Genomic DNA, 72,089 nt, shown 5'->3' with positions numbered 1-72,089 from the left:
GTGTCACATGTGAATACGGGCGACGTGCAGGAAAAAACAAAGATGCCCCAGACTTGGCGGCAGACGACAGCGTCTTCCACAGCGGATTAGCCAGATTCGACCTTGCGTCACGCGGTGTTGTTGGCGCTGGCGCTTTCGAGGATCAAAACGAAACCGGATCTTTTAAATTCGATTCCTCATCACCCCGGCAGTTTTGGAAGGAGAAAATTTGGCAAATAGTTCGGTGGTAGTGTACCGAACACATTGGTATTGGATTCGTAAGCACGGTTCCGGATGCGACAGTCCCTTTAAGAAGGGACGGTCGCATTCTCCCCATGTTGATTTCGAAACTGTTGTGTCATTTTCTTGTTCGTTGAACACAGATCACGCAATCGAGGATCTCACGCGAAAGAGTAGCGTGGTTTGACTGCTATTCGACGGAATACATGACAAGAGCAGACGCAGGATGTTGAGAGTGTGTCGGAATACCCCCCCCCCCCTCTCCCACGCAAGTTCGCGTACGTGCAAAGCACCCGCTCAGCCGTCTGAAAGTTAGGCTGTTTCTGTGACACCAACGACTAGAAGCAACGAAAAATGCAAATCAATAAACACACTCCACGAATCTAAAGTTCAAAAATAATATTTTGTACAAACTTTTGCTTCACTGTGCGTATGCTTTATCCTACAAATGCTTTATGCGCAGAAGTCGCTTACCACTCGTGGCGCCATCTGGCGTGTCATATGTCTAATGAGCATCGGACCGCCCGTGTATCGCCGGACAAGCATCAATGAACATCGAAATATCGAATGGTCATTGAACGCGATGACCTTCGAAACGCCCGTGTGGCATGGGCATTAAATTGATCGACTCAAGTACCAAAACCTGGCAAGCAAGAAGAAGAGAATGTCAGACTACTCCGGATGGTTCGATGGTTCCGTTGTTTTCAAGGAGATGTTTGTGAAAACCCTTCGAAGGCGGCCCTAGCTGTTTTCAGTAACTTCCCACGCCTTGTGAACTTCATATGCGGTCCATCTTCGGCACGCAAGGCGTAAAAATTCTGCGAGATGTCGCTATGCACTTCGTGTGACTGCTCGGGGAGAGGTTTTTCGCAGTAGCTTCCAGAAGGGGACCTCTTTACTGACCTAACCGGCGGCACAGTCTTACGCCCTCACCGCCTAGTGCGTGCCTGGGGGGGGGGGGGGGGGGCCTTAGACTCTCCCTCCAATCTATGAAACCCAAACTGACCTAACCTCACTAAAGTGAAGTCAGCCCCTTCTGGAAGCTACTGCGAAAAACCAAAACCGACTGCTCGCCGTAGAATCTCAAACGACACTTTTGATCCCAGCAATTTTTCCTCTTTGTGCCACCAGCGGCATGGCCGAGCGGGTTAAGGCGTCCCGCTCGTTGATGGCAGCCAAGGGCGTGCTGAAGACTGGAAGGTGGTAGGTTCGAATCCTACCTCCGGCTGTGCTGTCTGAGGTTTTCCCTGGGCCTTCCGGAGGCTTTCCAGAGGAATGTCGCACAGTTCCTCCTGAAGTCGGCCCAGGATGCATATTAACCCCCTGTCCCCCACTTCTTCCTGCTGTCCTCTCTCCATCTGTCCATATCTGTACGCCGCTCATATAGCCACAGTTGCTTCGCGGCGCTAACAGAGAATAAAAAATAAATCTTTTTTGTGCTGTTGTTCACGAGCACGCCCCTATTCAAGCAGTGGATGCCACCGATAGCCATCAAAGGCAATGCAGGGAACTCAAGTGCCTGTGTCATAGGCGACAACAGACGAAGCCCGCTCTCAGACACCGCGCAAGGAAGGAAGTATGGGTGCTAAAGACAAATTAATGTCATTCGTTAACGAGTGCTAGAAATTAATCAACTCGTTATTGTTCCACATCGGAGTTTTCCGTCTTCTTCTTCTTTTTTTTTTTACTGTGACTTGATATTCGAAATTCGGAGAAAAAACCAGCAGCTGTGAAACGACATGGTCACGAAAAGAATGAAAACGTGCGTTGCAAAACAGCTTACTGTTTTGCGGTAGGACTGTATCGGGACAGCAGCGCACATCATTTGCAGTGCTCTACTCAAGTCCCGAAGACCGGGGATTTCGGTACATGTAAAACAGCCGGGACCCCGGGATTTAGGGATTGGGGATATCCCGGTTTTGAACACTACTGTGTACAGATCCTCACTCGTACAAGGTCACCCCTTAACTACAGGTTACACCTCTCACTGATTGCGAAGCAGTTGGCGAGTGCAGGTTTCTTGAGTTTGGGTTTGAGCTTGAATGTGCAAGGGCAATCGTGCTACCGTGAGCAGCTTTGTGTGCGTTTTAAGATTGGATTGGATTGGATCGAAAGCTAACATAATACGGAAGTTGTGGTTGCAGGATGGTGTTTCGGCTACAGTCCAGAACGCTTAGGGTTGACAGCGCGACGACCACTATAGGAGTTGGTGGGGATAGTGACGTAACGAGAAAGAACATGGGCGAGTGAAAACGAGAAAAGAGGGGGAAATCTCGCGTGCGTGTGGATTTCCGTGCGTGACTGTTAAGTTCTACTTTCCTCGGGATACCGCTATGCGTCTCTATTTTCTAAGCCGCGGAACGCACGATGCACGACTTAGTGACGTCACAGCCCGAGTACTACTGCAGGAATCGAGAGGCCATTTTCAACTAAATTGTGTACTTTCGACTCATTTCTCATGAGGCATTGAATAGCAGAGGGAAACTCCTTTTTGTCTGTACCGCCTATGGAACCCTAATGAGCTTCATGTCATGTCAAGTCAATCTTCCTGACACATGATTCTCTAGCATCCATGTAACGTTGTCTTATATTTAGGGTTCCGGGTTCCCTGAGTGAACTTTTGTTGCATATTCACAAGATGGTTTTTGGAGTTCATTATTTTTCGAGATTTCGGAGTTGTTCGTCGTTTTTTGTTTTTTTTCAATGAATTAGTATTTGAAATTCGGGGAAAAAGCGACTGCTGAAAAACGACATACCAAAAGAATGGAGAGGCGCCTTGCAATACGCTAACTGTTATGCGTAAGCACTTCCAGACAACGACATCTGCATCACGATCATTTGGCGACGTGCACATCTCAAAATCAGGATATTCTTTGACGTAGTTGCAAGCCAGCTTTCTCTTCCGTCCCATCTTACTGTTTACGTTGGAGCAACTACCTGCCCTTTCAGCAACACAATTTGCGCGACATCTGCGCTCCCTTGTTCACTTTGAGGATGAGGGCAAGTATGATTGGCAGGAAAAGAAAAAAAGAAAACCCAAGGCGCTGGACGTTTTACACCGGGTGTTTCTTTTTAATTATTTAGTTTTTTTAATAATACAAAAACTACAACGGCACCATACATGCCATTTTTAAAGTTGAGTCATACGGCCAGGCGGACATCCTCTCGAAGAGTACATAAGTAATTGCAAGACGACTAATTACCTAAAACTCATAAATTAACTCTTTAATTCCTGGATTTCGGGCAAAAGCGAGAGAGCAGACTGCGCGACGATCGTCAATCCTCGTTGCACGCCATTCTGCTTTTGAAAAATCATGAAACGTGCTAAAAAGGAATCCCGAAAAGCACGTGCAAAGTACGTGTTTTGAAATACCCATTGCCGATTTTTGCTACGCAAATAAGGCGAAACCGAGACCTCGCCGATCAGGAGCGTAGGGATGACAGCGCTCATTCCACGTCACAGGGCCACGTGCTTTGGAGCGATGGAGGTGATTGGAGAAGGTGCTATCTGCTGGCCACATGAACCGCTTTGCGGCCCGTATAAGGTCATGGCGACACAGGTTAAGCGCTCCCGAGGGGCGCGCTTTTAGTTTCGGCTCATTTGCATAGCGATATTCGGCGACGGATATTTCATCGCACGCGCTCTTTTCATGGTTTATAAGGGATCGAATGGCTTCCAACGAGAATTCTCTCACATTCCGCTATCGCGCTTTTGCCCGGAATCCTCCGATTAAAAAAGCTTTTCTCGTAGCTTAAAAAAAAATCTAAAGAACAAACAGAAAGGACAGCCACCTGGGAAATGGCTAAAATGACATCAAAATGCCGACCTAGCTCGGCTACTGGAACCCGCAAAAACGGAGTTTTTCGGATAACTCCACTCATTCCGGAGGCCTTAGAGGGGTTATAGCATCAGTCGCAGTGGATGCCGAAACTTCAGTGCCCTTTTACTTCGCGTTCATCACTGATAATTCGGCTGGAGAGCGAACACCAGCGGCGCTGCGATCAGCCGTATCACGTGACACTTTTACGTCACACGTTGAATTAGATTCAGGCGTTGGTAGAATTCTCCGTGGTTTCTGCGCGTTCTTTCGATAGCTAGTTTCGTCTGTGTAGTCTGCTGTAATGGTTTTGTACTGCTCAGTGACCTAGCGCAAAACTTAAGCAACTGAAAAGGGCGACAGCGTCCACTTGTACCTGGTTAACGCGAAGCTGTGGAACAAATGGCTCGTCAGACTCGAAATGGGAAAAAACGAATTGCCGTTAAAGTCGCGTGTGAAGGAAGCACTTTGCAGAAGTTGACTGAGTTGGTGACACCTTGTTCGGTAAGTTTAAATTGCATTTGCAATAGGAGTAGCTTACGAAAGCAGGCAGTACACCTATTCCCGCTAGCGCTTGCTGGCCGTACCTTTAAAGGGTGGAAGAGCAGAAAACTTGCTTCGGAAACGGTATGAAGCAGAAATCTGCCACTCCGACAGCATGAGAACTACGTGGCGGTGACGTCGGATAGTGCGAACAGTCTAGAAAAGCACCCCCCCCCCCCCTGCCCCAGGTGAGTGGTAATCACATTTATCTCGAAGTGTCCGATTTGTGCAACGAGACAGTACAGCAGTGTACGATGCACTGCCGTTGAGTGAGGGACCTTTGTGTGCTTATTTTTTTACCTGCCTGCTAAGTGCGTTTACTTACTGCTTCCAATGACTGCATTCGTTTTAGACATATCACGTCGTTCATCTTTTGAGCTATAGCCGCTGAACTTCAGGAGTTTTCTAGGGAAGTTTGACCGCATCTTCATGGTGTTAATCAGCCAGGGAAGGTGACAACAGCTGATGTCAGTACCCAGAATCCGGACCCCAGAATCCAGATCCCCATCTCCGAAGGAAAAGAAGCTGTTTGCTACACATAACGCATTGAGGAACCCGCCGAAAGGCAGTGCTCGACCCCAGATTGAGTGGGCTATCCAGCGAATCAAGCTTTTTGAGATTTGGTAGCAGGGATTCCGCCGTGACTTCTTGCCGTGTATTAATGAGATTGTCACAATTACTGCTGGGTTGGCAAACATCAGTAAAACCACCTCTTCTGAGAACAACTTTGTATTCACCTGAAAAATGAAACATCAGAGTTTTTGTTTGATAGCTTGCTTGTATATGCTTTACACCATATGCTGGGATGTGTACACATGCAGGCCTTTGGCCTGGGCTAGCATTTATAATTAAAAAAGGGAGGTGTTACAGGTGTGGTATTGCACGGAGTATGAGATGTCTTTATGTGAGTGCGTCTTTACCCAAGTGCAGTTTTGGTTAAGTAACCAAAATTAGTGAAACCTACATGCATGTTTTAATGCACAGTTAGGAGAAACTCTTAAATGCTTCTGCACCCTGTTTCCGTCATATTTTCGGCACTTTACTATGCCTGTTGAACCTACATCCTACATGAGCACATGCTGCAGGATATATGTTTAAAAAAAAGATAAACACATTGCAACTAATTCAACAAAGTGGCCTCCGCCAAAGTTCACACTAAAGCAAAGAAACTTGCCGTCTTTCTCATACACAAAAGTCTGCTGCCTGAACTTTAGTTACTCTTATGTCCGTTTGAATTTTGGGAAAATAGCGGCGCGTACGCCATACGAACATACATGTTTTTTTCCTCCGCCTTGCGGGGCCGCTAACGTCTAGTTTACGAGAGGAAAAAAAAAGAAAAAAACCCCGTAACACTTATCAGTGGGTCAGCGGGGTTCAAGTACACCTGGAGCCCCAGAACAAAGGAAAGGAAATTATCGGCATCCTCAATGTCTTCCTACTAAGCTGCTCTCCTTCTTTGAATCATGCCTGTACCTGTCATTGGTCAAGGAGTAGCGGTGACCCTGCACGCTTAGGTCTTTTTGAGTTGGTTGGCGGGTAACCCTAAGGCAGTCTCTCCGGCGGCTGCGAAATGGGACGCAAGAGGAAAGCTTCTGATGATTACGTGGAAGAAAATCCTCAGTTTGAAGCATTCTCTGTAGCAGGGATTGAAGGTTTTATATACAAGTATGTTTCATTTCATAATTTCATCATTTAGCTGTATTTCAAGCGCTTTTCAGAAAAATAGCTCCACCCTGTGTAACTCTGCCCGGTGGTTATAGCAGCCGAGTTCCCGGCACCTGTTTGGCACAAACGTTGCAAAATGCGGAAAATTTCCAAATTTGGCCAAACATACAAATGCCGAAAAATGCCCGACGAATCATCGCGGGAATAAATGCCGAAAACGCGGAACCCTAGTTTTGAGAGACCTTTTAGTACTTAGCTTTGCTTCGTAATAACATGACGGCGAGACATCGTTGTTCCACGTTGTATGCAATGCACACATAGCGGCCACAATTCAAAGACAGAAAATACGCATTCGTAAAAAGCAAGAGTTTTTCGCGGCCCCCAATGCATCTCACCTCGCTGCACGGCGCTGAAGTGCCCCCGCATAATGGCCATCCGTTGCAGCGATAGTGGCATGTTTATTTATTTATTTATGACGGTGCGTCCAGGTGAGCCCCACGGGGCCTTATATCACCGGTTCTTTTTCATAAGGAAACACACATATTACTTGCAACCTTTGAGCCTCAGCTGATTTCTTCCTGTATGCGCACTTTTGTGCTTTGTAGGTACTGTAGTATCCACAAATATGGCTCACGTGATCGAACGGCGGTGTTTACGTGTGATGTACCATTTGCGTCTTTTTGTAGTGTTTTCGTCGTTTCATTCAGTAACGGGACTACTCACACTTTAATCTTTTTTGTAAGCGGGAATAGCAAGTCGGCTGCTGGAGCCAGGCTAACCTTTCCCCTCTTTCGTGTTTTTTTTTCTTTTTTTTTTGCAATAAACCTATATCCCCCCCTAACGAGAACCAGGCAGGCTTAACGCCTATACCGCGCGGGTATTATTTACCGTTTTTTTTTTTATTTTACAAATCAATCAATCATTATTTACCGTGATTTCAAGGACTGAATACCTAGGAAACTTGTATGCATCATTATAAGTGGGATTTGTTCGTGCATTTATTTTTCTTCAGATCAACATCACAGCTGCCTTGATGTTCGCTCTACACGTCGAGAGCGTGTAGCGCCTCGTTGAGTACTTTCTCGCTATCCCACCCTCGCAGCAAACCGGGAGCGTGAATAGAAATAACGACTTTCTTACTTTCGGCTCTCCGTGCTGGTACGTGTTGTATACACATACATTGCCGACGCATAAAGTGCGGAAGGGCGTACCCTCCTTGAATCTGTAACGACATTTTTTGTTTGCGAGCCGGCTTAAAATGCGTGCTGTCAGCGCCTACACGTACGTGCTTCCTCCGTGAAAACCGAGTTCCAGCGCTTTGTGAACAGGGAAACGAGGAATCGATACTCTGCTTCAAGCTATAGTTGGGATCTCGGGCACTTGCGACTGTGGCACGTTGGCAATTCGAATGTGTCTCTTTATTTTGCTTTGTTAACATACTTTTTTACTCCTATTGGATATGTTCCATATGCCGCAGCCCTACGGGTATGAAATGCAGTGCTTGAAAGGGGTAACGCTTTCTTTTTTTGTTATATTCATACGTTCAAACTCGCTAGGTCGATGGGAAAATGGCTCTCTCACAGATCGCGCGTAAAGTTCACGTACCGGAAACTGACACTAGGTAGTTCCCGATGGTGTTCCGATGAATAGGTAAGACGTGTGCAGCGGTTATTTATAAGACTTATGAGACAGCGCATGTGTAATGGCATTGGGCAGGGTGGTCGGTCAAGGCGATCATCACCTGAGGTTGGGAAGGGCGACTTGCGTGACACGACCAGAAACTGCGACATATGAACGGCCATAGGAAGATTTAATGCCAGTCATTGGGAGATGAGCTTCCATTCAAATACTTTCAACCAGGACGAAGCGGAAGATAAGGCCAATGCGAAGATGAGGTATATTAGCGAAGAGGGTGTTCAGTGGTCCACAGTCCGGATGTCTTGAAAATCACAGGAAATGTTACCGGTGCAGCTCTATGATGTGTCATTCCAACGCCAGAGGCTGCGCTGACGGAGCCTCTACGTTATTAACCTGTCTTCGAGGCGTTCCGCTGTTGGGCTCCGATGTTGAACTGAACATAGAGTTCGTTATCGTTATGTTTAAAGTTGGCGAGCTCCAAACGTCACGCGATGGCAGATCAAAACCTTTTCGATTGGCTTTCGCGCGGGGCGTCGTGACGAATCATTCGGAAGTGATGCATTTATCGCACGTTACGGAATATCGAAAAGTTGAGCATATTGCCCTTGGTCTGCCAAATGATAGTGACCACGGGCTCGAAGATACATTCGTTTACGAGCATGTGGGCGTGTTCCCAAGACCTCGATGCACGCAGCACTGCCGCCCACATATATTGCCATGACTTGGGAGCCAAGGGACAGTTCGTGTGTGCGTGTCTGCAGAAGTGCTGCGCGCAGTGAGGTCAGAAGAACGTGTCCTTCGTTCGTGTTCAACGTGCCCTTCGAAGGGCACTGGTGATCAGAAGGGAGTGCGCATGAAAGTCTTTGAACAGCTGCTGAATCGCTTTCAATGCGAGTGGGACGAATTTTTGAAACCGATCGTCACGTGTGATGAAACCTAGATGCATCATTTCACCCCAGAGAAAAAAATAAACAGCAAGACAGCAGCAAGATGAAGCTGTCTGCTGGAAAGTCCATGGGAAATGTCTTCTGGGACATGCGAGGAGATATCCATGTCGTCTTCTTGGAGCAAGGGGACACGATTAATGCCAGTACTACTCCAGGTTGATAGAGTACCGTGCGAAATGCAATTCGCAATAAAAGGCCCGGGATGTTGTCCGGACGGGTCATTCTGGTTCATGACAACGCCCAACCTCACACGGTGAATTTGACGGTAGCAAGCTAGGCCGAAATGTGCTGGGAGGTTTTGCCCCACACACCTTACAGGCCAGGTCTAGCCCGAAGCGATTACTATTAGTTTTTGGGCCCCTTAAAGAGACTCGGATAGCACTTGAATCACTACCACTTCTTTTAAGCCAAGCGGTTATCCTGCCTATTAAAATGCACCATACGAAGTAGTTCATCCAACAGACACACAAATATGCCAGAATTCGATTTCGAAATCAAATTTTCCATTGTATTGAAATACAAGTCACGGTCAACCTTAAACGACCCTTGTAGATGCCCATCGATGCTTTGCTATGGAGGTCTCAAAAGAGGACTTTACAAAGAAGAAAAAAGAACGCCGCGCATCACGGCTTGCATGCGCGAAATAGATCTAGAGCTGTCGCGTCGGGAATCGTCTTTCTTTTTTACTTTGCAGTAAAACCATGTTCTTTACTTGGGCCGTTCCTATTACCGGAGGAGGAAACCACGACATACAAACAGAATTCAATTATTGACGACAGATATATACCCATGTGGCTGCCCGTGGAAAATGACGAAGTCATCCAGCTCTTACGGACAGGCGCCACCAGAAGAAGCTTCATTTCTATAGGCAACGTCCTGGCGTAAAGCCACGGGTCGAGAAGCTCTGCAGCACATCTGAGGACATCCGACCAGGACTCACGTACAGGAACACCGTTTCCTCTACACGTATATGGCGCACATGAGTTATGAAGGGGGAAAGCTGCGCGGTAACCTACACCGACCGTTCGGCAATAGCTACAGGATCCGCATGTGTCTCGTCGTACCCGCAACTGCTATTGAATGCAGTGCCCATTCGATCAACGTGACATCGTCTACAGCAGTGGAGTTGCATGCAACGGTCGTCGCAGTAAAATATCTACTATCGACGCGTCCGTAATCCAGGTGGACAATATATAGTGAAACCCAAACGACTCTACACTTTCTTACATCCGCTCTAACTTGCAGCTGCATATATCGCCCCTGTTATTAGTAACGTCCTGAAACTACGCGGTAACCTCGTGAGTGATGGAGACGATACAAACTTCCACTGATACGGGGACACTGCAGCACACTTGGGCATAACGCAGCCGATGCTGTGACGCGCAGAGCACATCAGAAACGCTCTAATCACATATATATTACATGAAGTCTGACGCAAGGTGTATGCTGACCCTTCAGTGTCAACAGCCGGCAAAGGAACTACGTGTCCCTGGCGAGGTTCGGTCCTCCCTTCCCCTCCAGGTATGCCGCCTTCGTTTCAGAGGAAGTTTACCACGTTGTTACACAGGCTTCACCTCAATGTGCCCTACAGCGGACGACTTTACGTAGACTTAGGAAGGCAGACTCCCCCTAACTGCCAAATGTGGTTTTTGTAGAGGACACAGAACATATCATACTGTCCTGCTGACAATATCGGCTGCATCGGAAGCATCTCCAGGAAACCTTAGCCTGACAGCACAGCCAACCTTTCAAAGGGACAAGAACCCTTGGTTACTGGCCCCAGACCAAACACTTTCAAGCCCTGCAGGCGTTTCTGCAGTTTTTTATAGGCACTTGTGTGGACGTACTTTGACTTTAATATGGCTTACAGTCTGACATATGTGACGCGCGACCGTATTTGCAATTTGTTCGTTCGGAATCTTTATTATAAATGCCTCATATGGCGTATTGCATTAGCAAAGGTGGATCAAAGTTTTGCCCCAGGAAGAGGCAACGTCGGGTCAGGCGTTGAATGTTCAATTGGCAGAACAGGGGTAAAACGTTTACTCCAAAGAACAATAGGTTTTCACCTCTCGGCTTTCTTTGGCAAAGCCAGCGGAACACGACATAGGAGAAGCGACATGCGCGAGATGAGTGAGGCCAGTGATGTTGGAACTATGTTTTCTTTTTTCTTGTGTGTGGACCAGGTTGTCATGAGTCTCTTGACCACTGGAAACGGCGCACCCCGCTGTGTGTACTTCAAATTATGTGGCGCGATTCCGAAACCGTTTTTTGGACCGCACAGAGCCAAAGCAAACCCGAGAAAGCACACGGGTCACACGCTATGTACAGAGGTCCTTGTACGATTGGGTGCGTCAAGTAGGCGCCCCTCTTTTGGCGCGCTCAAATCGGGGGCATGACACACCCGGAGCGGCCACTAAACAGCGAAAAGCAACTTTGAAGCGCTACACTGCTCACTGGCTGACGCCCCTTCTGGTTGTCAGCTCATTCAGTGTGCAGACGGGGGACGTGTTGGCTTAGTTTGAAGCTATAGTAACGTTGGAAGAGACGACTGCGGCTGTGAAGAAGACTTCTCCTCGTAACAGCGAATCAAATGGAAAAGATGGGAATTTGTAACAGACGTCATAGGGGCTGCATACTGTGAAGGTGTCTGCATTAAAGCACTGCGTTTTCCGCGTATAACGGCCGATATCCACTAACGGAAAACCACGACAGCAGTTATAGAAATATTAGTTTATCGAAAAGGGAGCATCGAATAAAATGGTAAGTCCCAATTATTTTGCTTCCGAGACCACGCTTCAAAGGCCGTCCTGCCGGTGCTCATCAGGAAGTACGTTACGGAAAATCTCAAGCACCTGGTTGCCTGCTTCGATGCACTCAAATGAAACGGGAGTGCGAAATGCGGCTCGCAGTCTCACACTCCCAGGTGCGCGAGCGGCGCTTGTGTCAGTGGTGTCTGAAAGAGTCGCGCTCCGGGGAGTCTACTTAACGCTTCAAGTGCTAGCATTCCATTGGCAAAGCAAACCCGCAGGACCTCGCCGGGAGCATGCACTTAAAGGGACTCTGGCCAGAAGTTCAACAAATCTTTCGTTTGCATCTATTACGAAGGGATAATATGCCTCCAAGCCACACGCGAAATATTTTGGCTGTGCGCGGCGGCAAAGTTTGCCAAATGGGGAGCTGAAAACCGACTTGGCTTTTCCTCCTCAACTCGCGCAATCGACGCCGAAATCTAGCCTCTTTGTAGTGGATATCCGCCAATTTCCGTGTGCGTGACGAAAACATGAGGTCCACGTTTCATTGGGCGTCCGGACCGGAAGTTCTTTTCTAGTGAGTTTGTGAGAGCGGCGACATCCGGAAAGCGATTTTCAATATAGACGTCGAAGGAAGAAATGCGGAGACTTCGCGAGCCCGGAAATTTTTTCTGACCTTTCTGCGATCGTGAAGAAAATTCTGTGTGCTGAGTTGTTCGGTAGCCTCGCTTTCGAAACGTCGCCGATGCCGCGAATGCGAGCCAAAGTAATATCTACGAACACCGTTCACAGATGAAGCAAACAGTATCAGTCGCCTGTCTTCGACAAACAGGTAAGCGATGAGCTTTTTAACGCACACTGTGATCGAACATGTAAACGTTCTCTGAAGTTTCGTGTCCTCATATTTAATGCGCACTTGCTGTTTAAGGTACCGGTGCGGCTGATGTGTCATAATACAGGGTGCAGCACATAAAAAAGACGACACAATACACAACTCTGAACTGGAGAAGAGCAATACAGGCAACTGTGTAATTGTCAGTGTGGTGTGTCTTGAGTCACCTTTTTATGTATTGCCCTGCGCTTAGGTTTTTAGCGTAGGCTTTGAGCGATATTCAGCGTTCTTGCTTTCGATTCAGGGAAAAGTAAAAATATGTTGGTTTATAAAAGAACAAAGCATGTGTAGTAATATACAAGTTGTGTGCATATAAATTGCAGTTGCTCTCAAGTACATGTGGAAATGCCACGACACACACCCTGTACTGTGACCGGTTACCTGTTTGCCTAAACTATATTTTATGTACGTCCTAGAAGTCGGCCCAGGACGCACATTTCCCCAGGGCGTCAGTCGTGACGTTGCCCACATACGTGAGGCCGACAACGGCAAGCCCTTTCGACATCACCACCGCCACCACCTATGTACGTCTTTGTAGACGATACGGATGTACTGCATATCGGCAGTTTGCAAGGTGTTTTTACCACAAGCTTTGGGAAAAACAAGAGCATACTCATCCCAGCCTGTGCAGTGAACAAGATCTGACGAGCCTTCCACACAGAAACTGCCACAGGCTTCAAGTACCCAACATCCTAACTGGAAGTAGCTCTTCGCACAGCTCGTCTATCGCGTTTAAAATGATTCAGCATCTCTATCTAGGACGACTTATAGCTCTCAGGATGATGCATGGTTCATGAGTTCAATATGTCGTGTTGAAACACAACACTAGTCCTCTTTAATGAGTCCTGTGGAACGATAGATGACCACTCCTTCCGTGACATTGTGTACTGTTGCTACACTGAACACTTTCCTGAGCAAGACTGATGAACAAATGAAAAGCAGAGTCTGTCTTTCGAATATGCATGTTCCTTGTAACTTCTGTATTTATAAAGTGACCCATGTTGATGTCCTCCCTCATGTAATGCCCGCAAGGGCCTTTGAGGTATATTCATGAATAAATAAATATCAAAACCAGAAAAAGATGTAACATCTATTGTAATACCTATCCTCTCTTTGTGTGAATGATACATAAACATTCTCAGAAGGTATGTTGTCACACTTTGCCTCATTGTGCCTAAAGCCTAATTCCACCTCTTACACCATCTCCACATCCTGCCTCCAAAGCTGTACAAGGCTAAAGTAATCAGGTACTACATAAAAAAAGCGGGAAGGAGGAAATTAAAAGCTGACTCGTATAAAATTCAAAGAAACCCTGGTGCTTTCTCGGGGCTAGTCATGTCTCAGTCCTGGATCAGATCCCCATTGAAAACAGCTTTTCTGAGCCTAAATGATTGATTCCCTTGACTGTGAGGCAATACTCATCGGCTTGGTGGCAAGTGGGCTTGCGTCTGATAGTGCGGTTTGGAATAAAGGGAGCAAGGAACATCTCTCTACGGTCTCGAGAAGGATATCAAGGATATCATAACCTGTCAAGGCATAGCATTTCATATTGCTTTCAGTAATACAACACTGCCCATAGAAGTTGCGACCATTCATGTCGGGAAAGCATGCTGAAGTTACCTGAGGCAGTGCATCCAGAACTGGGGGTCAGGTTCATAGAGAGCACCTTATGAGAGGAACAGCGACAGTGCCCAGTGAAGACACTCCAGGAATTTTTTCCAGGTTTAGGTGGTCACGCCTTTTAACTGTTTTGATGGAGAGCAGGGTGTGTGTAACACTGACCTCTGGTGTATGCGTTCTTGCTATCTACAATCAGGTAGCCGTGTTCTAATAATCTGGAAAAGCCTTAGCTCTCTTGCAGGAAATTGCTAATGAATCTGAGTGTCTTCTGTGGAAACAGGTTGCTACTGTCTTTCTATCCACCCTTCTTAGTTGTCCTAGCAAAAGCAAATATGTAATGCTGCACACAATATCTAATGCTAGCACACTACTTGCTTTGAGTGTTCTCAGGCTCCTGAAATGGAGCTACCTCGTGCATACGCTGTGCCATGTCGGCAAGAACATAAATCAGATTGCCTTTACTTTCGAAATTGGCCCTTCAGCACTTCATGTGACTGCAAGAATGGTATCCCGTAAACAATAGGCACTAAGAATGATTTCTACAATGTAATGAGCTTTGTAAAACAACAACTTTATTTGAAAATATATTCCAAATGCCGGGTGACGACCTCATAATGTAACATCCTTTACTGCAAACACCGCATAACACAACGATTAAAAACAGAGCGTAAACGTTCTGCCGCCTATCCGGGTGGCATCATCAGTACAACAGAAGCCAAAAGACGAGCACACCAGCCTACTTATCTAAGAGGGCATCATACACACCCGATAGGGGGCCGCAGTTTGTATTACTGGCTGATGCATCATGTCTGATAAACCAGGACTCTAAGAAATTTCTAGGGCCACATCGCTAGTCATGTGCAAAGGTTACCGCACCATCAAAATTAAATACATCTCCCTTAGACCAACAAAGGTAGACTAATTCGGTCCTGGTTTGAGTAACATTAGAAGCCTTGGCAACGTCCCTTGTGTGCTCTTTTAGTCTTGTCCCACAACTTTTGTCTGTCTCGCCAATATAGGTGGCATCACAGTCTATGCACTTAACTTTATATGCACAGTCTTAATGCCTGATGGGCAGAGTGCCCTACAAATGGCGTATAAAACACCTTGGATGGAAGGAATGCACGCCACCGATGTGACTCCTTCAATGTTGTTTTTGACTGTTCTCTGTTGTAGCGATGATGCCACCCGGATAGGCGATGAAACGTTCACTCTCTTTGTTATCAATCGTTGTGTTAAGTCCGTGTTTTCAGTAAAGGATTCTACATGGTGAACTTTGTTTGAATAATGGTTAGTGGCGAGCTTCATACCCTGGGCCACTACTCTAACAATTGCTTGTAGTAATGTGGTGAAATGGGGTAATGGGCCTTGTAAACAATTTACTTGGCAATATATTTAGTTATCTGTCATAGGTTGAACAACCGTGTGGTGCTACATAACGGAGGGGCGTATAATTATACAAGACCGATCACCTAAAGGCCTTGCTTCACACTAGATTAAAATGTGATGCAAATGTAACGTGACAAACGCTGCATGGTGGCGATATGATAGGTTCTCCTCACGAACCATTGGCACGGTTGCGGTTAGTCAAGAAACTGCATATCCAGTTAATGGTAGCAGGATCAAATTTTAATGAGGCTAGTTTGGCCAACACGCGAGCATAAAGCACAGTGTCAAAAGCCCTTACAACAACAACAAAAAAAAAAAAAAACTGCATCTACGTCGACCCAGAAATCAAGACAGTTTAAAATGCTGTGACCGAATTATGTTAGTTTTGCATAAATACCATTTTCTAAAGCCATGCTGAAATTTAAAAAAAGAAATTGATAGACTCAACATGGTTAACAACGTGCTGGTATATGATGTGCTCCATTAGTTTACAGGGAGGTCAGTAGATAGAAGGAGCATAGTTGACACCTCTTCTGCAGACAGAAATTAGCTTGTGACCTATTCCCTTTGAAAGCACCTTTCACACAGATTAACGCATCTTTGTTCCAGCACTTCCATCTTCAAATGTTCGTTGCTGTTGAATGGTCTGTCATTCTTGTGACACAGATCTTAATTGAAATGCTGGTGCATATGGGATGCTCTGAAAGAAAAGTGTTTGGTTTTAGTCCTCTTAATGTTTCCGAAAACAAACTTCACAGTGACGATTCTTCTGAAATGAGCAAATCCAGAACGAAAGCAAAAAATATCTCTGGCCATATCATTGTATCCTACTGAAACAATGCACTCCAATTGAATAATGGCAGTTAAAGATGATGATGATGATGATTCAATTTTAATGGCGCATAAGCAACTCAGGCTATGGTGCGCCAAAACCATGGAAAAATTGTGACTATTAAAAATCAGACCATTATACTAAAAATATATTATAATACAAATGAACAGTCGAAGAAAAGGCAGAAACAATTGTTGGCATTGTGTGGCTGGTGTCGAGTTTTCCACTCTAGGTGTTCAATAATAATGTACGCTAGATATGCTATAGCATCAAAAGTACAGCGATATACACACTCAATATGTGGTGGGGATATGTGTAACCTATATAACACATATTTACATTATCGAACTTCCTTGAAAAGGCAGTCCATGTCTGTCGGATTTGTCAGACTCGATACAAAGCGAGTAAGCAGAGTGTGGAATGACTGATTCATCTTTCGAAAGCAGAGGTGCAGCACCCACGACCTTTCGTCATCTCAATGCTTCAGAGCGGCACAGCCTAGTAAGGAGCCATCAGAAGGGTCACATAAAGTATAACTGAGTTCATGAAGAAGAGGGTTCTGTGGGATACGTAAGAAAGCATACGTGTTACAGTATTTCTTCCCGCGTGCGGTGGGCGGCGCGTGTGCGGAGGGTTGTCCGCGCGCTTACCGGTGGGTTGGAGGGCTGCGCGTGCGCTTATCGAAGCGCATTTTTCAGCCTCTGGCCGATTTCTTTCACCATTTCTTTGCCCGGGCCGACTTCACTCGCAAGTTTTTTCCGCTACATCAACTGTGCGGTGGGCGGTTTACATGCAAGTATAGACATGCAAAGGATAGCCATACACAAAAGTACAAGTGAAAATATATTTACTAATGCCAATACCCGGTTGAAAAAAATCATAGAACTCTCTATGTGTAAAGAAATGAGCAATACGAGAAAAGCAATGAGCAATATTGTTACGAAGACGACGACGGTGTCGGCAGGGACGGGCGCGTGTCACGCACGGCCATTCTCATTCTGCTCATTAAACCATTGCCATCATCACGCTGTGCTGCCCGTATCATTTGGTGGAGGTGCGGGGCATCCTCCTTCGCAAGCGCTCTTGTCGTGGCCATCGACGCCCCAGCCCCGACCTTATGACGAGACGACGACGCCCAGAAGATGCCGAAAGCCCCGAAGATGCCCCCAGCCTCGAAGACGCTCAACGACGCCCGCGACGACAGCGCTCAGTGGAGGATACCCTCGGCCCCGACCCTGTGGAGGCAGCACAGCGTCATTCCACCATCGTCCCGTCGTCGCCCACCCGTCCATCCTTCGAACGTCACCGCATCGAGCCATTCCCATCATCGACCACACCGTCGCCTCGCTCTTCGTCGAGTACATCATCTGTTGTGCCACTGGCAGCATGGCATTCTTCATCTGTCGTGTCCCGGAGGTCACGCCTCGGGGAGGGGGGTAATGTTACGAAGACGACGACGGTGTCGGCAGGGACGGGCGCGTGTCACGCACGGCCATTCTCATTCTGCTCATTAAACCATTGCCATCATCACGCTGTGCTGCCCGTATCAATATGAGAAAAGCAATGAGCAGTATGAGCAACGCCATGGGCAGTATGAGCAACGCTATGGGCAGTATGAGCAACGTTATGGGCTGTATGAGCAATGTTATGAGCCGCACGGCAAGGCCAACGACGCGTTATGTGCGCAGATATAAGCAAATGAGAAAAGCAATGAGCAGTATGAGCAACGTTATGTGCAGTATAAGCCAGAGTTCGAGGTAACTCGTTGCAAGTAACTCGTCACTGTAACTAAGTTCCTTTTTTGGTAACTTGTAACTTAACTCGGTACTTTTACGGCATGGTAACTTTCAGAGGAACTCGTTCCTTTTTCAGGTAACTTTGCGAAATTAAGTTAAGTTCGAAGTTTTCACTCACGTCCACATATTTTCTTGCTTTCTCTCTTGTTCCTTCACGGTATGTTTTGCCAGAAAACGTGATAGTCAATCAATGACAGTATTTTATTGAGGAAGTAAGAACCGCTGCCACTGAAATGAAGCTGAACCATTGTGCGCCCACAGGGAGTAAGATGCAAAGCGTTCGAATAGACCTCTACCAGAGAAACATCGTCATGACATTGGTATACAGCCTGAAACCAAAACAAATCGGAAGGAAAGGGCTGGGTTGCACAAACGGGCACTTGTTCGCTACCTCCCATTGAAAGAAAAGCAGGACCGAGTGTCGCGTCCCTTTAAAGGTCACCTACGCCGATTTCCCGGTGTGTTATAACGGTTGTGATATTCAGAATGAGCACATCCAACTGCCCCCAAAACGCACCTTCGTTTCGCAATTTTGTCTTCCTATTACGAAAATTAATTAATCAAAGAAATCAAAACAAGCCATGGGCGCAGCCATTTTTGTGACGTAGATGGGAAAAACCTGCTCCATCTACGTAGATAGAGAATCGTGCTTCTGATTGGATGAAAGCTGAGGCTTTCTCCGACTTCCCTGGCGTCTTGTCCCGTTTGCGAGGAAATCAAGTTATGGCCGCCGGCTACGATGAGCGTTTCGTCCGAGGTAACCCCGAGAACTATTGAACGATGGAAACAATAACTGCGAACTCACCTCAACAGCATTTCATTTTCGGCGTGAAATTGTGATTATGTGCTCGAGAACTTCGCAGTTCAACCGTTCAGCTGCCATTTACGTCGACGTGTTTTCTGCTTTTACTACAAGTGCAGGGATGGGAGCGATTGAGCAACAACGTGAGCCTTGGTGGTCGTTTGAGCATATACCTGCAGGGGGCTGGTCTTCAGAGAAAGAAGACCGTCGTGCGTTTGAGAAGAGAATCGTGCGATTGCCAGGCTTGTTACACGAGATATATATATTGTGCATCATCATAGCGTGACCGCAACGAACGGCGTAGGAATGTATCGTGACCATTCGAACTGCATTCGTTCAACCATTAGTCGGTTGTATGAAAGTGGTCATTAGAGTTGCCCCGCACAAAAAGTGTTAGATGTAGTTTTGTAGTGTGTTGTTTATCTCGTAGAGCGGATCACAGCATGTAGATCGAGAGCCCTTATACGTATTTCTTGCATGTTTACTTGAGTGTGCGCATTGTTCTATACCGCACAGGCCATAATTCATTCATCATAGTTTCGCAAACAAACACGTACGGGTCGATCTCATACTGCTTTTGAGTTAGCCATAGTGTCTTCAGATCAAGGTATATGTATCCTGTTTGCTGGGCCCAACAGATGTTATTAAGGGTAAGTGCAACGTTTCCCACTTTTTGAACCATGCTAACATTGGCAGAATAAGGAACATTACACAGTGCTGTGTATTCCACGTCTCGCGACGTAAACCCCCAATTATTATATTGTGTACTCCACATGTTCAACAACCAGGCAGCACTTCCCATACCACTTTTTGAACATGTGCTTAAAATTGCACAACTCTCACTCAAGTAACCTTTCCACCAAATTAGTCGGTGACAAAAGGTATATGTACTTTATCACAAATTTAATAACCTTGGTGGAAATGGTTGATGCTGCCCTCTGCCTTGTACGGTGCACTTCATAGCAAAATACACAGAGTCCAAATGTTTTCCTTGTCCACAAATTCCCCGTCAAAGCTGAAAGACCCTTATCAAAATGGGGAAGCCCGGGCTTGCTTTTCCAGAGAAACAAATATGAAACTGCAGCGCTCGACGTAAATACTTGCATGCTCAGCAACTAAGGCTGGTGATGCCGAAGACCTAATATTTCTAGGTTAAAAGGAACAAAGGAGGAAAGGCCACTGCTGCGTATTAATGTTGTTTCAAAAGTAAATACTACAAAAATTTGTGAGAGTCAGTTGGTGTATTTAGTTATGTTGGTCACCTCCTGCACCAATTTTTAATAAAGTTAATTGCGTTGCTACGAACCAGGACCTAAGCCTGACCTATGATCTAATAATAATAACAGTATCTATCTATGACCTATATGAACCTTCAACACTAGTTTGGTCTAGATTTACACATAGCTTCTAGTGAAATTCGAAGCTGCTCTGTAGAGCTTGCAGGAGACTTGCACAGTAGAGAATTTGTTTATTTATATTTTCCGAAGAACATGTAAAAAAACAATGTCCTGTACCAACTGTATTCAAAGAAATACAAATATACTTTGTTTTAGCTATGTGCATGTTAGCAGATTACAGGTGACCGTTGAACACAATGGGCGTCAAGGGTGAGAACACAAGAATACTACCACTGCAGGCACTGTCCTGAAATTCTAAGTCACCATTTGTCAGAAACAATGACCATGCATAGCCTAAGGATCATATTGGCTCCTTCCATTATTCTTTTTATTGAAAGCACGTTGGCTGCCATCCAGTTCATGAAAGTGACTTTTATCGTTGAAAGAACGGTTCAACAGTAAGCGAGCTGGTGATAGTGTCCATGATGGCGAGACCTGAAGAGGAGATACAAGAAGGGACATACACACACTATGTTAAAGGAGCTAGGAAAGCACTTTAATCACTAGCATTTTTTTGAACCAAGTGGTTAATAAGCATATTAAAATGCACCATGCGAAGTAATACTATCAACAGGTGCATAAATATTGCAGAATTCGATTTTGAAAATCGCGACCGTGCGCAACGGTGGCAATACCCGGAACGAGCCGTCGAGCCGCTTGCGTCATTTTGACGTCAGAAAGGTGGAGCCCCTGATTGGTTTCGAAGAACGTCGTCTGCTATTTTTCACTCGCAATCCCGCTGCAACGGTGGGAGAAGTTGCTTTTGCTTTTTCTTTGGTTTATCAGATACAGTAAACGAAGACTGGTCTACAGACACTGTTCAAGGTTAGACCGTGAGATTGTAGAGGCCTCCTCATTGAACTCCCCGAGCGAAGTCAACCAAAAATCGGTCAACCTCTCCCCGCTTGACTTTGCTTTCTCTAAAGCGACCTTCCGGAGTAGGTGGATTATGAAAATAAACTTCAGGTGCCAGTTGAACGCTGTTCTGTCCGTGTCTGTGTTTTGTGTGCTGCTCGTTATCGTGGTGACTGTTTCTTGTTGCGTTGTTGGTGGCAATACGTATAAACACAGTGCGGCACTAAGCGCTGCTTCACTTCACGCCTCGAAATGATCGCTGCATGGCTATGACCACTAATTCCGTCCGCTATGTCATTATATCAATATACGCTATATCACTAATTCGCTAGATCACTAGTACCCGTCACTTTGACTAGCAACTTTGTTAGCCATTCAGTTAATTCCTTATTCAGCTGGAGGAGTGTTCTTGCCCATACGTTGTCAGATACAATCCAGTGAAATCTATCGCAATATGCCGTCGCCGGCACATCGTGGCATCAGGAGTTGAACATTCATTGCCTGAGTTACACACCAACATAGCCAAGCAGTGTCATAAGACCACCACAATTTATGGTCATCTTACCAACCATCGAGCTAAATGAGAATTGGCCGATGCAGACTACAAATGTGGACGACGCAGACACGCAAGTTTGAGTTCATCCGTGCTCGGCGCCATTTGTTTTGTCACCATATAGTGCATCAGTTTTATCCACCATATAGTGACCGACAACGCCGGTTAAGTTTGCGTCCGACGACATATCAGCGTGCACTAAAACAACACGTGACTAGCGTAAATTTTAGCTGACTATAAAATGCACATGTTGCGCGCGAAAAACTGCCAACGGCAAACTGTGACTAACCCACCCATAATATTGCAAGCATACAACTAACCAACCAACATGCCGCCCTGCTAAGCCAAATGGCTTCTAAGTGTGTCTTTCGTTCGCTAAGGCGACTTGAACACAAATAGAAAATTCCTGAATTTGAGTGGTTAAATAGTGATGTTACGTTCTTAATCGCGGCATAACATCTTACGAAGCAGCATTTCCCCTTTTCCTTGTTTCCAGAACATGAATTTCGAGAACGGGGGTTTCACGACCATGAATATCGAGGTCCTCCCTTATTCATCCCTTGACAGAGAGAAAGCTGGGTGAAAGAAAACGGAAAGAAAGAAAAGAAAACCAGTCAGCACTGACCCGGATAGAAGCGCGGTCGCCGCTTTCAACTTTTATTACGTCACCAATGACGTTTTTTTCTTTCTCCTCCTCGTTTGACCCGGAGGAGCGAGTCGAGTGGGAACACGCGCGGCGATGTTCAAATGTCTTTTTTTCTACGAAAAACATCGCGCACAGAGAAAATTTTCGTGTTAATCATCAAGTTAAGTTACCTGCTTCCACCACGCGTTCGGAACGGAAAATTTTTGAGATGGCTTTCAGAGCTCCTTTAAGACATTGTGTATGTCCTTTCCTATCCCTCGTCTCAGGGTTTTTCGCTATGGACCTTCATGATGTTTCCTTCCGGAAACGTTACATATTTGCATGTGGAATTGTGAAGGTACAGCCAGGCGCTGTTAGCAAATCACACAGTACTTTTCTTGATACAAGAGTCCATAGAAGGTACACATCTTCAGCATTGCACACATCTATGGGACATGTTAATCACTTTGGAATGTCACAGACATATCATGGAGGCTGGTACATGATTAGTGGTGTTGAACAGACAACTATTTGTCATATTTTAGGCACAAAAAGCAGTTTTGGCACCTGCATATTGAGACAGATGTATCTCTACATACTTTACCATGACACAAATATATGAAGCAACAAATGTACTCTCTACTTTATTATAGTCATTAGTCAACACTGCCAAGAATGTGGGAACACAGTCTTGTACCACCTACACTCTTCAAATTGACCTTTACACACGACACATTGTAGGTCAGCGGGACTCCAGAATGATGTTTTTTGAGCAAATAATATTCAGAGGGTTACCATACTGTGGTGGGCCTGCAGTGCATTACGTGGTAGAGCACACACTGTAAAAAATTTCACCGTAGAACATGTCCTTCTTTCTAATGGCAGTCTTCTCCAGTTTTTCAAACTGCCATTTCCCATAGCGCTTTATGGTATGACACAGTATTTCTACATCTTTACTGTAGTTTACCGATTGTAGCAGAAAAAGATACGATTGTTTCCGATCACAGGACGCAAGCCATAAATGCTATACAGCAACAATTCATGCTGCTGTTTAGCAGTTGTTCGTGTCTGGACATGGTATGGTGCATGTAGTGTAAATTCCATGGTTAAAATATCCAAACGTGAACAACTGTTAGATTACATGATGTAGAATGCTCTATAGTACAGTAAAACCTCCAAAGTCAGACACCTCCCTACATCGGACAACTTCCCATGTCGGAGAAGATCTCACTGCACGGGCAGGCTCCCATTGAAACTACATGAGGACGAAATTCTCTATGTCGGACACCTCCCTATTTTGGAAGTAGGACAGAATTTACCCTGCTAAGTCGAAAAAAAAAACCCTGGCCAAATTAGCTCAATATCGGCGCATCTTTGCACCAAAAAGACCTAAAATGAGCCAGTGGCCTTGACTTTTGCCCCTTTTTTCCCCTATACTGGTCTCAGCACTTTGTTGCTTTAGTTTTTAGAGTCCAAAAACAAGTGCTGTCAGTCTACATTGTAATTCTTTATGTGAGCACTTGTCTTCAGTTTGTCTAGAGCCTTTAAACGCGCACTGCACAAAAGCTATGAGAAGTGGGCTGACTCTACAGAGACAAGTCCTTGCTGCTCGAAAAGCTCCAGAGGTAATGCTATTGTGTGGAACCTGAACAGAACTGAATCTACTAAAATCAGTAATAATTATCATTGAAGAGTGGGTAGAGGGACCACTACCAGGCACCCCCACCAGGTACCATTAAGGACCTTAAATTGAAGAAGGGGGGACATTTCCCACAGCTGTGATCTTTTCCATTTTTTTGTTTCCGTCATATTCTGTGACTCGGACACCTCTATAAGTAGGACACGCTTCGGCTGCACCGCGGGTGTCCAACATAAGAAGGTTTCACTGTATTTATGTCCCGTGTCATGTGACCACAAACAATATGTGCTTTTACTCATGCTGCACAGCACAGGCGATATGAGCTGCATGTGAGGATAACAACATGAAACACGAGGCACGGAGGAAAAGGCATGACTTTACGGTCTCTGTGTCAGTTGTTTCATGTTGTAATTGCGTACCAGCTGGCCTGTACCTGAGAATAGGTTTGATGCATTGTACACGCACCATAGACATGCAGTATGTGGTGTGTTGTGATAGTAATGCCACTGCCAATTGAAGAATAATGCTCCAGGTGGATTGTTTCGGTACAATCTTGAACTATGCATACCAAGGAGTAGGGCACCTGCGTGACAGGTTTACCAGGTATAATTAACATTATCAATATACTGCTGCAGATCATACAAACAATAGCACACAAGGTGCTCCGATATGTTCTGCAGGAATGTCTCTGTACTCACAATATTGGTACAGCAGCTACAGAAAGGCATCAAACAAGTTTTTGCATACATGATACCACTTGAATGCAACACAAGCTTCTGCTGCACTGCCAGAACACCACAGCGGACAGATTTACCTTACTTCACCTGAGAAAAAGTATGTACTGTTGCACATAGGATGCTGTTTGAATGTCTCGAAAAACAATTTATGACCAAAAGACATCAACTGGAAGATTTCGATTTACCTTAGTCAAAACTGAGAAAAAGTATGTGCTGTTGCACACATGAAACTGCTTGAACTGCCCTTGAGCGCTCTGGAAGAACACCTTATTTGTGACCAAAATACAACAGCTGAGCTAACATTGAATTTATACCTTACTCAAAATACACAAGATGTGCTGCCGTGCATATGATACGATGATACTGCTTAAATGTACTCTGAAAGCGCTGGTGTAAGAACACAAGCACCTCAGGCATGGTTGCTCTAAGCTAGCGAGCAACAGCAAGGGTATACGAACACAAGAAGTCGAGCACAAGTGATGCAATGCACTTTATTAATCAGAAAATGGAATGTCTCAGTACCAGGTGTCACTGTTCCATCAACAAAAACAGATGAACTTTGAAGGGGCGTCTGGTTGGAACTGGTGACAGCCTTCAGCTTGAAACCCAGACGGTGATAGTTGAGACGTGGAGTGCAAGTTTTTCGTTGTTGCCAGAACGCCTGCGAAATCATTTAACAAATAAGGCAATTCCAAATCTGTACTGAGGATACACGCGCTGGGGCCTAATCTCTAAAGGATTGTAGGAAACAGACTATCTCGAATGTTATCTAACTTAAGAAGCGAGAACTGTTATCGTGTTTTCTGTACCACCGCTGCATCGCTCTCAGATTGAGATAACATAATCATGTATGCCTCCTCGGAACGTGGTGTGGGTGGTGCGCACACGTGGTTGTGATGTCATGTTTGGGCGGGACTTTTGGTATAAAAGCGAAGCTGTGTATGCAGCAATGGGAGAAGCTTCCTCTGGGCCTATCCGGCTTGGACAGCTGCTCTGGGCGTTGGTGTGGGCAGAGAACGGTGGGCTGGGTTGGATACGGTATGGTAATAAACTGTTGTCCGTTTGCTTATTCTTTGATTGCTTGTGTCCTTCTTCAACGGCAGAATGGACAGTTGGACCCACGAGTGGGATAAATATTCCCACAGGATGAAGCAGTAACTGACAGATAGCGTAGTTTTCTCTTCTACGTGATGGCATTTGCACCGCATGACTGACTTGTCTAACATTACGCGTCTTACCTTTATCTGCTGCGTACTCCTGCCCCTGCAATCTCCTGCTGCAGATAAGGTTGGCACAACATCCCGGACGAGACATCTTCGGCTTCATCTGAAACAAGTTGCGCATTGCTTCCGTAACATTCGTATGAGCCAAATGAACAGATCGCTGCTTTCGAAGGTGGCACCCAGTCGGAGTTGTAACCGATTGTTGCAGTCAATAGCTTTCTCTTTCGCCTTTCGGAAAATTGTGGTTTGAAACATTGGAACTGCATGCTGAAGTGTTCTTGCAGACGGGAGCAAAATGCTTACACATTCTCGGCACACAGCACAGAACACGAAGCACACCAGGAAGTCTGTACTGGCCTAGCAAATGCTTTGCAGTCGAAGGAAGCAAAACTCACGTTCCTCGTGGGTTCAGTGAAGTCCAGAAATATACTGGGCTCCCTAATAGTGAACTGTTTATCACTTCCCCAATGTGAATCTGCGCAGCAGACGGCTCAGCAGAAAAAACTTGCCGGCTTGGCGGAAGAAACGAAGCCAAAAGTCATGCCAAGCCGAAGCGCGGGCAGACCACGAATGTATCGTCGACACAGGGTTTGCGGGCCACAGGACGGAATGTCGGTGAAACTAAAAATTCACTTTTTCGGAAAACCGTGAGGAGTTTGGGATAACTATTTTGCACACATAATCAGTGTTCCCTTATGAACACATCGTGTAAGTACCATTCCATTCTGTAACACTCGAAAATCGCCGTAGCTGAGCTTTAAGGGACCATATCGTAATCTCCTCAAGAACGTGGCTTTCGGGCGCGACTTTGTTCACCTCTAGCTTCGAGCGTAGTTCAATTCTACCAAATTTTCGCGCTGTCTAACATGATGACGTCATTTGTTTACAAACAGGGAGAGGTCTATTGTTGAACATAAATGAAAACGATCTAAGCGTGTTGCACTCCTCTGCAGGCAACTCAAGGTCTAACTCAACTGCTCACGCGTGCTGCACCTGCGTAATGCTGTTTTGTGGCCGAGGTAACTTGGAAGTAACTCGTTCTTATTTTTAAGTAACTCAGTAACTGCGAGTTACATTTCAGGCTGAAGAACTTCGTTATTAGCTTAGTTACATTTTGCACACGGTAACTGAACTTGAGTTCTTTTTGACGGGTAACTTCTCAATCTATGGTATAAGCTGCATTTTGAGCAGTATGAGGTAGCTATGGGCGCGGACCGTTTAGTTAACCAGTTATTCACCTAGGAGTGCTGACGCCACAGCGTCTGGTGATGGCCTTTCAAGAGACGCTCGTCACTGTCGGCGGGCCGTAAAGGCCGTAACTCCATTCCCCATCGTCCGATTCTGTTCAAATTTTAGGTGCATCTTTCCCGTTTCGTGTCCTACAACACTCTATTTGGCTCCTGGATTCTCATCAGAGTGCCATCTCAGTGCTTGGGCGCTTACTTGCTTATTCTACCCTGTTTCTCGGAGCCGTCTAGACGTATTTTGCTCCGCTCTGCGTGGGACTCATATTTTCGTCGCCGTCTCCATGCTGTGACAGTGTCTTTGTGCCGTTTTAGTGATCACTGAAGGTGTTTTGTGTGTGTACCTTGGAATCAACCTACGGAAGCCGTGGGAGGAGTATGCGCATTACAGGTAAGTTGCAGTCCCGTTCCGACCCGTTCCGTTATCGTTCGTTATGTCTGTCGGGTTAGCTGCCTGCAGTAACCATATTCGTGCTTTTTGTGACTCTCTGTGGAAAGCGTTCGCTGATAGCCTTTACATGTGTGTTTAGAGTGTATAAAATAAAGTCGTGCACTAAATTCTTGTACCAAAATTCTGCGGCTACGTGCACCAGGGCGCACTGAAATCGCACGTTAGCATGCTCCAAAAAAGTGTATATTTGGATGCCCCAAAGTGAAGCAAGCCAGAAACACTCTGTTTCACTAACCTGTTGCTGTAGTGGACAGCGAACAAGTATATGCACTCAGTTTTGCAAGCACTGCGCAAACATACTCGGATGTTTCAGAACCGCGCTCATTGGACCTCACCAGCATTGCAGGAAGGTTACGTTCAATTTCAATCGGCAAAATGACCTCGTGCGTTATTCTGACTGACTAAATACAAGTTAATGCTTTGAAGTCTGATCTATGCGTTGGGATGAGAAACAAGCCCTATTCATGTCCATTTCACGATGAACCCATACGGTTATATAAGTTGTGGGAACTGGAATACTACTAGGCGCAGAAATTTAGCGCACTTCTAATTTTGTTCTTTCTTTTTCAACAGATACCTTCGTCAAATATGCAGAAGAAGGTAAACAATCGACATCAAAGGTGCCTGTACAGAAACAGAAAAAGCTCATCAAAAGCATTTGGCAAGCTTTCTGAGGGACCTACGTCGCGCCAGTACCTGAATAAACCGGTATTTTGTAATCACGTATAGTCATTTTAGCTTAATCACGCATGTTGCACGTTTGCATAGACGGTTCATGTGCATTCATGTACATGAATACGCTGTATGAGAATGCTAATATGGCTCATAGGCTGTATGAGAGTGCTCATATAGCTCATACGCTGTATGACAGTGCTCATATAGCTCATACATGCTCATAGAAGCTCATATGATATCTCATTGCTCTTTGTTACGTGTACTGTATTGTGTGTATTGTTTTTCTCCTTCACACAGAGTCACAACATAATTCCCAGCACTATAGTGCTGGAAATTATGTTGTGACTCTGTGTGATGGAGAAAAACCAAAAACCTGAAGCAGAAGAAACACAATACAATACACGTAACAAAGAATATACTTATTACAGGCACGATACAATAGCATTGAAGAGGTATCACACATCAAACAGAATATTTTTTATTAACGGTAATCATACACACAAGTTTTCAATGAATCAGAATTAAAATGGAATAGCACGTTTAATCAAATTCGATATTCTTATTCAATACGATTACAATCAAAATTATGAGTTTAGTTATACAATGGCTCAGACGTGAGCACCATCGTTGCAACAGTGGAGCTTTAATTACAAGTTCTGATAGATGTAAGTAATTTCGACCACAGTATGGTACCTAAGTTTAATATTCCAACATGACACAGATTTAATTAATCATCTTCTTATGAAGTGAATAGCGCAGACATAAGAAAATAATTCGAATCAACACGATCAACAGATAGCATTAATATAGAACTAAACCGACATATCCTCCAACATGCAGGGAAATAATAGCTAAAGTATACCATATCAAAACGAGAAACGGACAGCGCATTTAATCAAAGAACATATCCTTAATCAATATGATTACAATCAAAATTACAACTTGTATTATCAAAAGTCTAATATTCCTATACGTTACCACCATCATTGCAATAGCGGGATTTTAATTACAAGCGCCGATCGATGTTTGCAATTAATTGTGAACAGTAGAGACCCTGGAAGACCATGGGACACGAACGACACGACGACAAGAACACAAGAGGAAATGAAATCTATAACAAAGCACACCGCATTTAATCAAAGAAGATATTCTTAATTAATATGATTACATTCAAAATTACAAGTTGTATTATAAAAAGTATATTATTCCTATACGTGACCACCATCATTACAATAGCGGGATTTTAATTACAAGTTCCGATAGATGTATGTAATTAATCCTGAACAGCAGAGACTCTCGAAGACCGTGGGACACAAACGACAGGACGACAAGAACGACACGAACACAAGAGGAAATAAAATCTATAATAAAGGACACTACATTTAATCAAAAAAGATATTCTTAATCAATACGATTACAATCAAAATTACAAGTTTTATTATAACAAGTCTGAGTCGCGATCACTATTATCACAACACTAATAATTTCTTCATTACCATATTTCTTGTTATGTGTTTTAAGTAATTTCAAGCACAATAGGGGATCTAAGTTGCATATATTTTGTTCCAACATGGCACTTTTAATTAATTTTAATTAAAATTTTAAATAATCAATTTCTTATTAAGTGAATAGCGCAGACGTAAGGAAATAATGAGAAACAACACGATCAACAGATACAGGCAGGTAAATAATAGCGAAACAATTTATCAAAACGAGAAACATTCAAATTTAAAGGAAATGTAAAGGGAATTTCAACCCAGGGTTATCTTGCGATTTTATGAAAACCTATGAAGAGTACATCTCAGTTACGAAATATTTCTTTTTGAATCCCTGTTTTCTTTGAGTAATCGAATTTCAAAGATTGCATTCGAGCGCAAAGTGCAGTACTCCCTCAGACACAACACTGGGTTGGCTCGTGTCGGCTACGGCTAGTCTCGCCTTCCTAATCCGGCTCCTGGTCTGTGGCTCTGTGTTGTTTTGAGGTCCACGTCGTGTGATGTTGATTTTTCCAAACTTGAATGCCCTCGAGCTTGCGATAGTCCAGCAGTCACGCCCGCAAAACTTTTGTTCTTACGAGTGCACGCGGTAGACGGTGAAGCAGAGGGCACAACACTGCAACGTAGAAGAGCTTTTAGTATATGCAAACTTGTATCAGCAGGCCATTCAAAACTGTTGTCTTCAGATTTACAGAATGACGCAACAGCTGGTTCCACCAGTGGTGCAGATATTTATATCGTCATGCACCTGCAAGGAATGCAGAAGTCGAAATGTTAAACAAAACAAGAACTTGACCCACCTGTGAGCATGAGGGTGTCTGGACAATAGGTGTTGAATTCATCACTAGATAAAGGTTGAGAGGTGTTGACGGTAAATCACGCGTTTGCACGCTATTACTTCCGAGTTTCACACTCTTGTCCGCCACGATGGAAGCCTCTGTCGCTGATATGAATGAAGAATACGGTCAGTATCTATGGCACATAATTTACTTGGCACTTATATTCTCCTACGAGAATTCAGTGCTTCCTAGGGGAAGGGGGATATTGCTTTTGGTACATTACGCAGCGTAGCATCACAAAAATAAGTTTGAGTTTGAAGTGAACCACATATATGTATTATTCCTGTGTATCGGAATACATACCTCGTATGCACTAGTGTTCGCATCGTCAGGCGTCACAAGGTGAAACACTGGTGTCGTGACTTGGGTTCGTGTGAGAAGTTTTCGAAAATCCGCTGCTACCATTTCGTACGACTCGTGAGAGAAATGGGTTCAGCAAATACGGCGTGGCTCACGAATGTGTTGACCAAGCGCTTGCAACAACTTTCGTTTTCGTGCATTTTCCGTTGAAATCTTGTGGTACAGAACGTCCGTTGTCGAAAGAGCACACTTGGTGTATCCCCGAACATTACAGTAGATACCTGGCATCGCTGTCAGGTGAAGCGTTGTTCAATTTCGGCAGGAAATGACCTTTTTTGCGTACACAAACCTCGCAAGGTCGCAATAAACGTCGTCGCCGTGCGATATGGTTGCGGGCAGAACAAACAGAGGGCGCTGACCGCGCTGACAGTATTTCGGGATACTGTTTCTTCAATATTGTGAAGAATTGTCCCAGTAATTCTAGTGATTCTAAAAGTAGTGTTTAATGGAGATTAGTAGCCGGTCATAAGTTCATTGTGTATTACTTAGGTATCACCTGACGGGAGTACTCCCATTATGTCCGATTTAACTTTTTAATTTATGCTGTGTAATAATTAACCCGCTTTGAGTGCTTAGGCTCTATGTGAGGCATCACACAGGCAAACACTACCAGGTCGCACATAGAAACAGGGGGGGTCAAATTTCACTTTAGAGATCGTTTAATACTCTGACTAGCACAGGCTTAGCGCTGAAGAACAGAGAAACACTCTTAGCGGCACGTTCTCCAACACGTAAACAACAGAGGAGAATAATGTATCATTTTAACTATCAGAAAATCATCCTCGTGACTTAATCTAATCGAACACTATACAATTTTCATTCTAACAGACACTACAATCCTTATTCCATGATAGGCAAGCCTGAGCGATGGGCAAGAACACGTACACAAACACAAACACGAATGTTTGTTTACGTGTTCTTGCCCATCGCTCAGGCTTGCCTATCATGAAATTTATCCACCAGCTAGCCTGCATTTACGCCATTCTACAATACTTACTTTGTTTTATGAATCCAACACAGAAAATAGATATGTTATAAATGAACTTCACCCCATAGCACGCTCCTAGCCAACAACCACCACTAATGATATCTGCTCTGATTTGTTAAAGACGGGAGGCGTACGCCTATTTTCTGACAGTTATGAACATTTCGGGCGCAATATGGAATTTAAATTTCATATTCCAACATGACACAACTTTTAATTAATCAATTTCTTATTAAGTGAATAGCATAGACGTAAGGAAATAATGAGAAACAACATGATCAACAGATAGCATTAATAGAGAGCCAAACCTGCGCATCATGCAACACTTAAACAACAGATACATGCAGGAAAATCATAGCGAAACAATCTATCAAAACAAGAAATATTACAAATTTAATACTGTGAGTAGCACAGACTTAACGCGGAAGAACAGAGGAACACATTAAGTGGCGCCACGCAAACAACAACAGAGGAAAATATTCATAAAAAATCATTGAACCATCATAAAATAATCTTCGTGACTTAATCTAATCGAACACTATACAATTTTCATTCTAACGAACGCTACAAACCTTACTTTGATAGAGGCATCCAACACACAGGCACGGTACGATGTGAGAGGATCTCGGTTTTTCTTCAAAGCCCGGAGACATTATCTCGATATCTATACGACCAAAGCCAAGCAAGTGCGCATGCTTTATCACTCAAAGGGTTGTGGGGGCACTATTCCTTCTTTCAGCAAACAGGATACTCTCAAGGTCAGATAAGATAGTACAAAGGCGATATATTTTATTGTACATCGCAAATAGATGTAGGCATTATACGGGGGGATCACTATCTTTGCACATCCTTTCCTTTCCCAAGTCTTTCATCAAAGTGGATGACAAGTCGGCTAAGTTTGTACAGAGGCGATATTTTTTTATTGAATATGTAGGGAAAGTCCAAATTATTCAATGATAGCAACAATACTCAATCAAAAACGAGAAACAAATGTAATTACACCATTTTTTTGTAATATCTTGCAACAGAAAGTTCTATATTGATTAACCACAGAGAAATATCAAATGTGAAATGCAACTGAGAAATATGAGGCATTCCCATCTCAGAGAATATTTTACTAATCTCCATCGAGTGAATACTTGAAACAAAGTCAATAATTAATTCAGACAAATCATTTCTAGGCAAGCAGCGTGAATACACCACAGAATCTGTACAGAAACTTGTCATTTTCAATGAATAAGCATGATCAACTATTGGATTCAAGCGATAAAGTGAGTGATGAAAGCCGAAGACCCCAACACCAACATCAAGTTAGGGAAGGTAGGATGCTAGCGCGGTCTTGTACATAGAATCATTGAAAGCACACGTTTTTTCTTACTCATTACATCTTTTTGTAAATCAGTTTCCATAATTCTCATGGCAGGTGGATATTATTAATATTCTAAACCAGATAGCATAATAAATTTTTAAACAATTATGCTTTTAATTAAGTGTAGAGGCACACTCAAAAACAGAACAGACAATTGCTCTACATTGAAGCGATGGACGGATTTTGTACTCGTTACCATAAGTTATGGGAAGATGTGATAAAAAACTGATTCGAGAAGGAAGAGCCGCGAAACGATTACATTATCACTGCATTTCAAGACGTCCAGACATAGTCGTATTCGGAGATATCGTACAAACTACAGAACTGAAGGTGTAAGAATTTGTATGCCGAATCTACAATAGTTATAAAAATATCTGCACATCAACAGAGGGCCACTGGGATTGATGGCGGAGTTTCTGAGGTTTGCTAATGAAGAACTGAAATACACTAGACCAGATGTAATTGTAATCATTGCAATGGACACTGCATTCATCAAGAAAGCAGTGAGATCAAATTATCATATACAAGCGGTCTATATCGCACGATTCATTACGGATTTGTTGAAAGACCTTTGTTGAAACACCTAACTATTGAGATGGAAAGTACATAAAAAATCTTATCACATGATATGTTCTACTACCACGGCTACGCAATTATTTTCTTCTACCAGTTCTTGCAACGATGTCGAATGAGCAGAAGTTCAATATTGTTGTACAAGGTCTGATTTATCATCACTTATTGAAACTCAATGAACATATCAACTGCGCTGGACCACCGGACGATTTTCATCTAATACTCTCTTGTACGCCATTCAAGACTCTTCATACAAAGAAAGGAAACATCAATAAGAGATTGTGCAAGTTCGTCGCAACACCGTGCGAGTTGGTGAAGCGATACAAATACGGCGACAACGTATCAATTTCATTAATCAACGCTGGATTCAAGCGACCAATAATAAGACATCATTATATAAAGCATTCTGAATTCATCAATCAAGACAACAAACGAAAATTTCACAGTTTGGAATAGGAAAATTGTGGAAATAAAAAGCGTATAACTGAAATAATAAATGTAATCTTTGTCATCAATATAATGAATTCTACGCATCGCAATGAAAACAGTTTGTATTTAGCATGGTTAGATTGAGAACAATAATTGCTAAGGAAACGAATATTCCAGACTATGTGCAAGAATTCAAATATGGAATGAGAGCTGACCATCAAATAGGTTTTACCTGACTACACTCTGTACAACTTCAACACCCGAAGGATAGAATTGCAAGAGAAGGATCGGTCATTGAAATTTAGAGGCATCATACATCAGTCTTTGTTTACAAAAGCGAATCACTAATATTTTGCGTAAACTTCTAAATTCCACACTGCATGTATATTTCTCACAAAGTCTAGCTCTCTTATGCATGAAGAGACGACAAATGTATAATTGAAAGCAGTCGATACTTGACTTCAATTGAATAGGGTTGTAGCGTTAATCTCATTCGTTGTGGTCTTAATGGACACTGATGCAGTGGCTTTTTGAAGATGTTCACAAGGGGTTTGTGAACATCTACGATCACATTTGACTGTCCGAATAAGTACTGATGGAACTTCGTGCATCCGTGGACGATTGCCATCTCTTTTTCTATCTGCGCATGTCTCACTGGCCGTCCGTCAAAGTTCTCGACGAAAAACTTATGGGCTTCTTGTCTTGCGTTATGACTGCGCCAACCCCTGCTTCACTTGCATCTACTGATAACGTAACTAGTTTTTTTCGGATCATAGTACGCTAGGACTGGTGTGCATGTCAGTGCCTTCTTTATGTCGTCAAAGACTTCTTGGTGCTTCTTGGTCTACAACTATGCGACGTCCTTCTTTAACAGTTCTCTTAGCGTTGCTGCTCTCTCCCAAAGTCGTGGCAGGAAACTTTCCATGTAGTTTACCATGCCCAGAAACACTCTCAGTTCCCGAACATTTACGGGCTCCTTGATGGCTTCTATCGCTTTTGTCTTCTCTGGGTATACCTTGATGACCTCCACCGTGAGAATATGTCCGAGATACTTCACTTCGGTCATGCCGAACTGGCACTTCTTTCGATTGAGCTTGAGGTTGACGTCGCGACACCTCTGTAAAACCGTGCGTAGAGTTTCATAGTGCTCTTGTTTGGTGGCACCCCAAACCAAAATGTCGTCCATGACGACCTGAACGCCGGGCAACCCCTGAAGAACGTCATTCATTATTTTCTGGAACACTTCAGGTGCTGAACTAATGCCAAACGGCATCCTCTTGAAACGGTACCGGGAATGTTCCCTTAGTAATGCCTTGTTCAGGTCCACCGGGTCAATACAGATGCGAAGACTGTTCGGCTTAACGACAACTACCATAAAGCTAGACCATTCCGAGGGGCCTTAAACTTCGGTTATCACGCCGTCTTTTTCCATCTTCTCCAGCTCTTCTTGTACTCTTTGTTTCAAGGCTACCGGTACTTTCCTAGCCGGACGAACAACTCCTCGTGACGCGGGATAGGTGATATCTTTCACTCTTCCTACGCCATGGAACACGTCCTCGTACTGTTTGACAGGATCATACTGTGCTATAACGACGAAGAGGCTCTGCGAGCCTCGTGATAAGTGTAAGATCTCGCGCGCCCAGTTCGGGTAGCCATTGTATCGTTCTACAATAAACGTGTACTGACGTACAGACCCTGACTTGCACATGGTGGAAGAAGTTGGGATACTCAGGGAAAGCCTCGACTATAGGACGTGAGTAGAAGTTCCGTTCTGCCGATCAAACGCCATGTTGTCTCCAGAGTCTAGTTTGGGGCAGAGTTCAACCCCCGGGGTTGCCGTGGCCCTAACGCATTGTCAGCCCCCAGAGCAATTCAATTTTAGTTGCCCTGAAGAATGGCCTAAGTGGATCAGACGCTTCGGAAGATACCGCGTGGTCAGCGGGCTGAATTTAAAGCCTCACGAAGAACAGGTCAACGCCCTCATATATGTTATGGGAGATAAGGCCGAAGATGTACTGTTGTCTTTGACCTTAAGCGAAGCTGACATGACGAACTACGAGACCGTTGTAGCCGCTTTTGACAAGCATTTTGTGGTCAAGCGCAATATCACCTATGAACGAGCAAAGTTTAACTCCCGTTCTCAAAAAGAGGGAGAGCCCGTCGAAGAGTTCATGACGGATCTGCATGCTCTTGCCGAACATTGCAAGTTTGGGTCCCTACGCGATGAGCTGATTCGGGACAGAATTGTTGTTGGAGTAAAAGACAGAGTTCTCTCGGAAAAGATGCAATTGAATCCTGACCTTACGCTGGAGAAAGCCACGACTATGGCTCGACAGACGGAAACGGTTAAGAAGCAACAAGCGTCGTTGCAGCCAGGTCCTGAACACAAGGTTCAACGAGTCAAAAGTTCCAAGTTATTGGTGCAGAAGAGCGCTGCTGGGCACGCACATAAATCTGCAACCAACAATGGAAGGACAGGGCATTCTGCTAACTCGCGAAGCGGGAATTTCTGTCGGAAATGTGGTCGTTCCCCACATCGCAGAGATAGTTGCCCAGCAAGAAATGCAAAATGCAATAACTGCAACAAAATGGGGCATTACTCCCGAGTATGTTTAAGTGCTGCAGCAGTCAGGGTGGTTTCAGAAGAACCCGCGTTTCTCGGCACAATAAACGTCGAAGGGCCCAAGCGTTGGCTAGCGCCAATAAACCTTTGCGGAACTACGCTAGATTTTAAAGTCGACACGGGAGCCGATGTAACTGTAGTCTCCGAGGAGACTTATCGTACATATTTATCAACGATTCCGTTAAACAAGCCAAGCAGAATACTGAAAGGGCCGAATCGGAGCAAGCTTTAAGTTCTGGGCGTAATAAAAGCTGAACTCGAATACCGGCTGAAGAAGCTGTCCACGGATGTTTTTGTAATTAGAGGTCTAGAAGAACCCCTATTGTCTAGCGAAGCTAGCGAAGCCCTTGGTCTTGTGAAAAGACTCTTCGAAGTTACGGCGATAGAATCGGCGACAGAATCTAGTCTTCAACCTGTAAGAGAATTCCCAAAGCTGTTCCAAGGACTAGGCTGTGTCAAGATACCTTATCATGTACGTTTGAAACCGTACGCCGTACCCTTTGCGCTTTCAGCCCCGCGCAGAGTACCCCTTCCTCTCATGGAAACGATAAAGAAGGAAATTGACCACATGGTCGCACAGGGTGTCATCGTACCGGTAGATGAGCCTACGGAATGGTGCTGCGGCATGGTAATTGTAAAAAAGCCAAATGGAACTTACCGAATTTGTGTTGACTACACCCCGTTGAACAAATTCGTAGTAAGGGAACTTCATCCTATGCCAGTCACAGACCATGTCATCGCTCAGATAGGCGTCTCCAAGTACTTCTCAAAGTTGGATGCGAATTCTGGCTACTGGCAGTTTCAGCTTACCGAAGAGTCGCAATTACTTACGACCTTCATTACTCCCTTTGGTCGCTTCAAGTTCACAAGGTTACCGTTTGGGATATCATCAGCACCCGAGTTTTTTCAGAAGAAGATGGCTCATATCGTCTCGGGCTTAAATGGAGTCGTCTGCAACATGGATGACATCCTTGTTCACGCGAAGACTAGAGAAGAGCACGATGACAGAGTACGCAAGGTTCTCGCTCGATTGCAAGACTATGGAGTGACCTTGAACAAAGACAAGTGCGTCTTCGGTGTTCAACGAGTAAAGTTCTTGGGTCATATCATCGACCAAGAAGGAATCCATCCAGATGACACAAAAGTGAAGGCCATTCAAGACATGAAGCCTCCCACGTCTCTTACGGAACTAAAAAGTTTTCTTGGAATGGTGAACTACCTCGGAAAGTTTATTCCTCATCTGGTTGATGTTGTAAGCCCGTTAAACGCTTTATTAAGTTCCAAGTCGCAGTGGGTTTGGACAGAAGCACAACAGCGAGCATTCAAGACCGTCAAGACGTTGCTAACGACAAGTCCGGTTCTGGTCTTCTTCGATCCGAAGAAAAAGACAGTTGTTTCCGCTGATGCTTCGTCATATGGACTTGGGGCGATTCTTCGACAGTTGCAACCTGATGGGACGTATCGACCTGTCGCATATGCTTCACGAAGTCTCACGGACACGGAGAAGAAGTATGCTCAGATAGAAAAGGAGGGACTCGCCATTGTGTGGGCATGCGATAAGTTTCGGGATTACATCACGGGGATGCACATCACTATCGAGACCGATCACAAGCCCTTAATTCCAATCTTCATGAACAAACCTTTGGACGACATAACCCCTCGTCTACAAAGGATAAAGCTGAAGCTGATGCGGCACTCTTGTGATTTGGTTCATGTCCCAGGAAAATCTCTAGTAGCGGCCGACGTTCTCTCGCGAAGCCCGCTTCCGGACATTGAAGACAGTGGGTTGGAGGATGAGCTGGCGGCTTACGTCAGGGGAATCGTCACCTACTTTCCTGCGACAGATCAGAGATTGTCCCAAATCAAGAAGGCGCAATACGAAGACACTTCGTGTCAGATGCTGTCGAATTACCTTCAACAAGGCTGGCCAGACAAAGCACTTGTTGACTCGAGCTGTAAGAACTACTGGCAAGAGAGGTTCAACCTTTCTCTCGACGACGGACTTCTCATGAAAGGGTCCCGAATTCTTATCCCCGTCGCCATGAGAAGAGAGATACTCAACAAGATCCATGAAGGGCATGCCGGGATCACAAAGTGCAGGGAAAGAGCCAGGCAGACAGTTTGGTGGCCTGGAATTTCTAAGGACATCGAGGATGATGTTCGAAGATGTCCGCGCTGTGTCCAGGAGTCTAGCAATAGGCATGAGCCCTTGATGCCTTCGCCGTTCCCAGAGCGCCCATGGCAGAAGGTAGCGGTCGATCTTTTCTACCTTAGTGGAAAGTGGTTCCTGCTGGTAACGGATTATTACTCAAGATATCCGGAACTGGCTCCTTTGACCAACTTAACAAGTTCAGCGGTCATCGATCACCTGAAATCCATATTTGCCAGGCACGGAACGCCAGAAGTACTCATCAGCGACAATGGACCACAATTTCGGAGACTAGTGGGCAGTGACTTTGCTACATTCGCGAAAGAGTGGTCATTTGAACACAGGACTTCTAGTCCACGTTTTCCACAAAGCAACGGCTTCGTCGAAGCCGCTGTCCGTGTCATCAAGCTCAGTCTCAAAAAGTCGGACGATGCGTATAAAGCTCTTCAGAGCTATCGCGCTACGCCATTAGGAAATGGTTTCAGTCCGGCTGAGCTACTTATGGGTCGCCGTCTTCGCACGTCGCTTCCTACCGCCGCGTCGCTGTTAAGTCCCAAGACACCAGATCGGAATCAGTTGCGTCAATGGGAAGAGCGTCGCATTGAAATGCAAAAAAGAAACTATGACCAGCGACATGGTGTGCGAACCTTACCACCCCTACGGCAAGGCGAGAGGGTATGGATAACGGACACCCGATCAAGTGGCGTGGTTCAGGCACCAGCATCAGCGCCTCGGTCCTACAACATTCAGATGGACGATGGTGTACTCCGTAGGAACAGATTTCACTTGATACCTGTACCGTCACCGTCCTCTGATTGCCCCCAAAAAGGTCCTTCTGCAGACGCGTTGGCAGCTCCCACGTCCGACTCTCGTCCCCAGGAACCCGGAGGAGGAACAGGCCCTGGGCCTGAGCTTGCTGTCTCCGCTAGGTCGTCGTCTGGGGAAGTTTCACAAGCTGGTTCGTCTGACAGTTCCGGCCACCAACCGGGAGACCAGCCCCCACATAACCCAACAGGAATGACTACTCGCAGCGGCAGAGTGGTGAAGCCAGTGAAAAGACTTCAAGTTGGATTTGAATGAGTGTGTTTGTGTGGCTGGGACAGGTTTGTTAGCTGAGTGCATTAAAGGGGGGAGATGTGCTATAACGACGAAGAGGCTCTGCGAGCCTCGTGATAAGTGTAAGATCTCGCGCGCCCAGTTCGGGTAGCCATTGTATCGTTCTACAATAAACGTGTACTGACGTACAGACCCTGACTTGCACACATACTGTACGCTTGAGCTTTTTGTTCCCTCTACCGTCTCTATGCGCTTGAGCAGTCCTAGTCTCTCGCACAACCCGCCGCTCAGTGTGGTTGGTACGTCTTCACGAACTACATACACTGTAAAAAATTTCACCGTAAAAAAACGGGCAAATACTACATGGAAAGTTGGCTGCCAAACATTGGCCGTTTTTTTTTTTTTTACGGTGGCCCCGTATAAGTTGTGCCCGTGAAAAAATACTGCATTGGCCAGTAATTTTAACAGGCATACGACGTACCCTTATCGTGCTGTGCCCGTCCCTGGAGCCCCTCTTTCTTTTTTTTTCTACATATAGTCGTAGCAATCAGAGCAGTTTAAGCAATGACCATGCGCAATAGATTGTGATGTTTGTCACATTGGGATTTATTTTCTATGTACATAGTGATGAAAATGCGCCAGTCATCTCTGGCATCAAAACACTGCGAAGAGAAAGGGAACTGTTACAGGGAGCCGAGCAACTGACATGCAATTATACTCACCATTTATTCTTTTCAAAGGGAGAACATACGAAGGAACCATGCGCACCCATCAGTCAGCTCTGCTATCAAAACACTGCAAAGAGAAAGGAAACTGTTACAGGGAGCAGGGCAATTGACATGTAGTTATACTCACCGTTTATTTTTTCAAACGAAGAACACAAGAAGGTGCACACAAAACGCGGAGGCGGCACGGAACTCCTTCTGGCAGCGTTCATAAGGATATCTGATCATGGCCCTCTCGTATGTGACAATATCTCTATATTTGTAGTGAACAGACGGGAGCACGAATGGACGTGACATACGTTCGTGGTTTCGGAGAGCAAATCGATTCGAGGCGACCGTCCTGGTGTGTTCTTGTAACGTCCCAAAATGTGACATCTGAGTGTGGCATAGTTCGCCGCCGTACAGTGGTCAACGTAGCCCATAAGAGTGTTAAAACACAAGGGCACCTTCCGCAACGATACATTACAATAAGAGCGCCTTGATGACCCTACGAACCAAGACGCATGAAACACGGTGATCTGAACTAGGGAGACGCTTCACAGCAAACGCGAGCCATGATTTACTGGTGTCCCATAAGTTGAACAAAAACCAGGTATATGGTGCACCACGCTCAAATCGCAAAGAACAGGATGTGCGAACAGAAATGTGCTTACCTGACTACGTGCATTCACGAGATTTACAACGACCACTTCGTCCTCCTTCATCAACGATCTTCCGCACGATGTTCCGCTTCCGGCGGTTGCGAATGGCGGCCATGTGCCGTACTTGGCTTGGCCTTGCCTCTGCATTCAAGTTTTTGGCTGGCGCATGATGATGGCGCCACCGTTTTACGTAGTTTTCGCAGTATTTGTGTTTACGGTAACACGCCGTCGTCAGATACTATTAAACGCCCGTAGAAATCACAGTATTTCTTTTTTACAGTGTAGAAGTCCTCCGTCACCGACGCTGAAGTATTAGGTACCTGTAAGCTGACTTTTCCAGCCGCTTGTTTGTTGTGTCCAAAAAACGTGCTGAGGGTAGTGTTATATCTTGTGATCCTCTTCGGTGACAGCATCCTGACTAGTCTTAGCGGTATGACCGAGCAATTGGCTCAGGTATCCATCTTGCACTTGACATTGTTGTTCAATTCGGACGGACACTGCCCAATGGTCTTCCTTCTGTATACCAGCTACAAAGAAAACAAAAGAAGCTATCAATCGACAACCAGGCCCCCTCCCAGAATGCTTCGCTCCTCTTCTACGTAAATACCCGGTGACGACCAGGACAGCGTCGTTCTAATGATGGGACTCGAATGGGACCCGAAACGTTAACTGTATTTTGTTATGTTTGTTGAAAGCCGGTGCGTTTCAAACTATTAAAGATGTCTACTCCCGGCAATTCGACTATATTCAGATACCACCTACTGTTAAATGATTAAGGAAGTAGTCCTCGTCACCCTCACTGTGGTCTTGAGCGTATTCAACTTGTCGGACGCTTTTTCTTCTGTCGTGTCTATGCTTTCCGGCAGTCTGCCTCTGTTGCCTAGCCTTGACAGTCAGAAGGTTTCGGCACACTTTTGCGAAGTCATTTGGCAACCTACATTTGGTGCATTGCTTGCCTTTTGCGCAGCAGCCATCGGTTTGGTGCTGTGAGTAACCACATTTCTGGCAGCGCATATTAGTCTTCTGTATCGCATTGACATCATGGACGTCAGGCCTTATTTCTTCACTGGCGATTTCTTTGAATTGCTCTTGGAAGCGTTCTTTGGTCCTACACATTTCCAGGACTTTCGTAAATGTAGGATTGTCGTTGATGAGTTTCTGCTGTAGCGGTTTGTCGGCAGTGCCCAAAATTATCCTGCTTTTGAGCATTCGTTCTTCAAGGGAGCCGTATTCACAATTGAGACCAAGACCTTCAGCTCTGTGAGCCAGTCTTCGAAACATTCACTGTGCCGCTGATCTCGCTTTGCAAAGACGAACTCGTGGTACGTGAGGTTCACGGCTGGCTTCATGTATGTTTGAAACTTTTCTCGCAGAACTCTTAACTTCTTTTTGTCCTCCTCGTTAGCGAAGGTAAATGTGCTGTAAATCTTTCTGGCCTCCCCTCCTCTCCAATACAGATCAGAAACGTGGCAGCTTGGACGCTGTGCGGTTGCTGGCGGATATGCGTTGCCATTGCGAAGATATCAAATTCGTTGATCCATTTCTTCCACGCCTGCAAGACCCCCGCCGCGGTCGTATCCAACGGTTTCGGTGGCGGTAACAGGTTGTTCATTACGGCTGGAGAGGCTGGCGGTCCAGTTGAAGATGTGCTTGCGCCGTTCCCTTCCGCCATGCCTACATGGAATGTCTCGGAGAGGTAGCGCGCGCTTCTGACACCATGTACAGTCAGGAGCGTGAATGAACTTTATTGTCTTCGTCGTCGGTGATCATGACCCATGTTACAGTCAGCAATCATGACCCATGTTACAAGTTCCAGGAGAAGTGGAGACTACCACACATCAGTAAGTGTTCAATTAAAATGTGGACGGGTGTTGCGATTTACGATCTGTATTGTAGAATGTGTAATTTCAGAATACGCAAGCTTTAGCTCGATCACTTTAGCACTCGTTTGCTATGACAGAGAATTCCAGTCGAAGAGTTTAATATTTTCTATATACAGTACAACGCAATGTGGATTCTCTGTGCCATGGAGATTATTACGAATATTTTCCGAATGAAATTTACTTAAAACTCGAAGAAATGGTCATCCGCGTCGACGAACCCGTTTCCGGAAAAAGCAACACGCTCGCGTGCGGTACCGCGTTAACGCGTCGACAACCCGGTTATCCGAACAACGATACACCGTTCGTCTTCCATGGAAGAGGAGCAACAAGACTGTGACTGATAACCAGTCGCTGGCTCTGAAACGACTTGACGTTCTAACCAGGAAACTCCGTCAGAGCAAAGCCCTTCTCGAGACATATGATAGAACTATTCGACAATACCTTGACCTAGACCATGCAGAACGGGTAAACCCTTCGTCCCTCATCTCTCAAGCGTATTACCTGCCCCACCAAGCCGTAATACGCGAACATCGGGAGGCTACAAAAGTGTGGATTGTCTTTGACATTAGCTCAAAGGGACCAGGATCCCAATTCTTAAACGCTCTCCTCGCCTCAGGACGCAACCTCAATCCGGACATGTTGCGGCTTCTGCTTCACTTCCGTTCCCAAAGGGTCGCCCTCGTTGCGGACATAGAGAAGGCTTTCCTCCGGATCTTCCTCGACAATCAAGACCTAGATTACGTTCGCTTCTTCTGGTATAAGGTGGCACCTGCAGTAGACGGAGATCTCCCTCCCCTTGAAGTATGGATGACAAGAGTGCCGTTCGACGCCACATGCAGCACTTTCCTTCTGGCCGCCACAATTCAATATCACCTACAGTCTCTAGCCTTGGAGTACCCTTGGACAACCAGCAAGCTGAAAGATAACTTCGACGTCGCCGATCTTGTTACTGGCGCAGACGACTACCCTCAAGTGCTGCAGTTGTTCAAAGAAACTATTCAAAACTTCGATAAGGCACCACCAGTTCTACCAGTTCGCAAGTGGCTCATCAACGAACCTGAGCTTCAGAAACAGTTCGAAGAGCAAGGTTTAAGCCGTGCTACGACACTCTCTGTTAACGTCTTAGGAGTTACTTGGCGCACCACGACCGATGACCTATGCTGTGCTCTGTCTTCCGTATCTGAATTCCTGAAGTCTAGCCCATGCACTAAGCGACAAATATTGCGTACCATCTCTCGCATATTTGACCCATTTCGATTCTTGGTGCCATTCACTATATCTGCCAAGATTCTTTCCCAACGCCTACAGGATACAGATCTTGCACCGGAACACTCTACCGCATGGCAAGCGTGGTGTTCAGAAATCCCGAAAATTCAAAACTTCTCGGTACCCTGGGGTTTGGATCCTGATGTCTCTATCAACTTCGAACGTTTTGACCTTCATACATTTTGCGATGCAAGCCCCTTGGCTTACGGAGCAGTCGTCTACTTCCGTAACCCGGACACAGCACGCACCTCGTTCGTCGTTGCCAAATCTAGGGTGGCACCTTTAAAGCGTCAACCTCTTCCGAGACTAGAACTTCTTGCAGCCTTACTATCCTCAAGGCTAATCCAGACTACGTCAGCAGTTTTTAACATCCCCCACTCTCAATGCCACGCCTGGACCGATTGCTTAGAAATGATTTGTCTGAATTAATTATTGTTTTGACTTTGTTTCCGGTATTTACTAGATTGACATTAGTAAAAATCTCTGAGATGGGAATGCCTCATATTTCTCAGTTGCATTTCACATTTGATATTTCTGTGTGGTTCATCTATACAGAACTTTCTGTTGCAAGATATTACAAAAAATTGATGTAATTAAATTTGTTTCTCGTTTATGATTGAGTATTGTTGCTATCAGTGAATAATTTGGACTTTCTCTACATGTTCAATAAAAAAAATATCGCCTCTGTACAAACTTGTCATCCACTTTGATGAAAGACTTCCGTTTCAAGGAAAGGATGTGAAAAGATAGTGATCCCCGTGAATAATGCCTACATCTATTTGCGATGTACAATAAAATGTATCGCCTTCCTACTATCTTATCTGACATTGAGAGCGTCCTGTTTGCTGGAAGGAATAGTGCCCCCACAACCCTCTGAGTGATAAAGCATATGCTTCGCTTTGGTCGTATAGATAGAGAGATAATGTCCACAGACTTTGAAGAAAAACCGAGATTCTCTCACATCGTACCGTGCCTGTGTGTTGGATGCCTCCATCAAAGTATGGTTTGTGGCGTTCGTTAGAATGAAAATTGTATAGGGTTCGATTAGATTAAGTCACGAAGATGATTTTATGATGGTTCAATGATAGAATATTTTCCTCTGTTGTTGTTTATGTGGCGCTACTTAGAGTGTTCCTCTGTTCTTCAGCGTTAAGTCTGTGCTAGTCACAGTATTAAATTTGTAATATTTTTTGTTATGATAGATTGTTTTGCTATTATTTTCCTGCATGTATCTGTTGTTTACGTGTTAGATGATGCGCAGGTTCGGCTCTCTAGTAATGCTAGCTGTTGATTGTGTTGTTTCTCATTATTTCCTTACGTCTATGCTGTTCAATTAATAAGAAATTGATTAATTAAAAGTTGTGTAATGTTGGAACAAAATATATGAAACTTAGATTCCCTATTGTGCTCGAAATGTTCATAACTGTCACAAAATAGGCGTACGCCTCCCGTCTTTAACAAATCAGAGCAGATATCATTAGTGCTGGTTGTTGGCTAGGAGCGTGCTATGGGGTGAAGTTCATTTTTAACACATCTATTTTCTGTGTTGGATTCATAAAACAAAGTAAGATTGTAGTGTCTGTTAGAATAAAAATTGTATAGTGTTCGATTAGATTAAGTCACGAGGATGATTTTATGATAGTTAAAATGATAGATTATTCTCCTCTGTTGTTTACCTGTTGGAGAACGTGCCGCTAAGAGTGTTCCTCTGTTCTTCAGCGCTAAGCCTGCGCTAGTCAGAGTATTAAATTTGTAATGTTTATCGTTTTGATAGATTGTTTCGCTATTATATTTTCCTGCCTGTATCTGTTGTTTACGTGTAGGATGATGCGCAGGTTTGGCTCTCTGTTAACGCTATCTGTTGATCGTGTTGTTTCTCATTATTTCCTGATGTCTGCCCTATTCCCTTAATAAGAAATTGATTAATTAAAAGCTGTGCCATGTTGGAACAAAATATATGCAACTTATATCCCCTATTGTGCTTTTAAATTACTTAAAACACTTAACAAGAAATATGATAATAAGGAAATTATTAGTGTTGCGATAATAGTGATCGCGACTCAAACTTGTTATAATAAAACTTGTAATTTTGATTGTAATCATATTGATTCAGAATATCTTTTTGATTAAATGTAGTGTCCTTTGTTATAGATTTTATTTCCTCTTTTGCCCGTGTCGTTCTTGTCGTCGTGTCGTTCGTGTCCCATGGCCTTCCAGAGTCTCTGCTGTTCACAATTAATTACATACATCTATCGGCACTTGTAATTAAAATCCCGCTTTTGCAATGATGGTGGTCACGTACAGGAATGTTAGACTTTTTATATTACAACTTGTGATTTTAATTGTAATCATATTGATAAAGAATATCTTCTTTGATTAAATGCGGTGTCCGTTTCTCGTTTTGATATGATATAGTTTAGCTATTATTTCCCTACATGTTGGAGGATATGTCTGTTTAGTTCTATATTAATGCTATCTGTTCATCGTGTTGATTCGAATTATTCCTTATGTCTGCGCTATTCACTTCATAAGAAACTGATTAATTAAATTTGTGTCATGTTGGAATATTAAACTTAGCTTCCATATTGTGCTCGAAATTACTTACACCTATCAGAACTTGTAATTAAAGCTCCGCTGTTGCAACGATGGTGCTCACGTCTCAGACATTTTATACCTAAACTCGTAATTTTGATTGTAATCTTATTGAATAAGAATATCTTGTTTGATGAAATGTGCTATTCCATTTTAATTCTGATTAATTGAAAACTTGTGTGTATGATTACCGTTAATAAAGAATATTGTGTTTGATGTGTGATACCTCTTCAATGCTATTGTATCGTACCTGTAATAAGTATATTCTTTGTTACGTGTATTGTATTGTGTTTCTTCTACTTCAGGTTTTTGGCTGGGTTTTTCTCCTTCACACAGAGTCACAACATAAGTCCCAGCACTATTGGCATTAATAAATATATTTTCAGTTGTACTTTTGTGTATGGCTATCCTTTGCATGTCTATACTTGCATGTAAACCGCCCACCGCACAGTTAATGTAGCAGAAAAAATTTACGAGTGAAGTCGGCCCAGGCGGAAAAATGGCGAAAGAAGTCGGCTCAGGCTGAAAAATGCGCTACGATAAGCGCACGCGCAGCCCTCCCCCCACCGGTAAGCGCGCGGACAACCCTCCGCACACGCGCCGCCCGCCGCGCGCGCAAAAATACGGGAGCGAAGTCGGCCCAGGGGTCAGGGGTCCATGTCTCTGATTCTCATCCCTGATAATACGATCAGACCCATTACTACTACAAAAGCAAAAAAAAAAGAAAGAAAGAAATAAAGCAGGGCATGCAAAGCAAGGAAGGCAAAATATGACAACGCTAAAATCATTCCGAAAGAAAATGCGCTTGTACTTTACTTTCGAAGAGTTTGAAACTGATAATACGTACGCATCTTTTGTCTAGTGTGGTAGCGCATATCAGTTGCAGTCCAGTGCGCGGTTAGTACGTGGGACAAGAAACTGAACAGTGTTCTTTCTGGGAGATGTTTGTTGAAGGACCAGTAAAATAACGTGAGCAATCTCGCATGTCTTGTATAAATGATATTAAAGACACAAAAATTGCTGAGTCACAGGGATAAAGTGATAGTGAACTATTCGAAGAGCTCATGTTTGCCTCAAAATAGTAATTGTTAAGACAGGTCGTGTAAGTTACCACAGTATGCCTAAACAACTTATCTCCAAACCTTCCAAGAAATGTTCTTTTGAATGATGACGACGATAAATTTGACACTACAGACAACCTTGTCATAGAATAGTTGGCGAATGAGAGACGCTTATTACCAATAATAAGACGTCTCTGCTGCGGGTGAAATATGATATACCAGCATTTCTGAAGGTTAGCCGCTAGCATGTTTACAGGTCGCAATTTTCTCATAAAAATACTGTATTTGCATTATTTGTTTTTAAGTACATGACGCCGGGGGGTGTATCGTCAGCTTCGGTAAACATATTTGTGCCACCAGCGTACAATAACACGATTCAGAAAGCAAATTCAGCAAACCGTTAACGTAACGAAGAATTAACGTGGCACAGATGTCATTTATAACACCCTGTTTTCTTCCTATAAACCTGTTAAGTAGGTCAGTAAGATGCACCATGAGAAGTAAATCACACCACAGAGTCAAAATTATCGCATACATTCAATTTCAGGTACGCCGCAAAAAGCGACCGTGCGCAACGGCGGTGTGGAGCAGTACTAGCATGTAATCTGCCTGGGACTTCGCGCTGACGCTACACGGGCCACGTGCGCTGATTGGTTCAGAGGAATGTTGTCTGCTACACGGCTGTTCGGCCTGCCCGGAGATTAATACGTTGCGGGATTTGTACGAAACCAATACCTTAATCGCGTTCATTGGGCGGGGTGGGGGATGCCGGCGTAAATGGCGGATACAGACTAGACGGCGTTAAACGTGTGGGCTTGACTAGGATCGACACACTACTCAAGCAAAGCAACACGGGGGTTACACAAATGGTCCCGTCCCTCTACTCGGAGTGGAAAGAAAAAGGGAAAGAAGTGTTTAGGGACACAAAGAACGTGGCTGAAAACAAGGTCACTCTTTCAACAAAGTTCATCTACGTCGCAAGCAGGTCATTCTCAGAATTCTCCTGCTCCGGGGTGACCCTGGGGCGCGAACATAATGGACAGAGTATGCAGGACCACGTGCCATTCTAGAAAACGGGAAAAGGAAAAAAAAAAAGCCTAACTTTTCGCCACACTAGTTACTTTTCTTTGTTCCTTTCGTTTGCTTGCTTTTTTTCTTCGCTCTTCTTTTTACTAAAGGCAGCACAAGTTCAGTATACTGTGCTTCTATTTTGCCTTTCTGAAAAACTAATAATAATAATAATCGTAATCTTTATTTAGTCAATATTGCAAATGTACAGAAAGCGGGACTGTGAGGGCAAACCACGCATTACGCATTGCAGGCATTCCGCATTGATTACATGCATTACATGTAATGCATTACAGGCACTGTCAATGTCATGATGACGAAATCTCGAAAAATTCTCACATATAACACGCCCAATTAGATGAGGTGGTGTGTACGTTTAGCCTTCTAAAAAACATCAGCAAGGCTACCGCGGGTCCCTTCCTTTTTGTTCCCCTGCGAATATATTCACTAAAAGAAGAACTCTACACAGAAAAGGAAAAGCATAAATAACCGGTACCGCTCAACTGTGGCTCTGCAAGTGAAGGGTAATAGTCAAATTTAAAACACCCACCGCCATCCTCATGGCGGGGTGCATTCAAACGTCTGGTAAAGCGTGCTGAGACTACGAGTTGCCCAATGAACATGGCGAACTGCGAACATGTGTTGTTGTTGTTTTTTGAGCGTGGGGGGTTAGGGGGTGAGGGTTTATATAGAGTGTTTTTTTTTTTCTTATGCAATACGAAATCCTGCAGAGGCCGAACAATTGCTCACCGCCTCTTTCACCCCACTTATATGTAATTTTATTTCACGTTTTTCTGTTATGTGATTTTATTTCTCGTTTAATGTTTATGGCGCTCATATACTTGACTTTTTTATGTTAGCTGAACTTGGGTGTACCTCGAAATAAAGTAATCGAAATCCCCGTTGCAAAATAAACTACTGTAAATAAATCTGACTATAAAATGCACAGTCGCGCGTGGGAAACTGCTAACAGCGAACTTAGACTAACCTGGACATAGTAATGCAAACACTAAACTTGGACGAACCTAATAATAAACTAACCAACGTGCTGTTCAGTCCTCTCCGCCCTGCTAAGCTTGACAAGCGCAAAAATGTGGCTTTCGTTCGCTAAACCGACTTGCCTGCCTGGCTGACCTTTCCTTTTTACCTGCCTCTTTTTTTTTTCGCAATAAACATATTGCCCCCCCCCCCCCCCCCCCCGACTTGGACAGACATAGAAAATTCGTGAATTTTAGTGGTTGAATAGTGAAGTGTTTTTTAAATCTCCCCCGGCTTGTGTCTTGGAAGATCCTGGTGACGCAGGCATGGGCGTACCGAGAGGGGGGCAAGGTGAAAATTCTGCACTCTTTATTCATAAGTCATGATTTTTTTCACAGATCTCATAATAATATGAACTTGTGAACACCCGCACAGTCCGCAGCGTCCGTCTCCACGGAAGGGGGTGACGTGGTTGCGCGCTTTGCCCCCCTGGAAGCACTTTGCTGTCCCCCCCCTTGGAAAAAAATCCTATAGGAACGCGCCATGGACGCAGGTCCTGACAAAGACGCTGCAGGCGTGCATGCAAGTGGACGACCTCTCGCCTCACCCTCTAAACTGGTGGATTTCCTAGATCTATTTGAAGCAACTTAGACAGCTAAAGAAGAAGTTCAGCTCACATAAAAAATTCAAGCGCCATAAATATAAGTGTGGTGAAAGAGGCGGCTTCAATGGTTCAGTGGTGAGCAATTGACCGGCCTCAGCAATTTTTTGGTGAGCAATTGTCGGGTGAGCAACTGTCCGGTGAGCGATTGTCTGCGCCCCGATGCAAGTAAGCAAGTAAATGATGAAATTATAACGCGGAATGGGAATGGCAGCGGAATTGTAAAAGATTGTCCAACAGCTTCACCTACAGAGATGAACCCACTTACGGACCACCATGACAATCTGCGGGCGGCAAAAATGTCCCAAGGCTGGATGCTGCACGATCAGCCGTATTTAGTGACTCTACTTCAAAGCAGCCTGAGTGAATGCTTCTCACCGTAAATATTTGTCTTTTTTTTCTATCATCGTTATTTGTTTTTAAACGCATTTTCTTTAAATTCCTTTCTTCAGTGTAGTTGCCGGTCATTCTCATGAGCGCACGTTATACAGGGTGTCTGTTTTTATTGGAAACAGAACACTTCACAAACATAAGCAATAATGTGAGCAATTGTGGTGAGCAAATGCTGAGCAAAAGTGCAATTGCTCACCGGACAATTGGTCACCACGGTACCGCTGAAGGCGGACAATTACTCACCGCCTTTATCAGCTGACGGATTTCATATCGCGCTTCATTCATATGCTTGACAGTTGCGCAAGACATTGCATTGTCAAAGCATGATAAAATTGTGTGAAACATCACACCAGTATAGTTGCCTGATCTTTAAAATATTTCACAAATATTTTAACACCTAAGCACTGTGAAGGCCATAAGCGGCACATATCGCGGAAGGAAATTCACTCGGTGGTTCGGCCTCGGAAAACGCTCTCTCGAAGTTCATGTCCTTAGGAGGCCTTTCAGCAACAAACACATGCAGTTATGCATAATGTAAAAAACCCCGAGACTAGGGAACACGAAGGGACAGACACAACACGAAGTCTCAAACACAGCTCTCAACGTTCGAGACTTCGTGTTGTGTCTGCCCCTTCGTGTTCCCTAGTCTCAAGGTTTTTTACATTATGCATCATCTCCACCAGCTCGCTTGCTTCCTAGCCATTTTTTCACATGCAGTTAGATACGGTGAGCAATTGTCCGGTGAGCAATTGTCCGGGATCCATAACACTCAAGGGTGCCACAGCATGATGCGCAGTCCACTGTTTCGGGCTGCATTTGTGCTACAGCACGCGAAGCTTTCATTCCTCCGTGCAAAGTGGGCTCACGGCCATTCACAGCACATACACTCCTGCGCTCCACCTGAGTGGATGTTTCGGATTCGGAATCATTCCAAACGCCGCAGCTTGCCTTCGGTTCCACCAATGGTTCCACCATTGCTTGTCTCGTCTTACCCACGAGAAATTCGATCAAGTGACGAGCTTCGCATTAACTTCCGATGCATAATACGTCTCCTAAGTTCGAACTTAACAACCGAACACTCTAATTCTGTTTCGACCAGGCTAAATGTGCTTTGTCTTGGTCGTGGCCACTGCAAAAGCGATCCAGAAAAATGTACTCCGCGTAAGCGTGTAACAACACACAACTACGATAAAACAGACAGCTACAACTATACGATGTGAACTTTGCCCAAAACCAGCCGCTGAGGTGACAGATGATCCGGTTACGACATTTCCAGAAATCTGTACTTCTGTGCCAACAACACTGACATTCAACATGGCGTTCTGTATGAGAGGCGGTGAACATGTTTCGACGAACTGGCTCCAGCCCGTGGTCATCCTTTGTCACAAGTAGTGCAAGTCTTTAGGTATGATACGAAGCCTCACCAGACCAGTCTAGTTATGGGTATAAATCAGTGCCCGAAATGCTCCTTCGTTTCGCGAAAGCTAATCGCGGTCATAAACCACATTTGGGCCCATCATTCATGGGAAGCCGACTTCGCTGTCACATGTGGTATTGACGGGTGCCCAAATAGGTACAAAGGATACGGCGTCTTCAAAAGCCATCTGTATCGTAAGCATCCACATGCGCTGCGAGAACACGGAAGCAACGTTGGAGGCTGTGATAGGATACGCGAAGTGGAAGAAGGATATGACGCCACCGACACCTTGAATGAAAATAACGACACCGGCACCACAGAAAGCGAGCGAATCGATAACTCTGCTACAGACAATGACGACGTTCAGCAGCCAGAAATTTCATTTGAAAGCTTCTGCAACGACATGAAGAAAACAATATGTATGTTCTTCCTGAATGCCACTGAATTGCACAGCCTGCCTCACAGCGTAAGCAATGCGCTCTTTGAACAGTTCAAGTTCATGTTGTGTTATGTGATGAAGACATATGCAAAGCAGATAACACAGAAATTGTCAGGCCTTCCAATCCCTGAAGATGCACGCGTATTATTGCAGTGCGACTTCCTCTTGGACACATTTGAAGGAATTCAAACTTCCCACCTGCGACAGAAGTATGCAAAGAAACACCTACCATATGTCGCTCCCCAGGAGCAGGTTATTCCCTGCAGTACCGCAACGTACCAGTACATACCGCTGGAACCATTGCTGAAGCGCCTTTGCGAATTGCCCGAGGTTGAAGCCAGTTTGAGACTGCACCCCAAGAAGCCCGATGACACCCAAGATGTCCTAAGCAGTTTTATGGATGGCACATTTTTTGAAGAAAAATACCAAAGCGTCATCCCTGATGGTAGCCTGTACACAGTCTTTCTACTGCTCTATTCCGATGAAGTAGAAATTGTGAACCCTTTGGGATCAAAACGCGGCAAGCACAAACTGCTATGTGTGTATGCTACACTCTTGAACATTCACCCGAGATACCGCTCCAAGGTGCATTCAATCCATTTGCTGATCCTTGCAAAATATGTTCATGTGCAACAATTTGGACTCTCCGAAGTACTGAAGCCGCTCATGAAAGACTTGGTTCATCTGGAGGACACAGGCATATCCGTTACTTTAGGAAGCAGAATCCAGCAAGTGCAGATTCGTGTGTTTGCCTTTTGTGGAGATAATCTTTCTTCAAACAGACTTGGCGGATTCACATGCTGCTTCAGCAAGGGAAGAGTGTGTCGATTTTGCCTCGCTTCAAAGAACAGCCTTGCGGCCTTGACCAGTGAAGAGCATTGCAAAGTTCGGACAGCGGAAATTCACCAAGAACACCTGAGAGCTATCTCTGTGAACAGTGTTGAATGCAAGCGAATGTATGGTGTGAACTCGGCTTCACCAATGCTCGACATGAAGTATTTCGACGTGACATGCCAGCTTCTGCCAGACGTGATGCATGACATCCTTGAGGGTGGTTGGGAACATGTGCTGCGTCTGGCCCTCCGTAATCTTATAAATGACAAGGTCATTACATACAACGACTTGGAAATCATAACTACCTATGACTATGGATTCCACGACAAGAAAAATCGACCGGAGCCATTGAAACGAGCTTTTGTCAGCGAAAAGGCACATCTCATAGGAACGGCATCACAGAGGTGGTGCCTTTTGAGGCTGATACCACTTATGCTGGGTGACGCTATTCCTGGAGGGAATGAAGATTGGGAAATTCTGTTGCTCTTCCGCGAGGTCGCTGACATTATTTTTGCTCGGAGTATCCCACTGGAGTACATTGGCTATCTGCGGGTCCAGATCCAGGAATTTCTCCTACGCTTCACAAGTCGGTACACAGACGCAGCTGTGATACCAAAACTTCACTTCCTCATCCATTATCCTCGCTTTATCTCTATGTTCGGCCCTCTTCAGCAGTACTGGACGATGCGCTTTGAGTCAAAGCACCAGTACTTCAAGCAGCTAGCATCAAGAGTAAAGAACTTCAAGAATATATGCAAAACGCTATCTGCCAGGCATCAAATCCGACAGTGCTTTGAGTTGCAAAGCGACATCTGTGTTGACGATATATCCACATCACGAGGAAAACCTGTCCGTAGTGATTCCCTACCTCCCTGTGCTGCTGAAGTCTCTGTGGGCAGCAGCTTATACGAAGTTACAGAAGCTACTGTTCATGCGTGCCGTTACCGAAGGAATGATGTACTGATCTTAGAGGAAGGGCCCATTCCTTTAATGGGTCATGTGAAGGCAATTTATGTGTCCCATGGTGATGTTTACATTGTGGTGGACCTTTTACACACTGTTCAATTCAGTCGACACAAGTTCTGCTTCACTGTTAAGCCAACTAATTTCCAGAGAATGATACGTCCAGGAGAGGAAGCGAGCCATCCACCTCTTGACTATTACAAAGACGCAATAGTCACAAAATGGGCCATCTTCTGAATGTGATGGGATGATGTCACTGATCTGGTGAACGAAAGTGCTGGGCCCTGGGGAATGAACAAACTTTGTGCACCACGAGTCCAGCTCATTGCCTCTCGTTTTGTTTACGTGTACGTCTGTTATATCTGTAATGTATCTGTTGGTAACTGTTGCAGGTCATTAGATGGTTGCCAAGCCCCAATAGGAATTTCTCCAAACCTTATTAAACTGATGAGAGGCATGGATGCATTGTGCACGCACCATCATAGATGTCAGTCTCATTTCCACTAACATTCTACATTTTACGGTCAACTTCCCATGCAATGCATGGTGCAACACGTACTTGGCTCCTGACGCACTAGAACGCGACTAATTCAGTGGACTGTATCTTTTCTCTAAACTTCTGCAAGTTGGTTTCGTTACTCTCCTGTTGCTTTATGGGCATATGTCAAGAACTTTTTTTATGCTGTTTGGTAACTACATAACAATTTGTATTGGTATAAAATATGTACCTTTATCACACCATATTTTTCAAAAAGCCCTTGAGTCATGTGAGGCACGGTAGGTTGTCCAGAATTCGGAGAAATTTCTTTTGGAGAGCAAACAGAATGTTCAATCTTGACTTTACGGAAGTACCCCACACCAAAAAGCAGTAGCTGTATTGTGAGTAAATTAATGCATAGTAGAGTAATAGAACAACAGACTTCGTCATGTGCGCCCAATATCTGTACAGAAAACCAAATATATGTGAAGCATTTGAGTGAACGTGACTGATGTGTAGCACCCCGGAAAGATTTGCGTAATAGAGTTTTCACAGTGTCAGCGAAATCCACAACCGTGTTATTAATAGAGCCTGAAGTTTTAGGGTCAAACCCGTTTCTTCCCCGAATTTGCACCCAGAATCGTAGGTGGCCTCTTTAGGGTGAAACACGATTTTTACCCGGCAAATTGTCCTTACCGAGACATCTGTAGGAATGCACACTAGCTTTTTTGGTAGCAAACGCAATTACATCACCGTTTGTACCAAACCGGTACAGTTCGTTTGAGTAATAGAGCCCGATTTCTCCCCGATTTTAGCATACTGGAAGTTTTTCCACCCGAATTTGCATGAATTTAGCGCACATGTTGATATCCCAGATTTTTACCGAATTGTGAAAAAAAATATTCCCCGAAAACTTCAGGCTCTAGTTATTAATTACAAGTGGCACTGTTGCTTCTACGACCTTATTTTTAGCAAAAAAGAATAATAACAGCCTTAGTTTTGTTGGCATTTATTCTCATCTGGTTAGCGTCAGCCAGGGATTTTACTTCCTGGAGTACGTGATTTGCATTGTGTACTAGAGTGTCAGGATCATTGTCAGTAAAAAATAGACTGGTGTCATCTGCATAGATGATGAACTCGACCTCATTTGTTATTAGTACATTGTCATTTAGATAGATGGAAAAAAGGAGTGGGACCAATAGGCTCCCTTGTGGTACCCCAGACTGTATCTTACGCAGAGTAGACGAGTACCCATTAGTGACCACCTTCTGATAACGGTCCGACAGATTCGTTGTGAACAATGAAAGTGCAGGACCCCGAATCCCATAATGGGATAGGTTTTGCAGTAATACACTGGAAGATACAAAATCAAAAGCCTTGGTGAAGTCAATAAACACCCCCAGTGTTAGCAGCTTACATTCAATAATTTTTAGAATAATTTCTTTTTGTAGTAATAGAGCTAGTTCGGTTGAACAATTTTCGCGCAAACCAAACTGCCGTTCGGATAGAAAGTGATGTTTATCAAGGAAAGTGACAAGCCTTGTATAAATTATATGTTCGAAGCCCTTTGAAAAAATTCATAAAATGGAGATAGGGCGGTAATTTCAAAAACAATCTGTGTTGCCGCTCTTGTAAATCATAGTAACTTTTGCCACATCTATGCTTTTAGGAAACGCTCCTGTGCACATACAAAGATTGAAAATAAACAATAGATAATATATTATGAGGTCAAGCACTACTTTAATTGAACCTATCTGCATATTATCGACACCTAAAACCGTGGTATTTTTTTATATTTATAAAGCTATTAAACACTTGAGATTTGTCGGTAGGGCTCAGGAATATAGAACTGCTCTGGACTTCGGTTATTTGTTTGCATGCATTCTCGGTGTGACTCTAGCTTATTCCCTGACAGGGTAGGCTGACCAGATAATCATTAAAAACTTGTGCCATGTCCTGCCCATGGTAGTGAACACCGTCCATGTCAATGTGTCTCAGACCTTTGCGTGGCTTTCCGCCGTGTAGTAACATATTTACATTGCGCCATATCGCAGACAAGTTGCCACAACTGGAAAACAGCAAAGTTGTAGTCGTGCTTAGCTTTTTTTACCTTTTTGTTGACATGTATCTGTATTGTACATATTATCTGGCTCCTGACACACTATGATCTCAGTTGTCTCACGACGTAAAACCCCCAATTATTAAATATTATCCTGACACACAAGAATGTGGCTAATTCAATGGACTGTATCTTTTCTCTAAACTTCTGCAAGTTGGTTTCGTTAATCTCCTGTTGCTTTATGGGCATTCTGTCTCTGCAGCGGTTTTTACCAAAGCATGAAAATATGATTACATGGTCACTGATATCCGTGCCTCCTACTATGTCTGCAGAATAATTGTAAATGAATACATCGATTGAACTACTGGTAGTGGATGCAATGCAGGTAGGAGTACCAATTAAATTTACAAAACCGTTATATTCAGTCAACAGTCAGTAAGCGTCATCTGATGAGTTGACATTCTAGATACACCTAAAAATAGTCAGTTTGGTGTCATTGATACCAGTTGATTGATGACGGTAAACCTTGTAAGAAAATGAAGAACAATGAGGTATTACTGTCATGATCCTGTATTACCCTGATAACAGCAAAAGCACTTCGTAATTAGCACTGCGAACACTGCATGGTAACAGAACATCCCATGGCATGTCTCGAACAAGTAGGGAGACGCTGCCACCCCTTTTCACGGCACGGTTTAAAAAGTACGTTTGGAAGCCAGTCGGCCGGAGGACATCGTACTCATTCCAACAACATGTCTTCATGACTATCAAGATGTCAAAGCAGTGCTTGCACTCTTGAAGAAGAGCCTCAGTTTTCTGTGGTTTAGAGCCTCAGTTTTCTGTGGTTTGTTTCCGGTTTACATGTAACACTTTTAGTCGAGAACTGCCAACAATGTCATGCAGTTCACTTGGCAGTATTTAGATGCCTCATTCTGCATGCAAGTCATATGTCCCCCCCCCCCCCCCCCCCCCATTGACCAGATAACGGGGACCATTGAAATCACTGCAGCGTTGGAAACGCATGTACCATCTGTCAAAGGTGGGTCGAGTTACGTTGTGAAAAAAAAATGCATTTGTTAAACGCATGTGTGTCGCACAAAGCCCGTAAGCATGGACGTAGTTCACTGACTTTGCGCGAGACGCGCATAGTGGCCATGTCACTCCCACAAAGCGCTAGCAGACAGCACAGCACAACACATTGCACGACAAGTCAAACAAAACGAAAAAGCTCGCACCGAACTTTCCGCATATAGGAAATGCATTCATCTCCTGCTCTCGGGATTCACAGGTATAGGGACGGCACGGTTGACCGAAACGACGAACAAAGCAACGTTCACATTTCACCATATCTTCATCTGCTCCATGAGCACTTGCACCATCGCCGCAATTACAACTTGGGATGCTCGGCATTCGATATCAAATATGACGCGGAGAGATAGCGAAGGAAAGCTAAAAGCGGAATCACCACCGATGTCTTCGATGCGGGTTTTGCGAAGACTTTGTAAACTGCGTCCACGACTGCGTCGTTGCTCATTGCAAGTGATTGCAAGGGCCTTACCGACACCTGCGCAATCGCTCTGGCCTCCGTTGTCAGCACAATATCCACGCATGACTGCTTGAAGCACCGATACCGGACAGACCAGACGACGCAAAACCAGCATAACATTTAATTTACAACCCCACTACCGCAACACAGTGCAACCCGTAATAAACGCCGTCAGCGGCAGCTTCCATCTTCCGAAAAATATGTCAACTTGACATGCTGTTCGGACACAAAATAACATGCAGAAACGGCTGTGAAAAAATATGAGTTAAGAGAAAATAAAATACACATTCATCGAAATCATCCATCGTTGCTTCAGCCACGACATCTTGCAGCCATTCACAACCGTTGTACCGCTCGCACTCAGTTGTACCTGTTACAAGCAAACCGCACTTGGGGTCTGACGCAGTGGAGAGGAGGAGATGCGAGGGAAGCGCCCAGTTATACTGATGGCGGAGGAACTGCTCATGGGAGGTAGAAACGCTGCCGTTGTACCCGCAAGGGTTCAAAATTCTACTTCGTTTTCTTAGAGTGTACTTACTATGTTCTAACACCAAAACGATGCATGAACACAGACAAACGTACTTCATCCACATTTGTCAGTGGAACCAAGCTGCATTTTTTTTGTTTCTTCAGCTACTGGGTATTTTCATCTGAAAATAATACGATTCCTTTTCTTCCCTTCCCAGTTATTAATGTTATGGCTCAGATTGACAAAGAGCACAGTTGAAAGCGCAGAATACCAGGGTATCGGGGATGGGTACTTCCAAGTAATAGAAGCCTAGGCAGGAAACAGCATAGATGGCCGATTTACCCTGTATTCACACGAGTCAGTTTTCTGCCGGCAGCAAGTCGGGAAGGAGTGAGAGGATATCCGAGATAAACGAGGTCACTACGCGTCTGGAGACGCCCGCTCGTTATCTAGCATTCACACGAGTCATTTTCCCGGCGGCTGTCAGTTTTCCGATCCCTTCTGTATTCGCGCTTGAATTTCGTGTCTAGCGTAGGATGGACCAATGAAAGAAAAAACTTCTTGCGCTTGGGCTCCTTGTGGATGGTTCACAGTGCATTCACGTGAGAAACGGGACAAGATATGGGCCAAAGAATAAGTTCCGAAGAAGCGCTATGGAATGTAAAACAGCATTAACCCAAATCTCCGCGTGGACGACCCAAACGACACGGTCCTATGACACGGTGAATGTGTGATGTGTCCTGTGTGCCCCCGGCGACTCCGCCACTTTACTCTCACTTGGGCGCAGCTCTCGAACTTTTGACCTACATGTTGAACTCCATTATCATCTCTGTTCGTCTCTGGACATCATCCCTTTGTGTTTTCATCATCTCATCATCGGTTTGAACTTTCTGTATTAAGTGTACTGGGGTAGCCAGTTTGACTTCGTCGAAACTAACATCCCCATTTTTTTCTTTATTCACATCACATCACATCACGACCCAAACGCCTGTCGGAGTATTTTGATAATAGACGTTGTCACATTCGGTTTTATTTTCCACTAATGAAGCGTATCTCGATGCTGAGCATCAATATAGGCGCTACAGCGTGCCGACAAGTGATGGACTGGCGATGAAGCTGTGATGTCGAGCTACAGGTAGTCAATAATTAATTAAATTAAATTAAATCAAATCAATTTTTATTTTCCTTTCGGTAGGACGAGTAGCTTCCAATTATTATGTTTTTATACATGCATTGTAAAGGTCCAAGCGAAAGATTATGTGTAGTCAACGTCTGTCCAGCGAAAGAAATATCTACGTTTATAAAATTCATGTTTTGTATTCCGTGTCTGTTTCGTCTGACGTAGAGAAAAAGCTTTCTATGCAACACTATATTGTAGGCATCTATCTATGCATTGCATAATTGTTCCAAAGCTGCTGCGCCGGTGTGTCGTTGCACCACTTTCGCGGTAAAGCCAAGCATCGTTGGCGTTCCAATTCAGAATTGGCCATAGTACAGTGAATGCCGTTGTATGGGACACATACAGAACAATCCTGATGAAATAAAAAGCAAGCGCGATAAGTATCCGTTGCGTCACCTTCTCCTTCTGCCGGCAGCAGACGCAGTCGGTCGTCAGAATCTGTGCCGGGAGGACAAGATATCCGGCTGCCTCCGACTGCCGCTCCGGAGCGTCTGAGCGTCAGCCGGCAGAAAACTGACTCGTGTGAATACAGGGTTATGCGCGTCTGCTGGTTTACCATATCTTCATACTTAGAAAGCGGAACCTCTAAACCGCAACTCTCCACCTGTAAAATACAAACGGATGAATGTACAGCTGGCCCTTTCGCGAATTTGAGTATTCACGGTTTTTTCGGTTTCAGTTTACGGTTGCCGGCGTAGTTTAGTCCTCTGTCTGTTCGTCTAAGAGCCTCTGGGATGAAATACATCATTAAGCGTGCAATTCCTGCACTACCCCTTCCCCCCCCCCAAAAAAAAAAACTGCTTAAAATAGCTCTTGTTTCGTGGAACCAACAAGATTGGTCTAATTGGTTCAAAGTGTGGTGCTTCTATTGATTGTTATTTTGCTCCCAACCTGCTAATGACAGTAAGGACCTAGCAAGAAGACGTGGGTGATTCCATTTCAACTCAGGCAAGGCGGTCCGGGCACCCTCAGTGATTTTTACGAAAAAAATATATGTTGTAGCCTGACTTAGAGTGAGACTGTAACAGCAAATATTTTTTCTCTAGTTGCCGTAGTTGCCATGAAAAAAAAATCTGGAAGAATATCGCCGGTCCGGCGAACTTTCAAGCGTAGCGTTTTCGGCCTTCACTACCTTTCCAACGAACGCGTTCACACCTTTGAATTTTTTCCCCGCACTGTCAACGATGTTGGCTTGTAACTTGTTGGTTTAAATCCTGCGAGAAGTGTGCTGTTTTTCAGCTAAAAATATGCGAATTTGGCGGCGACGACGAAAATCGCTCTTATTCTAGCGCCTGTTGCGGCACTTCTGTGCACACTGGTGAACGAGAAAGGTATTGCCATGTGGGGGGGACTGAGCTCTACAATTTGGTATCAGATTTAAGGGCCTAGATCAGACTTCTGTCAGGCATGGAGGTACTTACCACACTTTTACCAACATTTGAAAAAATGCGGTTTTTGAGCGCCCATATCTCAAAAACCCCACCTCGAATATTCTTCAAACTTTGTAGGCCCACGGTCCCGCATATGATATGTGAGTCCACAGAAAATATAAGTTTTTTTCTTGCACAATAAAAGTTATAGCGCGCCAAAGTTCAACGTCAGACTCTGCTGCGTGTGATGGCCATGCAAGCGCTGTGAGAATTCCACTCGTCAGTATTCGCATTTTTCTCGTCACAGCCGCTCGTGCTGTCCACTGTGCATACTTGAGCTTACAAAGAGTCGAATGTTTCTCTTCAGGACGTCGAAATAAGCACGACGGTTACACAAGGGTACAATACAGAAGTGTAGATTGAGCGTATGTGTCAATGTTTGCGCGGTCCGTGCGTGTATCGTTACATCCAGCGCTCTATAGACCATGCCAACAAAGTTGACTCACTGTTTATTTACAACATTAGATTGATTACATTATTTACATTGATATATTGTTTACTTTCTGCCTTCTATACATTAAAGAGTGATATTAAACGGTAGGAGCAACTTATTTATTTACACATAGTAAGAAGGCTTTCGTGCACGAGACTGCACTTCTTCAGGTTACGGTAACCTGAAGAAGTGCAGTGTCGCGCACGAAAGTCTTGTTACCATGTGTAAATAAATAAGTTGCTCCTACCATTTAATATCACTCTTTGATCTACTCATCACCGGCAACTTAACATCGCCTATTTTTCTGTCGTCGTATCTTCTATACAGTAGTGATGATAAGTACTGCAGCGTATGAAAGCGTTATGGTAAAGTAAGCTTCATCTATTTCTGTTGATCAGGCATTGAGACTCAGGCAGTCCTCGACATCTGGATAACCATTTGTCCACTTGCGTTCATTTCTTTCGTCCACAAGTGACAAGAGTGGATTCCTGTTGCTGAGTGAAGACTGGCCCACTCGCGTTTCTTCCTTGCACGGAACACTTCGAGCTTTGTATTTTCCAGGACCAAAAGCTTCGTTTTCTCAATTTTAGCTGTCAACACAACGGCCATTGTCGCGGCACAACTTATTATATCAGAGGATGACGACGGGAGGTTATGCATGGATGGGGGGTGTTTTATAAGGGCGCCAACTCCATCGGTCGAAACAGTGGTGAAATACAGATTTTGCAAACAGGATGAACACTGGTCACGGGTAGAGGAACCACTCAATCTCCCAATGACTCGGAAGTACCTTGAGCTTGGTATCTAAAGCCGGATGCGGCTGCAGTGCGGGTGGCGCTAATCTTGTTACTCTCCGCGCTGTTCATTAGCAGCGGCTCCTGACACCACAAAGTACTCGCCGACGAACACAGATATATTTGTCTATGCTTGCATGTTAACTGAGGAACGTATCCTAAAATAAGCTACAAGTACAATATACTGCTGTCACGAAAAAATTGCGAATAAGGACCCGTGGAATTCTCACAGCGCTTCGATGGCCATCACACGCAGCAGAGTCTGATGCTTAAACTTTGGCGCGCTCTAACTTTTACTGTACAAGGAAAAAACCTTCTATTTTCTGGTGACTCACATATCATATGAGGGACCGTGGGCCTACAAAGTTTGAAGAATATTCGAGGTGGGGTTTTTGAACTATGGGCGCTCAAAGACCGCATTTTTTTTTTCAAATGTTACGTGTGGTAGACGCCTCCATGGCTGACAGAAGTCTGACCTAGGCCCTTAAATTTGATTCCAAATTGTAGAGCTCAGTCCCCCCCTATATGGCAATACCTTTCTCGTTCCACCAGCTTGCACAGAAATGCCGCAATAGGCGCAAGAATGTGAGCGATTTCCATCGTCGCCGCCAAATTCGCATATTTTTAGCTGCAAAACATCACACTTCTCGCAGGAATTAAACCAACAAGTTACAAGCCAACATAATTGACAGTGCGGGGAAAAAAATGTTAGATATATTTCCAGAATGTATTGTCTAGTTTCGTTTTCGTCTGACGTATGCTCACGTGTTTGTTCACTTTCATCTTGCGCACACTACGTGTCTCGCGTAACACGTTTTCCTTTAGAATTCCGTTCAGGTATGCTGCTGTAATGTCAACCTGATGTATTTTCCAACGGATACTCCTTGCGGTTGCAATCTCTATCAATTGCAACCGCAAGGAGTATCCGTATTGACTTCATCTTTATAACGGGTGAATAAGTTTCGTTGAAATCAATTCCTTGGACTTGAGAATAGCCACAAGCAACAAGTCGTGCTTTGTACCGTTGTAGATTCCCGTTCTCGTCATATTTCTTTCGAAATATTCACTTGCATTTGACAACTCCTTGATCGCGCGGTCTTGGGACAATTTCCCACGTACCGTTCCTGTCTAGATTTCCCAGTTCTTCATCTATGGCCTCCTGCCAATAATTGCCATCAGGCGTCGACAGTGCTTCTTCCAGAGTGATAGGATCGGGGATAGCGTCGGCTTGTCTGACCGTGTAACAGTAGTTTGACCGTGGTTTGTTCGCTAGTCGTTGAGATTGTCTTGGTAGCTGTTCTACTTCGTCCTCCACTTGACCTGCTTCATCGACGTGCTCTTCGTCTCTGTTTGCACATTGGCATGTCACTTCTTGTTGCTCGGGTTCCCGTATAGGTGACGCAAGTGAAGAGGACAGTCCAGGACGCAAGTGAAGACGACAGTTCAGGACGCAAGTGAAGAAGACAGTCCAGGACGCAAGTGAAGATAGCGACCGAAGCGACGTTAGCGAAGCCAGACGCCAGGAACACAGAAGTAGTGCCTGGGACGACAAAGCGATTCTGAGCGACGCATACCGAGACGGGGCGACAGTCAAGCCCACTGGGGTCCAGGAAGAAATGTCCCCAGAAAAAATGTCCCCGGAAGAAATGCCCCCGGAAAAATTGTTCCCGGAAAAAATGTTCCCTGGAAGAAATGTCCCCGGAAAAAATGTCCCCTGAGGAAAATTCACTTTTGGTACGCGTGGACTGGTTGACTTCGGACGTTGTTTTTTTACTAGGACGGTGTGAACGTTTGGATTTTTGAGTACCAAAGCGAGTAATGGTATATCCTATTCCATTTCCGAATCAAATATGGAATTCAATGTTCGAGTTCCAAATCGAATTGATGCTTCTACTAAAGCGAATATATTTGAATAGTCCCGAAGCTGCACATGTAAGGCCGGCATCTCCTTTTTGTGTGAACGAGTCGCTTAATTTATTCGTAGTAAATTCCATTTTAAAATGACTACTCACACATAGCATTTCTTTGCCTAGGGAGTCGCTGTTGGTCAGTTTTGGTGAATTTACTTCGTTGTGTCTTGCAACAAAGCGGCCTGTACAGTCATGGAGCTCCGGAGATGTGACACCGCTAGACATATTGAAATACATTTTTGCCTGTCAATTTTGTTGTCCCCTCGCATTTTATTTTCCTTTTTACACATCACACCTGCACGTAGGTCTGCGCTCTTCTAAAACAGAACTTGACATGCTCCTGCCCATTCCGAATGACATCTTCTCTCCTGATTTGTTGAAACTGGACGGCGTACTACTTTGTGTGAAACTTCACATTTGTGCTAATTAGCAGAGAACATGTTTTTCTGTGTTAGCGCCGCGAAGCAACTGTTGCTGTACGCGGTGTACAGGCGTGGATAGAGGACAGCAGGAGGGAGGGTGACAGGGGGTTAGTATGCGTCCTGGGCCGACTTCAGGGCCGACTTCAGGGCTAAGTGTGCCGATATTCGTCAGGAAAGTCCGACGGAAAACCCAGGGAAAACCTCAGAGAGCACACCTGATGACAGGATTCGAACCCGTGTCACCTCCCAGTCTCGATGTGAAAGGCGATAATCCAAACCGCTACTCCACGCGAGCTGGTACAGATAAAAGTACGTCCCGCTTATATGTTGATGTTGATGTTGATGTTGATGAAGAAAAATACTAGGGAGACGTAAATTCCCTCAAACCTGAATGGATAGCTGTGTCATCAGGCCTAAAATCTAGTCTCAAAATCCCGGCGTTCTGATTGCACATCATCAGTACGACGTCACGCAGGATATACTTCTTAGCATAAGAAGAAAGAAACAAAATAAGAATATCCCAGCCAAGTGTGCACGTTGTATCAACGAACGTGACAATTGATTGCAATGTATTCGCTACTATAGAAATCGTAAGTGAAAGTAGGTAAGCTTTCCAAGCAAAAACACTTAGTAAGTGGTTACGAATTTTAGTATTTATTTTTAGCCCGAGGACTTCAAGACCTGCAATATCGCAACCGGGGATTTCGCAAAAATTCCACGCGTACCAAAAATGGATGTTTCTCGAGGGGACATTTCTTCCGGGGGACATTTTTTCCAGGGGTCATTTCTTCCGGGAAAATTTTTTCCGGGGACATTTCTTCCGGGGACATTTTTTCCGGGAACATTTTTTCCGGTTCCCAGCCCACTGATCTCTATGTATAAAGGCTGGATAGCGCATGGGAGAGGGGCTCGTGGGGGAGAGGCGTGCCTTCGGGCCGCCATGTTGGGGTGCCCTAAAGTGCTGTGTGTGCCCATAGAAAACAATGGGAGGCAACAGAGATTGTGAGTATTTATTGCGCTGCTAGCATTGATCGTTGTTTGTCATCACACAATTTTGTAAGGTACCAGTATACTGATGTATCCTAACAGTGTTTCACAGGTGTCCTGCTGTTCGATTCGTAATTACGTTATGTTTTGCATTCCGAAACTAGACCATCACTGCAGTGCAGCGCTGGGTATTGTACTACAGCACGTTTCCCAGCCAATATTTCAATAAGAGACGACTTGAGGTTAACAACAACCTTGTATATAATATCCCGTACTGCGTTCTGGACAAAAATTGTTCCATAAAGAACGGTCCGGGAAAAGATATACTCGCATGGCAGAAAGAGATCGTTCTGTAGAATCACAGCCGTTGTTTTAGCCGTGTATGCGTTTAGTATGATTTATATCAAGCATCGCCTTAGAAAGAGTCTTTTAGTAAACGACAGCGGTGCTTTGCCTCGCAAATATGGACACACCGAAGCAGCCCAAATAATTACTTCACGCAATTAGATCACACTCGTTAGGACAGTTAATCAGCTAGTGATGTAAGCTTAATCAATTAAGTTACTACTTCGAAAGTGGTAACACCTCCTTGAGACACAGGACTTATCTCTTTTTCAAGTACAGCCCTTCTATGTTTGTTTGCTTCTTCATTTGTTCTGATTATTTGCAGGCGCGGTTGTGCCAAACTGCATGTCCTTCTCCAGCACACACATGCTTTTGTTGAATACAACTGCAGCGTGAGAAAAGCTGCTTGGGGACGGGGTCCTGCTATCCAGTGCTGACTTTGTCATGCTTGTTATGTGGAGCGTGTTCCAAACAATGCAGCTCCACGTATGGTCTTCAAATTGCAACAGGACTATTTGGAGGTTGAAACAGTTGTGATTTTGTCATTTTGGCCCTCGTGTACCCAGTCTGTGAAACGCAAACAAAAAAGTCTAACACGATATGCTTGTAATGAAGATCACAGATGATGAGTAAAGAGAATATACGAGTTCAAGTTTATTCAATATTTTATATCATTCATTATATTATTCAACATTTTATGTCAAGTTTATACAACATCAAGTTTATTCAAGTTCAAGATTTATTTCTTGCACTTATGCGTTTCAGGATACAATGAACGTGCAGGGAGGACGCAAAAGGCTACATTTATTGTTTTGTGAACTTGCTACAATGGCAATATATATTTTAGGAATGACAATGGTCAGGTACGCTCTCTAAATTTGTAGCACTCAATTTTAGGTTGGAATGAGCAATGAATAGCAACTTCCCCACTGATATTTTCTCATATATGCTAAATTTTAAATTTAATGTGATCGAATATGTGATAATATAATAATAATATATAAGAATATAATATGTGATAAATGAATGTGATCAACAGTAGATGTAAACAACATGAGTAGCCTGAGAAGTGCATTCTCAATAAATAATTGTCTTCTTATAGCGTATATGTGCATGCCTATTAACTGAAACAATTATCACAGTTCCCTGACAAGTTTTAATTTCTGAGAGTGTACTGTAGAGGCTGCTTAGATCTACAACAGTTCATACAAGGTATTATATACTGTGAATGCCTTTAAAAATCCCGTGTGACACATATCCCTTTACTTTCTGGAGGTGCTGTGGTAGTCAAAGTTTGCGGGCATTATGCAGGTTCTGCACCCATTTCTTGAGTATGTCGAGGCAGCTGTGAAGTAACCTGCATTGATGATGATTACTCCAACTTTTATGGTGCATCGACAACAAAGGAAATAATACATCAGAACATTGGTTTGGGTGCAACCAGTTAAAAATGAATATGTTGTTTAATAAATGCATTGGACAAATGTTAAAACATCAGTTTAAAACATGGTTTACAATCCCTGTATCTTCTAATAATTAAAAAGATTAAAACTACTCTAAAGAGAATATGGGGAACTCTTCTAAAAAGAATTATAATCTCTAATTATTATATTGCTGGGTGAACGAGCCTAAAGTTTAAGGTGTGTTTCTGATGTGAACATGTAAGAAAATATGCAAAACTGAGAGAGGCTAACCACAGTGCGTGCACTGAGGTTGTTCCTTCCTGTAAAGTAGAAACCAGTGGATGAGGAACGTGATACTTACCTGTACACCCAGCCGTATCACACTGCACAGATTATTCACTTGGCAGCCCTCATGACGAAACCTGTATTGAGAGACCACTTTTGCCTTAAAACTGCTACAAATAGCACGACACGCTACAAATTATTACTATCGTAACAAGCTGACGATACAGCTCAGACACAAAGGCGTTATTCAAGTCGCGCCACACCACCGTTACGTAGGATTCTTTGTCACAAATCAAACCAAGGCACAAAATAATACCAATACATGAAAAAATGTGACAATCGTGGTCTTATTATGACGTAATACCGAACTTGTGCGCCAAGGTAATTCAAAACAACAACAACAACTTTATTTTCGGCCTTGGAGAGTGGGGAGGTAATTCAAAGAAATGAATGTGGCACTTGCTTCCGCAGAGAACACCGTATACCATGCTAGCAATGCATGCAAAAAAGCGCTCGAGTGCTCGCACATATATTGATGACAACACTACCTGTGTAGTGTAACATGTTCTTTCAAGCATATTATGCACTCAAACTGTATTTGCCGCCGGGTAAAATGCAAGTGTGCTCGATTGAACGTCGGAAGAGCGATCAAGCAACCTGCATCCAGTGCTCGTTTTGGGCAAAAAAATACTTCATAATGGTCAAATAAATGTACAGATTGGACGCCTATTTATTCCTTGATGAAGAGTGACTCACCTGTATAAGTTTAGGCCCTGTAACCTTGCCAGTACGGTTGGTACGACCGTAATTGCAAGAAGTTGCCATGATCGCTGCGGCGGCTGTTGTGGGCACCGTAAGATGGCGGCCGGTTTCTTCACGCTCGCGCTCCCTATCCGCGATCCAGCCTTTTACAATCGAGATCAGTGGTCAAGCCTGAGACGATTCAGCAGTCATGGCTTTCAGCGACGAATTCAAGATCACGAAACTGAATTCAGAGAGCTACCATGCGTGGTCGATTAGGACGAAAGCTGCGCTCGTACAAGAGAGTTGCTGGGAAGCAGTGGATCCTGGATACTCCGGCGCAGAAATGACAGACGAGGAGAGGAAACACAATAACAAGGCCCTCACTTTCCTGTTCCTTGTGGTAGAGGACAGTTATCTGGACGACATTGGCGCTTGCAAAAACCGCGAAGGAAGCGTGGGAAATCCTTCGGGAAATTCACACGAAATACGGATTGCTGCACGTCCTACAACTCCTGCGAGATTTTGTGAATGTCCAGAAGAAAGACGATGAACCGATGAAGGAGTACCTGAGCCGCTTGATGGACCTACATCGCAAGCTGACTAACGGTGGATATGGATTCACTGATAAAGAGGTTGCGCTTGTCATGCTGATGGGACTGCCGGAATCTTACGAAGCCCTCATCCTCAAGTTGGAGCAGGACGAAGCCACACTCAAGTAAAAGCAAGACTCTTAGTCGAGGAAAAACGCAAGAAACGTCGAGATGAAGGGCAGACGACGGAGAGTGATGGTACAGCAAGAGCGTTGTTCACCAAACGGGAAGCTGAGATGATGTCCAACAAGTCATTCGGCGACAACATGTCCAACATGTCTGAAGGGAAAACGTGTTACGCGAGACACGCAGTGTGCCCAAGATGAAAGTGAACAAACACGTGAGCATACGTCAGACGAACACGAAAACCAAACTAGACAACACATTGTGAAAATATATCTAACAAAAAATTCAAATGTGTGAACGCGTTCGTTGGAAAGGTATTGAACACCGAAAACGCTACGCTTGAAAGTGCGTCGGACCGGCGATATTCTTCAGGATTTTTTTTCTCGGCAATTACAGCTACTAGAGAAAAAAATACTTGCTGTTACATTCTCACTCTAAGTCAGCCTGCAACATATATTTTTCCGTAAAAATCACTGAGGGTGCCCGGACCGCCTTGCCTAAGTTGAAATGGAATTACCCACGTTGACTCATTAGATATGCTGCGTAGTCAGGAGTCAGCTTGTGCAGTTGCTCATCATTCTGGCATCAAGTAGTCAGCAGTACAGCTTCATGTTGCGAATTTTGACTTTCGCGGGGTTCCTCAACCCGTAATCCTCGCGAAAGTTCAACTCCACCTGAATGAAGAAACAATATGCTATTTGACGGATTCACATTTATGGAACTATAGTTTTGTAGAACTGTTCTGTAGAACAGTTTTGGATATGTCAACTGCGTGGCATTTAAATCTGGGTGCTCAGCGAAGTTATTTAGAGGAAAAAATAAGGCAATAGTAAAATTACGGTCGCGCGAGTGTGCGATACTACAAAGGGATGAGGGCGAACAAGCAATTCGCTAAAGCGATTATGTTTGTTGCAAAAGCGTAATCCATTGAGCTGTAATCTATTCTCTAAAACGTAATTCTCTAAAAGGAACCGCTCTGTATCCTAGGGGAACAGGTTAAATTTAGATCGCATTGTGTAGCATACATATCCATGACGAGGAAAGCCTCTGCTTGGGCAACTCCCACAACACACGGAGTATATCCCCTTACGAAGAAGAGTTTTGAATTTCTATGAGCATCTTGTTCAGTTCCCTTTCAATCAACGGAAACTGAATAGTATATCAATGTGAATTAAGTTAGCTCAAAACGAACTCAATATAAATTTTACCGCTTAATGCTCAATAGAGACTCTATTACAGAGTTGCTATTGATTTTCTGTTGAGCTTTAACAGTGTCGAGTTGGCTCAAGAAGAACTCAATGAATTTTTTTGCGCAATTCTCAATACACACATTATTGCGGAGTTACTATTGCTTTTCTGTTTATCTTTAAAAGTGTTGAGCTGGATAATTGTGACATATGTTCACAACACTGTTAACAGTTACAACAAACATGCACTGTACTATGTGCGATATTAATGACATAAAAAGGATAAAAATTATTTTTCGTCGCTGGGGGATCGATCCCTTACATGTTCATCCGTACTTTTACGGTAAAATTTGCCATGCAGGTTCACATTGATGAAAGTAGCCATGCCACTGCGCAATTTTGACTTTCGATGGACCTATACCGAATGACTCAAATTCAAAGCAGTTAGAAACCCAGACGTTTTCTTGGTGGTGAGTTAATACTCCAACCAATTCCCCACTTCAGTATTGTTTTTATGCGTAATAGAATTCAGCTGAGGCTAAGTGTGTGTGGACAGTGTGTGTGAGTGACTGAGTGAGTGTCTCTGTC

General features: G+C 44.3%; 1 protein-coding gene across 1 annotated transcript; it reads left to right on the top strand.

Annotated features, from left to right (window-relative positions):
* Nucleotides 1-36,151: 36,151 nt before the first annotated feature.
* Nucleotides 36,152-40,216, top strand: LOC135384638 (uncharacterized protein K02A2.6-like). Its single transcript, XM_064613832.1, has 2 exons — nucleotides 36,152-36,740; nucleotides 37,500-40,216. The coding sequence occupies exons 1-2, from the start codon at nucleotides 36,152-36,154 to the stop codon at nucleotides 40,214-40,216; spliced, it is 3,306 nt and encodes a 1,101-aa protein (XP_064469902.1).
* The last annotated feature ends 31,873 nt before the right edge of the window (nucleotides 40,217-72,089 follow it).

This window comes from Ornithodoros turicata, chromosome 2 (genome assembly GCF_037126465.1).
Source record: "Ornithodoros turicata isolate Travis chromosome 2, ASM3712646v1, whole genome shotgun sequence".
In the NCBI taxonomy this organism is placed as follows: domain Eukaryota; kingdom Metazoa; phylum Arthropoda; class Arachnida; order Ixodida; family Argasidae; genus Ornithodoros; species Ornithodoros turicata.
Note: the sequence above shows the minus strand (reverse complement) of the source record. Positions and strands in the feature narration are given on the sequence as shown.

Coding starts and splice junctions, on each gene's coding strand:
- LOC135384638 (XM_064613832.1), top strand. CDS start 36,152: ATGTTGTCTCCAGAGTCTAGTTTGGGGCAGAGTTCAACCCCCGGGGTT. Junction 36,741..37,499: donor ACAAGCGTCGTTGCAGCCAG/GTCCTGAACACA, acceptor TTGCGCTTTCAG/CCCCGCGCAGAGTACCCCTT.